Here is a 72,089-nt window from a genome sequence, read left to right on the forward strand (position 1 = left end):
GAAATTAATTCCGGAATCGGAAATATTAAATATTGTTCGTATCGGAAATGAATTCCGGAATCGGGAAATTAATCGGAAAGCGTATCGTACGAATTAGCATCGGACGAGGCCTGCAAGACGAAGGCCCAGCACGAAGCCGGGCCATCGCCCAGCAAGCCAGCGCGCCACAACGCACCAGCCAAGGCTGCGCCAGGCCCACCGCAAGGCAGGCCCAGCGCGCGCCAACGCTGCGGCAGCGTGTGGGTCTCGCAGCAATGGGCTGCGAGCTCGCGGGCTGCGCGCGCGCGCATGGCGCCCCTCGTGGGCTGCTGTGCGTGCGTGTGTGTTGGTGTGCTATACGAATCCTAAAGCTATCAGGTTTCGACTAATGATTAAATTCCTAAACCTAAAAGGATGAATTAATTAAATAAGAATTCTATTAGGATTCTAATTTAATTAATTCGTATCCTAATAGGATTACGATTCCCTTTTCATACCTCTATAAATAAAGGCCTAGGGTCATTATTTTACATAGAGTATTCAAGTATTCAAAGTGATTTTGAGAGCAAAAATTCAGTCACACAATTGCCTATACTAGCCGAAAATTCTAAGTACCTTAAGGGCGATCCTAGGTGGTCAAGCTTAAGGCGGATCCGGACGTGCTGTGGACTATCTACGGAGGGACGACACTTGGAGTCCTAAAGACTTGTTCTTGTTCGGTTCGGGCGCAGCTAGGGAAGGCACGCAACAAAGTGTATGCATCTAAACTATGCTAAATGATTATGTGTAAATAATATGCTTTCCTGGCTTTATGGTTTTTCCGCATGATTTATGAATTTTTATATGTATCATAACCTAACAGTGGTATCAGAGCCTCTTATTATTTTCATAATCTAAATTGCATGAACATGGTTAAATATTACAAATTTGCAAGAATTAAAAGGGGTGATTAATTTTCGTAATTGTTAATTAATTGCAAATTGCGTTTATTTAATTATACGTACGCAGTTTTTCGGCAGTTTCTTCGTTACTCATCCAAATCGAGTGATTTTTATGTCAATTCTGCATGTAAAAGGCATTCTAAAATTTGACAAAAATATTATTTTTCGGCCGAACCCAGAATTCTCAAATTCGAAGCCTAACTATGACTTTTCGGAGGTTTTAGTTTTTCGAATGCAAAATTTCGTAAATTTAAGATGTTAAATTAAATATTTGCGATTCTTGTTGATAAATCTTGAATTTTTGATTGACCTACTGTATATGTTTAACAAGTTTGAATGCCTAGCCTTGTTAATTATGCAATCTAATTTGTAATTATGATTAATTTGTTGAAAATTGGAATAATTTAGAATTAATTTGATTTTCATAATTATTTATAATTTAATTAGATACCTATGATTAAAAACCACCATAAAAATTGTAAATTTATGTTAAATTTTAAATTTTTATGACCTAGACTTGAATCCATTTAATCGGAAATCAATTAAATAATAAATTTTCGATTTTTTCGCCCTAAAATTATGAAATTAATATTATTTATTAATTTGTCATTAATTTTGAATATAAATTTTAAATTTTTATGCGATTCGCTCATATAACTTGCACGCACAAAGCAATGGACGCTACGTGTTACCCTTAAGGGGTGTTGTATAGTGCGGGCATGCGACGACGAGCAAGGGAGCTCGTCGCCCATGCGGTACGAATGCAATGAGCAAAGCCATGGTGCACGAGCACAAGGCAGCAGCCCTGCCTTGTGTCGTGGGCTGTGTGCAATGGGCGAATGGGCGAGGGCGAGAGCAAGGCACGAGCAGTCGCGTGTGGGCAGCAAGCGAGCTGCGCCACAGCGCGCACTGCCTCGCGCAAGCGTGTGGAGCCTCGCGCGCAGCGAGCGCAAGCTCGCGTGCCACGAGTACTACGCCCAGCATCGGTCGCTCGCGCGCAGCGAGCGCTATTGTGCGTGCGACAAGCGCTTCGCCCAGCGATGGCGTGCAGCGTGCTTGTTGCGACGTGCGACGAGCGCTGCGCCTAGCGATGGCAAGCAGCTTGCTTGTTGCGACGTGCGACGAGCGCTGCGCCCAGCGATGGGCTGCGGCAGCATGCTTGTTGCGTCGAGCGCTGGCGCGCGCAGCGAGCACCAGCTCGCGTGATGCCTTGCGATGGTGAGCAGCAGCGATGCGACGCAGCGCATGGGCTGCGCGCACATGGCCAGCGATGGCTGTCTGCGTGTGGCCCATGGGCGTGCGATGCGTGGGATTGTTGCGTTGCGATTAGATCGTTTTGAAATTTTAATTTGAAATTTTCAGTTTACGTAATTTTAATTAATTTTAAAATTAATGATTTAAATTATTTTCTTGGATTTTAATTTTGAATATTGTAATTATAATAAATTTTATTTATTCTAATTATTTTACTAAAATTAAAATCATGAATTAGTTTAAATACGACTGAAATTAAATTAAACTTTTTGGATTCAATTATAAATTTATATGAGCTTTAAATTTTAATTAAATTTGTATGTTTCCGGTTAGACTAGAAATACATTTTTATGTTTAAAATTAGTAAAGCATATGAATTTATTGGTTAAAGTGGGAGCCCTTTTTAGTCATAAACTCTTGATTAGGTCTACAAATCCTTAAGGTTAAAACAACTTGATTAGAATTAATAAGGACTGAATAATTTGTAGATTATTGGTGCCCTTGATTAATTGCTGCAAATGTTTATGTGATGCATAATGTGTTTTACTAACCAGCTATGTGGGCCATTCATGATAATGAATGGGTGAATGGTATATATTGTATATGTACTGTTTTGCAGGTTATGAAGTGACTAGTATGGCCCAAATAGGATAGAAAATATGGTATGCGTACCATTAATTTGAATGTAATTGGTCTAAAGTACCAAAGTTGTTTTTCAATTAAAATATGGTCTGCGTACCATCAAATAGTTGTAATTAGTTTTAATTATAGCTTATCCTATTTAAAATGGTGCCTCCCACGGAGATTTTCAAGACGAACTTTGAAGTTCAAGCTTCAAGATGAAGTCGGGCCATACTAGATCACATTTATCTTATGCATGTTTTAAGTTATTTATTGCTTTTAAATATGTCTTAAAATGCATAAGATCAAAAGCTTGATTATGTTGCATGATTAAGGATTTTAGTTCACTTAAAATCTAACCAACATAGTAAGAGCCTTAAGTTCCAAACTTAAAAATTGAGTTAAAAGGTTCCATGCCAAAATATACACTTGCTTGGATATCCTTTACATCAATCTAGTAATAGTTTTCGCTCAGCGAGGTGTTACTTATTGGTCCTAAAGGGGCAAGGTACACAAATAATTGTGAGTACATGTTAGTTTTGGTGAAACTCAACGATATAAGTAAGGAGTCCTTTTATGTCGTGGCAAAATAGATAGGTTTACCTAATAAGTTCTTAGACGTACCTATCAACCAAGAATAGTTTCTAGACTATTAGCAAAAGGCTTTTCCTTACCTAAGATGTTTTAGGATTAAGTCGACAAACTGTGCGTAGTTCTTCAATGATTTTAGGATCTTGGAATCATTTTATTCACACCTGCCGGAACACATCACTTGAATAAAATGCTTAATGAACATTGAATTATGCATGTATGCTAGAATTTAAGTTTATTAAGAGAAACTGTGAATGGTTATTTATTTGTTTATTCTTTTCAATTGTAGTTTTAAGTATGGCAAACAACAATTCATTCAACATTCGATCAATTCTCAAAAAGGAGAAGTTGAACGGGAAAAACTTCCTTGACTGGCAAAGGAACTTGCAAATAGTTCTTATGCAGGAAGAAAAGGAGTATGTCCTAGAAGAGGCGATGCCCGAAGCCGCAGGCGACGGGGTCACTCAGGCAGCCCTCAATCGTTGGATTGATGCCAACAAGGATGTGAAATGTCTAATGCTCGCCACCATGAGTGCAGATCTGCAGAAAACGTTCATCAACTCAGATGCTTTCACAATCATCAGTGAGTTGAAGAATATGTTCCAAGATCTGGCTCGAGTCGAAAGATTCGAGACTCATAGGCAAATTCTTGAGACCAAGCTTAAGAAAGGCGAGCCCGTAAGTCCCCATGTTCTCAAAATGATTGGACTCATTGAGAATATGAGTCGGCTGGATCAGCAATTTTCTCAGGAAATGGCTATAGACACCATCCTCCATTCTCTTCATAGCGGGTATGATTAGTTCAAACTGAACTACAGTATGAATAGTCTGGACAAAACGCTCACTGAGCTTCACGGTATGCTGAAGACCGCTGAAAAGACGCTCAAAAGTGATAAGCAGGATGTGCTTATGGTGCGTGGGGGCAAGTTCAAGAAATCTGGAAAGAAGAGGAATGCTAAGAAAGGTGGCAACAAGGCCAGCCCAACTAAGCAAACTGGCGCCAAATCTGTAAAGAGGAAGGTCAGTCAACCCACTTCTGAATCCGAATGCTTCTACTGCAAGAAGAAGGGGCATTGGAAGAGAGATTGCTTGAAGCTAAAGGAAGATCAGAAGAACGGAACAGTCGTTCCATCTTCAGGTATTTTCGTTATAGACTGTATACTTGCTAATTCAACTTCTTGGGTATTAGATGCAGGTTGTGGCTCACACTTATGTTCCAATCCACAGGGACTAAGAAGAAGTAGAAAGTTAAGCAAGGGTGAAGTCGACCTACGAGTGGGAAATGGAGCACGGATTGCTGCATTAGCTGTAGGAACTTATTATTTGTCGTTGCCCTCCGGGCTAGTTTTGGAACTGCAAGAGTGTTTCCATGTTCCAAGTCTTACTAAAAACATCATTTCAGTTTCTTGCTTAGATGCTAAGGGATTTTCCTTTTTAATAAAAGACAATAGTTGTTCGTTTTATTTTAAAGAGATGTTTTATGGATCTGCTAGATTAGTCAATAGACTTTATTTATTAGATCACGACAAACAAGTATATAACATAAATACCAAAAAGGCCAAAAAGGATGATTCAGATTTCACCTATCTGTGGCATTGTCGATTAGGCCATATAAACTTGAAACGCTTAGAAAGACTTCAAAAGGAAGGAATTCTAGAACCATTTGACTTAGAGGATTATGGTAAATGCGAATCATGTTTACTTGGCAAAATGACAAAGCAACCTTTCTCTAAAGTTGGAGAAAGAGCAAATGAACTATTGGGTTTAATCCATACAGATGTATGTGGACCAATGAGTACAAATGCTAGAGGTGGTTTCAGCTACTTTATCACTTTCACTGATGACTTCAGTAGATATGGTTATGCCTACCTAATGAAGCATAAGTCTGAATCCTTTGACAAATTCAAGGAATTTCAGAGTGAAGTAGAGAATCAATTAGGCAAGAAGATTAAGGCACTGCGGTCTGACAGAGGCGGTGAATATCTGAGCTATGAATTTGATGACCATCTGAAAGAATGTGGAATTCTATCAGAATTGACTCCTCCTGGAACACCACAATGGAACGGTGTATCGGAACGGAGGAACAGAACCTTGCTAGACATGGTCAGGTCAATGATGGATCAGGCCAAACTTCCATTAGAATTTTGGGGACATGCACTAAATACAGCTGCACTCACTATAAATAGAGCTCCGTCTAAAGCTGTCGAAAAGACTCCATATGAATTATGGAAAGCCTCCAAAAGTGTCTTTTCTTAAGATTTGGGGATGTGAAGTATACGTCAAACGATTAATTTCAGACAAACTTCATCCAAAATCTGACAAATGTATCCTTGTGGGCTATCCAAAGGAAACAAAGGGGTATTACTTCTACAATACATCTGAGAACAAGGTGTTTGTTGCTCGAGATGGTGTCTTTTTGGAGAAAGATCACATTTCCAAAATGACAAGTGGGAGAAAAGTAGACCTCGAAGAAATTTGAGTCGAACAACAAACTCTAGAGAATGCTCAAGATGACATTCAGGATGAAACTCAGAGATCTTTAGAAGAATCTGGTGAGAATCATGGTCAATCTAGAAATGTTACCCCGCGTAGATCGCAAAGATATAGATCTCAACCGGAAAGGTACTTAGGAATTTTGACGAACGAGAGCTATGACGTTCTATTACTTGAAAGTGATGAACCTGCGACTTACAAACAAGCTATGACGAGCCCTAGCTCCAAGCAATGGCAAGAAGCCATGCAATCTGAATTAGACTCCATGTCTGAAAACCAAGTATGGGATTTGGTCGATTTGCTAGATGGCTACCAAGCCATTGGAAGCAAATGGGTTTTCAAACTGAAAAAGGACAAGGATGGGAAACTTAAAGTTTTCAAGGCTAGATTGGTTGCAAAAGGTTACAGGCAAGTTCACGGTGTGGATTACGATAAAACCTTTTCACCAGTTGCAATGCTAAAGTCTATTCGGATAATGTTAGCAATCGCTGCATATTACGATTACGAAATATAGCAGATGGATGTCAAAACTGCTTTCTTAAACGGCGTTTTAACAGAAACTGTGTTTATGACACAGCCTGAAGGTTTTGAGGATCCAAAGAATGCTAAAAAGGTATGCAAGCTAAAGAAGTCAATCTACGGATTGAAGCAGGCATCCAGGAGCTGGAATATACGTTTTGATGAAGCAGTCAGTGACTTTGGTTTCATCAAGAACGCAGACGAATCTTGTGTATACAAGAAGGTCAGTGGGAGCAAAATTGCTTTCCTAGTATTATATGTCGACGACATATTACTTATCGGAAATGACATTCCTATGTTGAACTCTGTCAAGATTTGGCTTGGGAAATGTTTTTCGATGAAAGATCTAGGAGAAGCACAGTACATATTGGGCATCAAGATTTACAGAGATAGATCTAAAAGGATGATTGGACTTAGTCAAAGCACTTATATCAATAAGGTGCTTGATAGGTTCAAGATGGCAGACTCCAAGCGAGGCTACCTACCCATGTCTCATGGAATAACTCTAAGCAAGACTCAGTGCCCAAAAACACTTGATGAGCGTAGACGAATGAATGGGATTCCATATGCATCATTGATTGGTTCAATAATGTATGCTATGATATGTACACGCCCGGATGTTGCGTACGCACTCAGTGCTACGAGCAGATACCAGTCAGACCCAGGAGAGGCGCATTGGACTGCTGCCAAGAATATTCTGAAGTACCTGAAAAGGCACAAAGATGACTTCCTTGTCTATGGTGGAGATGATGAATTAATTGTTAAAGGCTATACAGACGCAAGTTTCCAAACCGACAAAGATGATTTCAGATCACAGTATGGGTTTGTCTTCTGCCTCAACGGAGGTGCAGTAAGCTGGAAAAGTGCTAAGCAAAGCACCATTGCGGATTCTACAACTGAAGCGGAGTACATTGCTGCACATGAAGCAGCAAAGGAAGCTATATGGCTAAGGAAGTTCACAGGTGAACTTGGTGTAGTCCCCTCCATTAAAGGACCAATAACCCTATATTGTGATAATAACGGAGCTATTGCACAGGCAAAGGAGCCTAGACACCAGCAGAGAGTCAAGCATGTACTTCGTAGATTTCACCTTCTACGAGAGTTCGTTGAAAGAAAAGAAGTCGAGATAAACAAGATTGGAACTGATGACAACATATCAGATCCATTGACTAAACCTCTGCCGCAGGCGAAGCACAACTCGCACACTGCAGCTATGGGAATCAAGCATATTTGAGAATGGCTTTGATATCCCTGTTTAATGTTTTAAAGTTTTAGAGTTTAAATCTTTGTAAAACATTATTGGTTAATCATTCACAATAAATGAAAAGAATTCATTTTTCCATTTAATTTGTGGTTTATTAAATGATGAGTCCCTTCAATTTGACGATATATTCAAGATATACTGTCAGGACCAGTCCTGTGACTAAGAAATGTCTATCAAGTGAACTTGAATGTCAAAGGTTGAAAATGGTCCCTAGTCGGAGTTTTCTATAAAATTGGACGCATAGAAAACGTTAGACGATTATAATGCAAGATGACTAGTAGTTCTGTTTCTTGAACTATGTGGACATGGCAATGTCATAATCATTTGCATAGATACTTACTTTGGGAAGACTAGTATCGGACAAGACCTATGAAACTTTATTGTAAGAGATGAAAATCTGTCATAAGTAAATTTCATTAAAATTATTAGACACTAAATCCTCAATACCTGAGTGATTTGAGATTACTTGTTTGAGAACTGGTTTCTTTGACGTTGACCAACCGTCGCACCGTAAAAGGAGGCTATAAAGGCAACGCTCAGGTAATCACCTATCAAACGAAGTCTAATCTCAAGATCGCAAGATTGGGATTGTCCTCCCATAAATCGGGATGAGATGCTTAAAAGTTGTACAAGGCCACTCGGAGAGCTAGAAACTGTGAAATGCATGGCCGTGCTCGGATGAATCATAGGCTATGATTATCTGTGTATTTGATCAGTTGAACTCTGAAACCGAGGAACACCTCTGGACATAATAAGGATGACAACTCTTACCTTATGTTCAAGAGCAAGCATCGAGCGACAAAGGAATTAGGAAATGCACACTTGTCCCTAAGGACAAGTGGGAGACTGAAGGAAATAATGCCCTTGGTCCAAGTATGCATTCTATGTTAAGTCTAATAAATGCGGTTCAGTATTAATTAACAAGTTAATAATTCAGTGAGATCAAGTGAGCTGAATGCCTAGCTAGAGGCCGCTTCAGTTCAAGTGGAATTAATGATATTAATCCACAGCTTACTCTTGACTGAACCCGTAGGGTCACACAAATAGTACGTAAACGGATCAAGTATTTAATGGCATTAAATACTCCATCTATGGATATTCGGAATCGACGGATCTTGGTTTCAGTGGGAGCTGAGATCGTCACAGGCAAGAAATGAATGCTCCGGAAACGATGATATTGCCGGAAACGGAAATATGGATCGTATCGGAAATATAAATATTATCCAAGTCGTAGATGTTGCCGGAAACGAAAACATAGTACGTATCGGAAAATATTATCGGAAATGGAAATATTGCCGGAATCGGAAATATTGCCGGAAACGGAAATATTGTCAGAAACGGAAATATTATCGGAATCGGAAAATAATTCCGGAAACGGAAATATTAAATATTTGTTCGAAACGGAAATTAATTCTGGAATCCGAAATATTAAATATTGTTCGTATCGGAAATGAATTCCGGAATCGGGAAATTAATCGGAAAGCGTATCGTACGAATTAGCATCGGACGAGGCCTGCAAGACGAAGGCCCAGCACGAAGCCGGGCCATCGCCCAGCAAGCCAGCGCGCCACAACGCACCAGCCAAGGCTGCGCCAGGCCCACCGCAAGGCAGGCCCAGCGCGCGCCAACGCTGCGGCAGCGTGTGGGCCTCGCAGCAATGGGCTGCGAGCTCGCGGGCTGCGCGCGCGCGCATGGCGCCCCTCGTGGGCTGCTGTGCGTGCGTGTGTGTTGGTGTGCTATACGAATCCTAAAGCTATCAGGTTTCGACTAATGATTAAATTCCTAAACCTAAAAGGATGAATTAATTAAATAAGAATTCTATTAGGATTCTAATTTAATTAATTCGTATCCTAATAGGATTACGATTCCCTTTCCATACCTCTATAAATAAAGGCCTAGGGTCATTATTTTACATAGAGTATTCAAGTATTCAAAGTGATTTTTGAGAGCAAAAATTCAGTCACACAATTGCCTATACTAGCCGAAAATTCTAAGTACCTTAAGGGCGATCCTAGTTGGTCAAGCTTAAGGCGGATCCGGACGTGCTGTGGACTATCTACGGAGGGACGACACTTGGAGTCCTAAAGACTTGTTCTTGTTCGGTTCGGGCGCAGCTAGGGAAGGCACGCAACAAAGTGTATGAATCTAAACTATGCTAAATGATTATGTGTAAATACTATGCTTTCCTGGCTTTATGGTTTTTCCGCATTATTTATGAATTGTCATATGTATCATAACCTAACATTGGAGACCTATTAGATGTCTCTTGCTCAGATGACTGGGAGGACATGGTTGAGTCACTTTCGGGTGGAAGGCCTTGTGCAATTCGACTTCTTCTTATCTTCCTTAAGGAAATATCAAGATGTGCTTGATCCCATCTTCGTCGATTGAGAGCCTCTCGGGCGTCCACGTCTCCTCTATGAATAATACGCTCGTCGATAATCCGTCAAGCATCACTTGTGTTGGGGGGGGGGGGGGGGAGGTCCCTCTCTTGATCGTGTTCTTGAGGGATGTGACCTTGTACTCACATGTGTCTTTGAGCGTTCCCTCCTTGGTGGGGTGTCAAGGCTACGAGGGAGAGAATTCCGAGAAGTGTCTTCACCTCCATCTTGCAGATTGATCACCATTGTACTGACTGTCCGCTCAAGAGTATCGTTAAGTTTGGAGGCCATGTCATTTAGATCACCTCGGGTGATCGATGTTGTGCCTGAGGGCCTGATGTCCAAAGGCGAGGAGGTCCTCTCTGTCGTCCGGGCACGAGGAATGGTTCGATTCTCCAGTTGAAGGGTGTTGCCTAGTTTGGCGAGTATTAATCATGGTTTGTAGTTGCCTTCCCCGCATAAGGCGCCAACTGTTTCTGTAAAGAAAATGCAAAGAGTAAATAAGGGAAAACTTCATCAACAAGGTGAACGGTTTCTTTCGACCGGGATGTTGTTATTGTGTATTTAGCAGTTGTATTTTCCTACAAAAAGAAAAACATAACTGGATTGGGGGGGGGGGGGGGTTTGCGAGAAAACCCTTTCCGACGCTCAAGTCAGTTTCTTATACAAAGATAAGTAGAGAGAGTGAGGGTTTAAGAATAATTGAATACCCGAGGAATGATTAGGTGGGTCATATTATAGTAATGTAGGAGGGAATTGTTAGTACATGTGAGAAACTGTAGGGGTATGAAAGCTTGGGTCCACTGGAGGCCAAGATTTGGGCCCCCGAGATTCTGATCTGAGCTCATTAGAGGGTTTCCGTTTGGGGTATTTTGGTAATTTCCCTTGGGACGGGTATTTGGTAATTTTCTTGTGAAATTGGGTCCCACTTATGGGCCCGAACAATTTGCATTAGACTTTCTTAATTAGTGATTTGCATTAAATAATTAATTTTTAAATTTATTAAATTCAATGTTATAAAAAAAGGTTTTTTAATTAATTTAATTTGATGATAAAATTGTGGAGGGTATTTTAGACTATTATATAGGGGACACCAAAAGACCATTTATGAAAAAGACCTCAGGAGTTCCCTTATAGAATAGAGATTAACTAAACTTTAATTTTGTACTACCTCGATTGATTAATTCACACATTCTAGCTAACTCTTTTTTTTCTCAATATCCGACTACAACAACCGCCACCTTATGTCAACACGCTCACTAGTCACCGACCATTCCATCTTTTCTTTCCTATTCCCTATCCACAATTGTGCAGTATATGATATTGCATCATTGGAGCATAGTGGAAATTATATCTAGCTAAATGGATGAGTCAAAATCATTGAAGAGACTAGATCTTAGACCTCTCTCATCAGTAAGGAAAAACTTCCTCAAGAGTTAAATATGGTGAGCTAAAAATGGTTCACCCACTAGATCAATGAGTAGAAGAAAAAAAGTTCACGAGCAAAAGTAAAAAATTTCGCAAGACATACATTTTCACGCTTTGCCTCTTGTGAAATAATGGAACCCACGCTGCAAGAAATTTAGGCGAAAGTGACAACTGCATTCAATTAATCACACAAATGTTACCGTTTATTTGCAAAAAAAAAAAAATCTTGCTTCATGCTGACTGAGCGCGTCAGCGAACCCCATGGGAGCTTGTCACGTGTCCCAGTCAACAACAACCACCAATCAAATAATGTTGGTGAAATTGTAAGGGATCTATTGTTTAACGGCTAATTGTAGCAAAAAATAATTATTAAAAATTTATAAATTACACCAATGGTCATAAAATTTAAAGATATAAAAATAGAGACACAATTTACTATATGACACACTTTCAAAAATTATTTTTCTCTCTCTAAAATCATCAAAATCAATTTTTATACAAAGTATTACTATAATTTGTGATAATTTTAAAAAATGTCTGAAAATTTACAGAAATATATATTTCCGTTTATCTTTATTTCCGGTATTTATTATTAATTACTATCGATATTATTATTATTATTATTATTATTATTATTATTATTATTATTATAATTATTATTATTATTATTATTATTATTATTATTATTATTATTATTATTATTATTATTATTATTATTATTATTATTATATGTGAGGGGGTCGAAAAAGCACGAGGCTAATGCGTGACCTCGTCCCTCGTGGGTGTGACGCTTCTTTTTGTCAAATCAAGTGTAATTGGATTTCCTGTGAGTTTACACCCAATTGACTAGTAATATAGGAGTCGCCATTCAGTTTTTAACGACAATGAGAAAAACTGACAAAACCCGGTTCTCGTGACATAAAGGGAGTGCAATTATGTTTGACCACGACGGCCGTAGGTTCCCTTGTGATCCCTGGTGTGGGGATCAACATACACCCGCAAGGTAGAGATTGAGGGTTCGGGGGACTGTAACTACCGAGAGGAGTACTCGCTCTTCGATAACTCCAGAGGCAGGATATCCTTACTAGCTCAGCATAAATAATTGAAGGGACATGCGTTAGCTATTAAACTAATCTGAGTCGATTTTAACAATATGCAACATATAATACTAGATCGATCGCGATTATCTGATTTAGATGGTTTTAAGGGACCTAGCATGATAATCCAATTTCCCCAAAAATATTATCTTTATTAGGCGTGATAGAGCAATCAGATTTAATTAGTTTAACAGTTCATAAAAGGGCGAGGAAAGCAATTAAATCATGGAAAAGGGACACATTACGACGCACCCTTGAGAGGTGCGTCACGGTTGTCAGAAAACTAACCACTTTGACTTTGCTATTTCTCCTTTTATTTAACGAATCTCAACTTACGGGACAGGATACGTTCTGTTCGATTATTGGATCGATTGCGACAGAACGCGTGATCAATTTTGAGCGTGAGGCTTAAGCTTAGGGGTTAGAGTCAATACTCAGAATATGAATTGTGTATTTTTCACGTCGAAGTTGGGGCCATATTTATAGAAAAGAGTTCGTGGAAAGATAGAATTGTAGAACTCTAATCCACGAGAAATTAGGAAAGAACACGTCCCAGGTAATTTCAGCGCCCAGGGTTGGGCGCCGAAGATATCGGCGCGCAGAGCCAGGCGTTGAAAATAGGGTCTGGGCCGTTTCTTTGTCAGATTCGGACTCTTAGAATTCGGAGTGTATGAGACTTAATCGAGTCTTTTAGTGCGTATTAATTTTATGACGGGATGCGTCCGGGCCCGTTACGAACTCTAGGCGCGTTAGGATTTTAATTTAATACATAACTCTTATTTTCGAATCGTATTAGGAACATGATTCTCTCGCAATTTCTATCTCATTTAGGATTTATGTTGGAGTGCAACACCTAATTCTGACAGGTTTCTATCTTTTATGACTTGCCACTTTTAACAGCTACCCATTACGGTAGTTACTATTTTTAGCAGGTTTCCATATATAGAAGGTTTCGGGTGAAATGAAAAGGGTGATTGAGATTCGTTATTTTATAGGAGATGCGTTGCCAAGTGGAGATTTTATGTTCTCATCATCGAACCTTCCCTTTCGGGAATGGGGACAAAAGTAGGTGTCTACAGTTAGCCCCCACTTTGACTGAGTCTTGGAGTAAGACGATGGTCAAAGTATTAGACGGAGTGCGTCACACAAGTCATGGTGACCTGTTTTTTGCGAGGGTCTCACGAGCCTCCGAGTGATAACATTTGACTTAAGGGTCATCACTTGAAGTATCGACATATCCCTCACGTGTCATTGGGATTTGTCAACGGATATAGTATAGAAACTCCCTCACTTTGTCATTGGAAATATCTAAAGAGGCGTATAAACTCCCTCACTTTGTCATTGGGAGTAGCTACAGATGTTTTCGAAATCAAAGCTATAAAGTGTAATTGGGCCTGGCAAAGCCCAACCACGAGGTAAAAATGTTTTTAAAAATTCTCATTTTCAGGGCTAGCTAAACGAGAAAACCCCCTTGTTTTTATAGGACGTAAAACGAAGGAAAATCCAGCACATTGCTCTTTTTTGGAAAAACGAAAAACCAATCCTTTAATTTTTGGAAAAAGGGAAAACCAGAAAAAGTTATCGCTGCAGCGACTAAGGACCTGCGCGGTTAGTGACGCAGACCCCAGCGGCTAAAGATGGCGAGCCTGTCCGCTAAGGGTGGACACCCCGTCCGATAGAAGTGGACGAATCTGTTTTTGAAATTTGAAAATAAGGACATACGCGGCTTGTGACGTAGACCCCGCCGGCTAAAGATGGCGAACTTGTCCGCTAAGGGTGGACACCCCGTCCGATAGAAGTGGACGAATCTATTTTGAAATTTGTTTGTGCTTTTTGAAAATAAGGACCTACGCGGTTTATGACGTAGACCCCGCCGGCTAAAGATGGCGAGCCTGTCCGCTAAGGGTGGACACCCCGTCCGATAGAAGTGGACGAGTCTGTTTTGAAGTTCGTTTGTTTTTTTGAAAATAAGGACCTACGCCTTTTGTGACGTAGACCCCGCCGGCTGAAGATGGCGAGCCTATTTTGACTTTGAAGATTTTATTTTTCGAAAACTTAGGACCTGCGCGGCTAGTGACGCAGACCCCGCCCGCTGACGGTGGGCGAGCCCATTATGAATTTCTTACTTTCTTTTCATTTTGCCTATGTAGAAGGGCTTTTGTGATTACAACCTGTTGGTGGGTCGCAATATTTCCTGATTAGGTGTGTCCTATAAGTGGGCCCACACTGTGTATATTTCTGTTAACGATATTTTTAAAATACCGTTTTTTTCTTTGGGAAAGAAATATCAAGATAACGGATATCTTACACAAATAGGGGAATCGCGCGTGCCCGACAGCGAATATTCGCTGTCTGGGAAGCATTTTCAACGCCCAGCTCTGGGCGCGAGAATTTCTAACGCCCAGGGCCGGGCGTTGAAAATGCAAAGGGGAGACTGGTCTTTAAAAGACGCAGACCGTCTCCCTCCTTTCCCATTTCCACCATTTTCGTTCTCGCTTCTCCACTTCATTCTACTGATTTTTGCTCGTTTTCTTCACTTTTCTTCACGAATTCTACTCCAAATCACTTCCTAATCTTCCCAATGTAAGTAATTTTCAGTAATGTTGAGCTTTTTTGTCAATTTCAGTATTTTTGTCCAGTATTTTTGTGCATGAAATTGATTTGGGGGTTTTTGATTTTGTGCCCCTTTTCTTCAATTTGATAGTTGGAAATGTTCTACATGACATGTTAATCAGTTTGTGCATGTTGATTTTCGCAAGTATGTTGGTTTTTGTTGATTTTGGGCATGTTTATACTAGCCCCCAAGTATACCTACGATTCTAGTATTTTCTTGCAATGTAGGTGTTCTTGGTATATTGCTTGTGTTCCACATAATTCATGAGTGACAAATTATGGAAGAATTTTGATTTTGCTGGAGTTAATTTTACTTAAGGAATTTTTGCTCAGTATGAACTTAGTATCATGTTTTTGGGGAACAAAAATTGCATGACTCCATTTCATGAGTGGAATGAACTCTTTTTAGGGATTGGTGTGAGTGCCAATTTTGTTAAAGGTATAATGCCTTGTTGTATCGTTGATCAACATGTCTGACGAGTCGTCACCTCCCTCTGGCGGCCACGAGGAGCTTGGTATGACGCGTCAGTCCACTGGCGCGGGACTCCTATGGGTGGTTCCTGAGTACTACGACGGTCGGGACCTGCACTACGACATGGAGCATCACGTGACTACCCGCCTTCATGCGAGGAGGGACACTACAGTTCGCGGCTACGGTGCAGCGACGAGCGAGACTGTGTTCGATTACCTGAGCTCGGACGCCCAGGCTTTGGTGAGGGCGAGCTCGTTGTTTCCGGTGGTTGAGACTTTCTGGGAGATACTGCGACTCAACATCTCCCTATCTTTTCTGCGGTCATTCATGAGGTGGTGGTGGGATACCACCAACACTTTCCACTTTCCTTGGGGTGGGATGACGTTCACTCCTGAGGACTACACGGCTTTGACGGGCTTGACCTTTACAGGGAACCCCGTTCGCCTGAGGTCAGATGGCCCACCGCCGACCGTTGCTGAGGGTACCAGGCTCCTAGGCTCGTGGCTGGGTATGAGATTGCCTTCGTACCAGCCCCGTGGGATACCTTTTGCTGACCTGATGTGGGCCTTGGAGCGTGGGGCGGAGGAGTCGTCTTTGAGACAGGCCCGACTGTTCTACCTCCATTTCATCACTTCCACTTTTCTGTCGGGTCCTACTGACACCTTTGACCCGAGGTGGATAGGCCTGGTGGAGGACGTGTCTACGCTGGGCGACTATTGCTGGGGCGATTTGGGCTATGCGACGCTCGTAGGCCAGATGAGTTTGGCGGTACGAGACTCGGAGCCGCGTAGACATCACTTTGTCATTGCATTGGCGGGAGTGCCGCGTTTAATCGAGGTGTGTGCCTAGCCCTTCTTTTGTTTTCTCGCCTTTACTGGGCCTTTTTCTGATGTATTATTATTTTGTTTCTTTTATAGTTATGGGCCTTTGAACATATTTTGTTTACTTTTTCGAAGTTTTGGTGCAAGAATGTTTTGAGCCTTTCATGGGCTTTGCTATGAGGCCTCAACATATTATAGCAGTACTAGCTTTTTAAACCAACGACGAATTTTGGAAAAAGAAAGAATTCCATATATATAAAAAAAAATGAGTTCATACAAGAGTGCACACATGTTTTTAGACTAGCCGACTACTTGGGGTATTACATATGCATGTTTTCCTTATGTCTGTATTTGGGGTTTTCATTTTTTGCCGACTCGTGCCATACTCCCTTGTTGGGCTTGCTCCTGAAAACTCTTGTGGCTCCGTTTTTCGTTCTATTTGGCCTTGCTCGTGCATGGGTTAGGGTATAGTGCCCTTTGTAATATCCTTTCCTCTTGATGTGTTCCATGACTTTATTATTATTTAATTTTTTATTGGACCGAATCCTTGGTAAGGATTGCCTACGTATCTTGTCAGAATCAGGTCGCGCGTAGTTCTAGCTATAGATATATTTTTGAAAGGGGTGTTCATTACACATCTGCTACCCCCCAAGTGTTCGTGGTTCTTTTGATGACTCGAAAAAGGAGTGCGAACACTTGCAGAAGCGGGAGGATTGGTGGCAAGAGGGAATGACGCCCAAGCTCGGGCGTTGGAAATATAGGCGCCCAGTCCTGGGCGTGAAAAATAGCAGCGCCCAGTCCTGGGCGTTGAAACTGTGTCCTTCGCCCTTTCTACTTTAGAGAGTTTTATGCCGTTTGTTTAGAGTAATGCGCAGAATGCTTGCTTATGAGTCTTAATGTGTATTATTAGATTCCTTAACTCCGGACTGAATTTTATTAAATATAGTACTTTTTCAATTGGTCTAAATTCGCGAGGTTAGCGAATTCCGCTCCATCTATGTCGGCTAGTTGGACCGCTCCGCCAGGTAGGATGGTCTTTACAAAATATGGTCCGGTCCAATTAGGCCGGAATTTTCCTCGAGGGTCCGTAGTAGGTGCGCGGACTTCTTTTAACACAAAATCGCCTTCTTTGATATTTCGAGGTTTGACTCTTTTGTTGAATTGCCTTGCGATACGCTTTTGATACACTTGCACGTGATGTAAAGCTCTCAACCTCCGTTCGTCTAAAAGGACGAGCTCGTCGTACCTAGCTTGAACCCAATCGGCCTCGGGCAGCTTGCTTTCTAGGACGATCCGGAGGGAGGGAATTTCCAACTCGATCGGTTAAACTGCTTCCATTCCGTATACCAAGGAGTAGGGTGTTACTCCAATGGAGGTGCGGATTGAGGTTCGGTAACCCCATAATGCAAAGTGTAATTTGTTGGGCCAATCCTTATAATTCCCAGCCATTTTTTCGATTATAACTTTAATGTTTTTGTTGGCCGCCTCTACTGCGCCGTTCATTTGCGGCCTGTAGGGAGGATTTATGATGTTTGACATGATATTTTTCGAGCAGGTCTTGGACTTTGGCCCTAAAGTGGGAACCTTGGTCGTTTATGATTTCATGTGGAACCCCGTATCGACAGAATATGTTCTTTTCTAGGAATCGAGCGACATGTTTGGCCGTTAATTTTGCATAGGAGACTGCCTCTACCCATTTAGTGAAGTACTCAATTGCGACTAAAACGTACTCGTGTCCCCCTACGCCTTTTGGTGTTACTTTGCCGATTATATCTATACCCCAGGTGGAAAAGGGCCATGGGGAAGTGAAGGTGTATAGTTCTGAGGGAGGCAAGTGGTTAAGGTTACTAAAGATTTGGCATTTTGGGCAAGTTTTCACAAAGTGATGGCAATCGGTTTCCATGGTGGTCCAATAATACCGTGAGCGGGATATTTTCCGGGATAGCATTTTACCGTTCATATGAGGTCCACACACGCCGTTATGGTATTCTTCCATTAGTCTTTGGGCTTGGTTTTGGTGAACACAAAGTAACTTGATTTTATTCGGCGTGTATTTGTACAGTTCCCCCAGGATGATGCTATATTGTGAAGCGAGGAGGCGTAGGGCCTTTTGTGCTCGCGGGGAGGTGTTTGGGGGGAATTCCCCACTTGTTTTGTAACGAAGGATGTCTGTATACCATGGTTCTTCTTCGGTGTTTTCAGGTTCGGAGTCTATGGCACAACAATAAGCCGGCTCTTTTCTTCGTTCGACCCGAAGGGTCATTCCGTCCCATTCATTCGGGATGTTGAGCATTGAAGCTAGCTTTGCTAGTGCATCCGCGAATTGGTTGTCATCTCTTGGTAAGTACGTATACTCGATTTTTTCGAATTGCTCGACTATTTGGTCTAAGTGAGCTTGATATTTTGAGAGACTAGTGCTTCGGACCTTCCATCTTTTGGATATATGGTTGAATATTAGGGAAGAATCTCCGAAGACTTGTAGATGCTTGACTCCGAGGCTAACTGCGGCCTCTAGCCCAACTATGCAGGCTTCATATTCGGCGGCGTTGTTTGTGGCCTCGAAGTCAAGTTTGACGGAAATTGGTATATGGGCCCCTTCGGGACTAACTAGGAGAACTCCGACACCGCATCCCTTCTGATTGGATGCGCCATCGAAGTATAGTGTCCAATAGTCGTCTCGTACCATCAGAAGTTTCTCGTCAGGGAGGAGGTAAGCTTCCGTGGTTTCCTTATTCGTAGCATGCTCGACCAGGAACTCGGCTACCGCTCTTCCTTTGATTGTTTTTTCTGGCATGAATTTTAGGTCGAACTCTGAGAGCATGACTAGCCACCTGGACAGGCCACCATTTAGGGCGGGCTTTTCGAACATATATTTTAAGGGGTCTAGTTGTGACACTATATGAACGGTGTGGGCCAATAGGTAATGTCTGAGTTTTTTGGATGCCCAGACGAGGGCGAGGCAGGTTTTCTCAAGCTCTGTATATCTCGTCTCGTACTGTATGAACTTCTTGCTCAAGTAGTAAATGGCTCGCTCGGATCCATGTACACACTATGAAAGCATAGCTCCCGCTGCAGTATCCGTGACGGTTAGGTATAGGCGTAAAGGGATTCCAGCCAAAGGCGGGGAAAGGACGGGTGGTTTGCTTAGATATTCTTTGATTTTATCGAAGGCAATTTGGCATTGTTCATCCTATTCAGCTTTTTCTTCTTTTCTTAATTTTTTGAATATTGGCTCGCAAGTCATAGTAAGCTTGGAAATGAACCTACTAATGTATTGCAGCTTTCCTAGGAAGCCCCTTATCTGTTTTTCAGTTTTTGGTGGGGGCATTTCGGTAATGGCTTTAATCTTGGATGGGTCAATCTCGATTCCCCACGTACTAACAACATGTCCTAGTAATTGTCCAGAGGTTACCCCGAACACACATTTTTGTGGATTTAGTCTCATGTTATATTTCAAGATTCGGGTGAAGAACTTTCTAAGTGCTGGGAGGTGACCGTGCCGGTCTTTAGATTTGACGATCATGTCTTCTACATAGACCTCGATTTCTTTGTGTATCATGTCATGGAGTAACGTGGTGGCTGTTCTTTGATAGGTGGCACCCGCGTTTTTCAAACCAAAAGGCATGACAGTGTAGCAATATGTACCCCAAGGGGTAATGAAGGTTGTTTTTTCCATATCTTCTTCAGCCATAAGTATTTGGTTATATTCTGCGTACCCATCCATAAAGGAGAGAAGCGCGTGTTCTGCGGTGTTGTCTACAAATATGTCAATGTGAGGTAGAGGGAAGTCATCTTTGGGACTGGCTTTGTTGAGGTCTCGAAAGTCTAGGCACATTCGCACTCGTCCATCTTTTTTAGCTACGGGGACAATATTGGCCACCCATTCAGGGTAGTTGGAGACTTTTATGAAGCCGGCGTCTAATTGTTTAGTGACTTCTTCTTTTATTTTCAAGGCTATCTCTGGTTTGAGCCACCGTAACTTTTGTTTTACTGGCGTCATTTTGGGATCTAGCGGGATTCTATGCTCAGCAATTTCTCGATCTATTCCTGGCATGTCTTTGTAGGACCAAGCAAAGACACCCTCGAATTCCCGCAAAGTGGAGATTAGATCTGTTTTTTCAGTGGGAGTTAAGGTGAGGCCAATTTTAATGATTTATGATTTTCCTCTGTTCCGATATTTACCGATTCTGTGTCCTCAATTATAGGAGTTTTGAGTTATTGTTAATTTACAGCTTTTATTAATTAGGTATATTCCTTTTCTGGCTCTTTTTCGTGCCCATTAGTGGCGAGACATTCTGCATTATTACTCGGATTTTTAAGTGGCATATACTCGAAAGTTTTGTTTATCTTATTAAAGTCATGAAGCATTACATCAAAAAGATCTCCCGGAGTAGATATTTCCGGATCTAAACTATTTTTGGGAGGGGTTACAATTTTGCTAGGTTCGGACTCGGGGTCTGACTCGGATTCAGACTCTAATTCTTCGTACATTGGACCCTCTCCCGCAGATATCTTGAACTTCATTCCACGAGCGTTAGTCCATTTGAAGGTCTTGCGCCACCCTCGTTGGATTTGGTCAACTTTTGAGGGTGATGGAGCGATCAGTTTAGTGGGATTGAACAATTCATCTTGAAGGGCTAATGCCATAATTTCTGTTTCGTTTCTTGCTCTTTTCTTTTCTAACCCAAACAGTAGCCCGAAAGCATGCGAGTCGGGGAGCGTTTTTGGCATAGCGCGGTTCTTTGAGGCGAGTGGCCTTTGAGAACGTAGAGGGTCGTGTTCCAGAGCATGCATCTCTTGGGTTTGTGCGACCTCTAGATGTTCGGGATATGCTAATTCCATTGCGATCCTTGATGGCTATCACGGGTAGGTATTCAGGGGCCCTGCATTTTTGTTGTGGAGTAGGAGACACATTAGTTTATTTCATGAGTCGGTTTTTAGACATTTATGACTACCCTTAAGTCGAACTAGTATATTTGGACTACTATGTGTGCACTTTGAACTCTTTATATTTTCGAAAATCTTTGCCCGTGTGACATTCATAATTATTAGCATGCCCGGTTTTGATGCCGAGCATTGTCGTTGTAGGAGGCCTAACAACGACACAAAGAGTTATTTATATTATTTTTTTAGTCGCTTTAAGAATCGAGTGCTTTTCATACGCCCTTGCAGCAATTTTAACAAATGGTTTTTTTTGCTACATATTTTTTGCTCGGGCACCGAGGCTGCTGCGCCTGACCAAAAGGCCAGGCAGCAACTTCAGCGCCCAGCATAGGGCATGAGAAATTTTGGCGCCCACCCAGGGGCGTTGAAAATGCGTCCCTGGCTGGTTCTCGTTTTCTGTTTACGTCTACTTTTTGTTTATGCGACTTTGATTTAGCGTGTTTGCCTTATAACGTCCTTTACGCGTTGTGCAACATTTGTGGGATTCGTTACAGGCCATCCCGAGTGTCGCTTATTTTTGTGGCGATCGTTCAGGTTTGCGGAACACGTATTTTTGTATAACTCTTTGACCAATTGGTTTATGAATGTTTGGGAAATTTTTTAAGGTCGTTGGTTTTCTAGGATGGTTTGTCACACAATCATATATTTTATGATAGGCTTCTATGGGTAGCATTTGCGCCTGGCTTGGTACCGCTTCTATCGCAGATCCAACACATGCCCCGGTCGAGGTAGTGTCTTCAACAGACGAATTTCACCCAAGAGGCCAATCACGATGTAAGCCAAGGGGGCATGCACCAATGAGAGGGACCTAATGGGCGAGCGATTGGGTTTGGGACGGGTGTACTACTAGCGAAAGTGCCGAGTGGACAACATTCGAAGCGTATGCACCCCCCGGTTGGCGATGGGTATCCTTAGTCCTAACTCCCTAAGGGAGCCAAGATTCGTTATGCGGTTCTGCCCGTTCACATTAATATGCTTATTTTCAGGTCGTCCCAACTTGATGGGGAAATAAACGCGGGGTAGGATCGTTTCACCCTTCGGCTATTTTGATTACCTACAAGCACGAGTATTTTCTTCACTATCCCCAGTGGAGTCGCCACTGTGAGGGGGTCGAAAAAGCACGAAGCTAATGCGTGACCTCGTCCCTCGTGGGTGTGACGCTTCTTTTTGTTAAATCAAGTGTAATTGGATTTCCTGTGAGTTTACACCCAATTGACTAGTAATATAGGAGTCGCCATTCAGTTTTTAACGACAATGAGAAAAACTGACACAACCCGGTTATCGTGTGTAGACACCTACTTTTGTCCCCATTCCCGAAAGGGAAGATTCGATGATGAAAACATAAATCTCCACTTGACAACGCATCTCCTATAAAATAAACGAATCTCAATCACCCTTCTCGTTTCACCCGAAACCTGCTATTTATAGAAACCTGCTATTTATGGAAACCTGCTAAAAATAGTAACTGCCGGAAAGGGTAGCTTCTAAAAGTGGCAAGTCATAAAAGATAGAAACTTGTCAGAATTAGGTGTTGCACTCCAACATAAATCCTAAATGAGATAGAAAACTGCGAGAATCCTATTCCTAATATGATTCGGAAATAAGAGTTACGTATTAATTAAAATCCTAACGAGCCTAGAGTTCGTAACGGGCCCAGACGTATTCCGTCATGAAATTGATACGCACTAAAAGACTCGATTAAGTCTCAAACACTACGGATTTCAGGAATCCGAATCTGACTAAGAAAACAGCCCAGACCCTATTTTCAACGCCTGGCTCTGGGCGCCGAAATCTTCGGCGCCCAGGCCTGGGAGATGAAAATACCTGGGTACGTGTTTTTTTCCTAATTCTTTGTGGATTAGAACTCTGCAAATTCTATCTTTCCACGAACTCTTCCCTATAAATACAGCCCCAAATTCGACGTGATCGAAAAGGACACACAACACACAATTATATTCTGAGTATTGACTCTAAACCCCTAAGCCTAAGCCTCACGCTGCAAAATTGATCACGCGTTCTGTCGCAATCAATCCAAAAATCGAACAGAACGTATCCTGTCCCGTAATTTGAGATTCGTTAAATAAAAGGAGAAATAGCAAAGTCAAAGTGTTTAGTTTTCTGAGAACCGTGACGCACCTCTCAAGGGTGCGTCGTAATGTGTCCCTTTTCGATGATTTAATTGCTTTCCTCGCCCTTTTTATGAACTGTTAAACTAACTAAATCTGATTGTTCTATCACGCCTAACAAATATAATATTTTTGGGAAATTGGATTATCATGCTAGGTCCCTTAATGCTATTTAAATCAGATAATCGCGATCGATCTAGTATTATATGTTGCATATTGCTAAAATCAACTCAGATTAGTTTAATAGTTAACGCATTGACCTTCAATTATTTATGCTGAGCTAATAAGGATATCCTGCCTATGGAGTTATCGACGAGCGAGTACTCTTCTCGGTAGTTACAGTCCCCCGAACCCTCAATCTCTACCTTGCGGGTGTATGTTGAGAGATCCCCACACCAGGGATCACAAGGGAACCTACGGCTGTCGTGGTCAAACATAATTGCACTCCCTTTATGTCACGATAACCGGGTTTTGTCTGTTTTTCTCATTGTTGTTAAAAACTGAATGGCGACTCCTATATTACTAGTCAATTGGGTGTAAACTCACAGGAAATCCAATTACACTTGATTGAATAAAAAGAATCGTCACACCCACGAGGGACGAGGTCACGCATTAGCCTCGTGCTTTTTCGACCCCCTCACAGTGGCGACTCCACTGGGGATAGGGAAGGAAATACTCGTGTTTGTAGGCAATCAAAATAGCCGAAGGGTGAAACGATCCTACCCCGCGTTTATTTCCCCATCAAGTTGGGACGACCTGAAAATCAGCATATTAATGTGAACGGACAGAACAGCATAACGAATCTCGGCTCCCTCGGGAGTTGGGACTAAGGATACCTTTTTTCACCAATAGGGGGGTGCATACGCCGCGTATGTTGCCCACTCGGTACTTGTGCAGGTAGTACACCTATCCCGAACCCAATCGCTCGCTCATTAGGTCCCTCTCGCCTGCATGCCCCCTTGGCTTGCATTTGCGGGTTGGCCTCTTGAGCGAAATTCGTCTGTTGAAGACACTACCTCGACCGGGGCATGTGTTGGATCTACGATAGAAGCGGTACCAAGCCAGACGCAAATAACTACCCATAGAAGCCTATCATAAACTACATGACATATTATTATTGCCTCATGATGTAATGTTAGTTATGTGTAGCGAAATATGTGATTGTGTGTGACAAACTATCCTAGAAACCAACGACCTTAAAAATTGCCCAAACATTCATAAACCAATTTGCCAAAGAGTTATACCAAAATACGTGTTCCGCAAGCCCGAACGATCGCCACAAAAATAAGCGACGCTCGGGATGGCCTGTAACGAATCCCACAAACGCTGCACCACGCGTAAAGGACGTTATTAGGCAAGCACGCAAATCGAAGTCTCATAAACAAAAGTAGACGCAAACAGAAAACGAGAACCAGCCAAGGACGCATTTTCAACGCCCCTGGCTGGGCGCCGAAATTTCTCACGCCCATAGATGGGCGCTGAAGTTGCTGCCTGGCCTTTTGATCAGGCACAGCAGCCTCGGTGCCCACGCATGAAGAAAATACGTAGCAAAAAAAAAACTTTTCGTGAAAAAAAAGTTGCTACCAGGGCGTATGAAAAGGCACTCGATTCTAAAAAGCAACTTGTAAAAAATAAAATTACTCTTTGTGTCGTTGTTAGGCCTCTTACGACGACAATGCTCGGCACCAAAACCGAACATGCTAATTGAAATAACCTTGAATGTCACATGGGCAAAGTGTTCAAAAAATAATGTTCAAATGAAGTTTTCAGGAATAATAATGTTCGAATAAAAAAAAATCCGAGTGTAGACTAGGCTATGCCAAAGTACAATCTAAATCCTAAGTCTTAGTTGTCTTATCCATAGAATCGGTCCTAATACTTGGTGTCGTTCTACAAGCTAAAAGGTTAAACCATATTGAGTCTCCCTTCCTAACATTTAAATCAATGAGCACCCATATGTAATTGTCATCCCTTGCTAGGAATCCACGGCCTCAATACTCTCTCTCACCAATAAAAAGAATTTATTATAGTATTTGCAAAATGGAAACGGTCACATTCTGGAAATCATTCCCCCATAGTCGCACAACCCCCAAAGTGAACCTAAGGTGTTAATACCATTGGCAAAGAAAAATTAATGGCCCCAAGGCTTATAATCACATTGGGTCACGACTAACATAGTGCTCTCGAGCCACTCGCTCCTTGAAGTACTCCTAAGTACAGACTAAAAGATTTTCCATGAATTCCATATGACGAACCATGAAAATACCCAAGTCGGCATGTCATAAGGCTACCATTGGGGTAAAGCAATACACACTAAGAGAGAAGCCGCACTAATGATTCTAGTCTTGCAAAAATAAAAATTCGATCTCCCCGATTAACTACCTTGCCAATATTAAGCAAAATGGCGCATGACAAATGAACACCCAAGGGTTAAAATCTGAAGTGTCAACCAACGAAAGTTATGGTCCAATTAGCCTAAGTCTGAGAGTCGCTTGGTCAAGTATTATAGGCTTACGCCACGTCATTATTTTGAGTCTAGGCCACCTCCTTATATTCATACACGGGTTATAATCAGAAAGATTAATGAAAGTTCGAGTCTAAATCACAACTTCCAATTAAATCTCGAAAATTAGAATCTGAAAAGAAGCAAAAAAAATTATTTTCGATGTAATTCTTTCGTTAAATTTCAATAAGGTAAAAACAACATTTTGAATCTACGCTATTTGCACATTTTAAGAAACGACTAAATACGCTTGCAAAGTAAGACAATTTAAAGGTCCACCCTAGGCCCACTAACGCTAAAGGTCCACCCTAGGCCTACTAAAGTTAAAGGTCCACTATAGGCCTACCAAACGAGGCTCACTCAGTCTCGCCTCGTGACTCAAAGACCACAACCATCTACCTTTTAGCCCAAACAAAAAAATTGATTGAAGGATTTATGTTGGGGAGAAATCCCAAGCAAAAAGAAAAAAGAGAAAAGAGAAAAGGGGGAGCGAAAAGAGCCATGAAATACTTAGCCCGTACCTCCCAAAGTGCGAAATCTACCCAACCAAACGAAGGAAAAGAATTGAGTCAACCAATCCAAATCATAAAATTCTACGATGTCTACCCTTTCCAATCCTTATGCTCTTAGACGCCTTCGCTCTGGGGTCCCTGTTCAGCTCATTTAACCCGTCCATGTTCTCATTACCATAACCCAAAAAACCATTACCTCAACTCTTGTTTTTGAACTTGTTATCAACCGCAAACCAAGCACGGCCATTGACACGTGCGTCATGCCCATCATTTCCAAAGTCCAAACCTGCTCTTACACCACCATTAGCGTAATGACCATATAACTTGTTTGGATACGTCCTGTTGATATACCCTTGAGCCGTCCCTATGCTACTCATTGGCCTTAATTGATGTAAACTCGTGACACTAGCCTGAGGCCGTAAAATATGAGTCCTAGCAGATATAATCCTCATGCTTGACCAATACCTATACAAATTATCCTATCAAACCGTCTCGAGTCACGAATATAAAAAGAAGACCAATGAAAAGTACAAAGATAATAAAAAAGCAAACTTTGCAAAGCGTCTTTAAAAGATCGTCTAAAAAGAAAAAGAACATTTAGCGCACAAAAAAGATTCACAAATATTTGGCACAAAACCAAAAAATCTGCCCAGATATCATTTTCAGCGCCCAGAGCTGGGCGCCCGAATCTTTAGCGCCCCAGTCTGGGCGCTGATTCTCTCTGCTTGCCAAATTTTGTCCAGAAGTGCTCGTCATTTTATCCTCACATACACGGAAAAATAACGAACACTTGGGGGATACAACACGTATTCAGGTATACGTACCAAAAAACACATGAAAAGAAAATACATGTACTTAAAAAATAAAACAAAATTTTTGGCTTACGGCAAGGCAGCAAATTAAAATAATAATAAACTTCACTTATTCTACCATTTCAAATAATATATTTCCACCTCAGAACGTACTTGTTTAAAATCGGCATTCTAAGAAACCATTTTCTAGGCTAAGAACTACGCAAGACCTGATTCCATATTAAATCTATTTAAGGCAGATACGTAGGCAATCCATGATTCGGTCCAACCAATTTGCAAAAATATTAAAGCCTATAAAATAACAAGAATAAGAAATAGAGTCCCTTATTGAAATTTAATTACTTGCAAGCCAAGTCGAAAGAAAAATTTAAGTCAAAGGAAGAATCCAAGTCACCAAGATGCCAAAACTAATGAGCACACATCGAAAAATAATAAGGGCACGTACCCTTGCCAGAAGGAGCACTCACACTCCTAGGCACTTAGCCAAGACTCAAAAGATCGTTTTGCCTCAATTGAATGGGGGCTAGCGCAAACGTCCATGACCTCTAAAATACTCGACTTGACCCTCCCTAAAGCGAACTAACTCACTTAAAGACTTTCTTTCACCACTAGACATAAGTCGTTCGCTTAAAGACCTTCTTTCACCACTAGACACAGTCATGATCGCCAACAAGTAGTAAAGGCAGTAAGCCTGTAAAAAAGAGAATTGTTCCATGGCGTCGCCCCATCGTTCCTTCGAACTCAGGGCACCCGTTCATGGTAATTCAAATGCTTGCGAATCCCCTTTGAAAAAAAAAATCAGACATTGTCAATAGAACTTGGCACTTAACCAAGGCTCACCCTACTCAGACATATGACACGGGCTTTTAAAATCGAAATCTAAAAGCATCATTAATGGGAAGACATAATAGCAATTGGGGGCTAAAAATTGAACTGAAAGAGCTAGGGAAAGAACTAAATATACCTTGACCTTTTGTACGGACATACACCAAGTATATCTAAGTCAATTTGAAAACGGTTTATATTCCCGCAATTCTGGAAAAGATGGCCCTAAAAGCCTAAAGCATATGCCAAACGGGCACAAGTAATATTTTGACACCTGCACCATGGCTTCCAGCAAATCCTTAGACAGCATTCCAAAAATCGTAACAGTATTTTGATTCACTCATGTAATCCTGTACGAACCCTTCTATAAGTCAACCTACTTAGGACACCTCGGGTTGTACACAGTAGGATTCGGATTTTAAATAATTTTCAAATAATTTTCAAAGACTTCTTCGAACATAGTAAAGAGACGTTGGTTTAAGCTAAGTATGGGTTTATCTCGATGTTGCAAGTGAGTCAAAAGATTTCTAAATATGATTATGGGTAAAGAAAGGCACCTAGCTTTTGGTCAAAGGCACACTTCAACATGTGACTACCTTGACCATGGCAATTTCGCAAAATACGACATTTACAGGAAAAGTAGCAAATCACTACTCGAACGTACCTCGCACTAAATGAGTCTGGTTCAAACTATTCATGATTCGTGTCACCGTGAATGCGTAAAAATGTATGCAAAGCATTATAGCACCAAGCCAATCCCATAGCTACAATTGGGGGCTTGAGAAAAACACTCTAAAAATGCTCGAAATGACGATTTTATCGCAAATCCTCGACGCTAATGCTATACATACATCATAGGGGCACAATCCTAAGCTTTAATCGTGTAAAACGAACCTTAGAATGGCTACAACCCCTCCCAAATTCTAAAGCACTACTTAGAATATATAAAGTCACCCCACTATCAAGGGTAACTGAAAATCGCGAGTCACCAAAACTCCGATCAAACTACTGCACCTAACGCTCGCCCTATAAGCGCCCGTTACACAGTCTACGTCGTTCCAAAGCAAAAGCGAAAGAAAAATCAAGGATAAGAACTGTCAAAATATACCCAAAGATAATTTTCAACGCCCAGAGCTGGGCGCCAATATCTTTAACGCCCCAGCCTGGGCGCTGAATCTTTCTGCTAGCCAAGTTTTGCCCAGATATAAAAATAAGAAAGAAACACCTATGAAATCTCGCATCGAACGAAGTAATAAGCCGTGCAAACCCACGCAGAAGGTGCTACGCTTGTTCGAATACCTGAACGAGGCGTGATGAAGTACTCTTATGCAAAAAAATAATAATGTTATATCCCAACACCCGGAGAAATGTTCTAATACATGCGGTTAGGCCACACAAGCCTACCTCGCACCATAAGTTCAACCATCCCACGGTACAAGTCTAAAAAAGGAGAGCAAGGCATATTGCACTAATGTAGGCACGACCAAGAGCATGTGTAAAAGAGGCAAAAAACTACTTATCCCCCAAATTCAAATTGCAAGCCACACGACTTCTACATTAAGGATTAAAGCTAGCAAAATATTACCTATCACGGAAGGGATAGCTCGCACCTACACGAGCGGAACCCCAAGGCACCTTTCTCGAAGGAACCTACGAAAATCGTACGCCAAAAGGAAGCATCCCAACATGCATACTTAAGGGCTCCAAGCTACGAAACAACCATAGCAAAATAAAGTCCCAACATCTGTGTCATCAAGAAACCTCGCCAGAATTCATTTTCAGCGCCCAACGCCGGGCGCCGAAATCTTTAACGCCCAGGCACGGGCGCCGAAAATGATTCCAGACCCAAAAAACAGCTCTGACTTCTATAGGGCCCTGCCATATTTATTCGACTTGAAAATTGCCGATTCCTTTACTGAAAGTCGCACCTTACGGCTTTGTTAAGAATAGCACACCACTACAAAGATCGCTCGCACTTACGAGCACAATCCCAAACACGATCAAGGACATTACAGAATGCGTATCCCCAAGGAACCTCTTTGACAAGAAATGACCGTCAAGCACGAGTGCTTGGGGGCTCGAAAGAAAATATAGAGTATACAAAGTTAAAAACAATATTCCTAGACTATGCTGTACGAAGTCCCATGTTTGGATAATCTCAAAATATAAAACCGGATTACGACCTCAAGACAAAGGTCACCGTTGATACTTATACATAGTCCCCTAATCAAGGACCCAAGTAGTGGTAAAATTGAGCCGCAAAGACTAGCTCAAAACCATGAAAGATGATGACCACGAGACAATGGTCCGTGTAAGCACGTTGTCAACCCACATTCAGGTTGCAACTAAATCCGAGCATCCCTCGAAAGAATTCTCTCTTACAAGAATGAACAAAAAGAAATTCTCAAAAGAAATCACGATGAACAAAAGAAATAGGGACTTGTCCCCCTCAATCAGGCAAGACCGCGGCACGCGAATCCCAAATCAAAAAGACGAATTCAGGTTCGCTCACCTCCAGCGAGCGGGGCGTCCACCCTTAGCGTACAGGGCTCGCCCACCTTCAGCGGGTGGGGTCTGCGTCACTAGCCGCGCAGGTCCTCAGTTTTCGAAAAATAAAGTCTTCAAATTCAAAATAGGCTCGCCATCTTCAGTCGGCGGGGTCTACGTCACAAACCACGTAGGTCCTTGTTTTCAAAAAACACACACAAATTTCAAAATAGATTCGTCCACTTTTATCGGACGGGGTGTCCACCCTTAGCGGATAGGTTCGCCATTAGCCGGCGGGGTCTACGTCACAAGCCGTGTAGGTCCTTATTTTCAAATTTCAAAAAACAGATTCGTCCACTTCTATCGGACGGGGTGTCCACCCTTAGCGGACAGGTTCGCCATCTTTAGCCGGCGGGGTCTACGTCACAAGCCGCGTAGGTCCTTATTTTCAAATTTCAAAACAGATTCGTCCACTTCTATCGGACGGGGTGTCCACCCTTAGCGGACAGGCTCGCCATCTTTAGCCGGCGGGGTCTGCGTCACAAGCCGCGCAGGTCCTTAGTCGCTGCAGCGATAACTTTTTCTGGTTTTCCCTTTTCCAAAAATTAAAAGGATTGGTTATCCGTTTTTTTCCAAAAAGAGCGATGTGCTGAATTTTCCTTCGTTTTACGTCCTATAAAAACAAGGGGGTTTTCACGTTTAACTAGCCTTGAAAATGAGAATCTTTAAAAACATTTTTTACCTCGTGATTAGGCTTGGCCAGGCCCAATTACACTTTATAGCTTTGATTTCGAAAACATCTGTAGCTACTCTCAATGACAAAGTGAGGGAGTTTCTACGCACCTTTAGATCCTGCTATTCATAGAAACCTGCTATTTATGGAAACCTGCTAAAAATAGTAACTACCGTAAAGGGTAGCTTCTAAAAGTGGAGAGTTATAAAAGATAGAAACCTGTCAGAATTAGGTGTTGCACTCCAACATAAATCCTAAATGAGATAGAAAACTGCGAGAATCCTATTCCTAATATGATTCGGAAATAAGAGTAACGTATTAATTAAAATCCTAACGAGCCTAGAGTTCGTAACGGGCCCAGACGCATTCCGTCATGAAATTGATACGCACTAAAAGACTCGATTAAGTCTCAAACACTACGGATTTCAGGAATCCGAATCTGACTAAGAAAACAGCCCAGACCCTATTTTCAACACCTGGCTCTGGGCGCTGAAAATACCTGGGTACGTGTTTTTTTCCTAATTCTTTGTGGATTAGAACTCTGCAAATTCTATCTTTCCACGAACTCTTCCCTATAAATACAGCCCCAAATTCGACGTGATCGAAAAGGACACACAACACACAATTATATTCTGAGTATTGACTCTAAACCCCTAAGCCTAAGCCTCACGCTGCAAAATTGATCACGCGTTCTGTCGCAATCGATCCAAAAATCGAACAGAACGTATCCTGTCCCGTAATTTGAGATTCGTTAAATAAAAGGAGAAATAGCAAAGTCAAAGTGGTTAGTTTTCTGAGAACCGTGACGCACCTCTCAAGGGTACGTCGTAATGTGTCCCTTTTCGATGATTTAATTGCTTTCCTCGCTCTTTTTATGAACTGTTAAACTAACTAAATCTGATTGTTCTATCACGCCTAACAAATATAATATTTTTGGGAAATTGGATTATCATGCTAGGTCCCTTAATGCTATTTAAATCAGATAATCGCGATCGATCTAGTATTATATGTTGCATATTGCTAAAATAAACTCAGATTAGTTTAATAGTTAACACATGTCCCTTCAATTATTTATGCCGAGCTAGTAAGGATATCCTGCCTCTGGAGTTATCGACGAGCGAGTACTCCTCTCGGTAGTTACAGTCCCCCGAACCCTCAATCTCTACCTTGCGGGGGTATGTTGAGAGATCCCCACACCAGGGATCACAAGGGAACCTACGGCCGTCGTGGTCAAACATAATTGCACTCCCTTTATGTCACGATAACCGGGTTTTGTCAGTTTTTCTCATTGTTGTGAAAAACTGAATGGCGACTCCTATATTACTAGTCAATTGGGTGTAAACTCACAGGAAATCCAATTACACTTGATTGAATAAAAAGAATCGTCACACCCACGAGGGACGAGGTCACGCATTAGCCTCATGCTTTTTCGACCCCCTCACATTGTGACATAAAGGGAGTGCAATTACGTTTGACCACGACGGCCGTAGGTTCCTTTGTGATCCCTGTTGTGGGGATCTCTCAACATACACCCGCAAGGTAGAGATTGAGGGTTCGGGGAACTGTAACTACCGAGAGGAGTACTCTCTCTTCGATAACTCCAGAGGCAGGATATCCTTACTAGCTCAGCATAAATAATTGAAGGGACATGCGTTAGCTATTAAACTAATCTGAGTCGATTTTAACAATATGCAACATATAATACTAGATCGATCGCGATTATCTGATTTAGATGGTTTTAAGGGACCTAGCATGATAATCCAATTTCCCCAAAAATATTATCTTTATTCGGCGTGATAGAGCAATCAGATTTAATTAGTTTAACAGTTCATAAAAGGGCGAGGAAAGCAATTAAATCATGGACAAGGGACACATTACGACGCACCCTTGAGAGGTGCGTCACGGTTCTCAGAAAACTAACCACTTTGACTTTGCTATTTCTCCTTTTATTTAACGAATCTCAAGTTACGGGACAGGATACGTTCTGTTCGATTTTTGGATCGATTGCGACAGAACGCGTGATCAATTTCGCAGCGTGAGGCTTAGGCTTAGGGGTTAGAGTCAATACTCGGAATATGAATTGTGTGTTTTTCACGTCGAACTTGGGGCCATATTTATAGAAAAGGGTTTGTGGAAAGATAGAATTTTAGAACTCTAATCCACGAGGAATTAGGAAAGAACACGTCCCAGGTAGGGATGGCAGTGGGTAATGGACCCGACCCGGATCCGTGGATCCAGATCCGTTTTCAACGGATCTGGATCCTCAATTTTTGGACCCGACGGATCCGGGTAGGATTTGGATCCTTGGTTTTAAAAACGGATCCGGATCGGGTCCTAAGTCATTACCCGGATCCGGATCCGTTTACCCGTTTTTATAAATAAAAAAATTAAAATATAAAAATAAAGACTTAAGAATTGTAGCATTATTGAACTCTGTTGAACTTTTAATATTATTTATGTTGGATTTGTAAAATTTAATTTTAGTGAATGCTTGTATGGACAAATAACGTTGTTATTGAAGTTATTAAACTATGTTTTAAGGTTAAAATGAAAATTAGGGTCGTTTGATGAAAAAATAAGTTAGGATCCGTTTTGGATCCGTTTTGGACCCGGATCCGTAGGATCCATCGGATCTGGATCTGGATCCTCAATTTAATTACCCAGCGGATCTGGGTAGGATCTGGATCCTCGCCTAAAAAACGGATCTGGATCTGGATCCTAGAGGATCCGGTCCAGATCCTACCCGTTGCCATCCCTAGTCCCAGGTAATTTCAGCGCCCAGGCGTTGAAAATAGGGTCTGGGCCGTTTCTTTGTCAGATTCGGACTCTTAGAATCCGGAGTCTATGAGACTTAATCGAGTCTTTTAGTGCGTATTAATTTTATGACGGGATGCGTCCGGGCCCGTTACGAACTCTAGGCTCGTTAGGATTTTAATTTAATACGTAACTCTTATTTTCGAATCGTATTAGGAACAGGATTCTCTCGCAATTTCTATCTCATTTAGGATTTATGTTGGAGTGCAACACCTAATTCTTACAGGTTTCTATCTTTTATGACTTGCCACTTTTAACAGCTACCCATTACGGCAGTTACTATTTTTAGCAGATTTCCATAAATAGCAGGTTTCGGGTGAAATGAAAAGGGTGATTGAGATTCGTTATTTTATAGGAGATGCGTTGCCAAGTGGAGATTTTATGTCCTCATCATCGAACCTTCCCTTTCGGGAATGGGGACAAAAGTAGGTGTCTACATTAGTATTATTATCATTATTATTAAAATTATTATTGTTATTAGTGTTGGTTTGTTTTACTACTAGTGTGCTTGCATATTTTGTAAAACCAAAATGACCCTAATTTATAATCTCAAAATTCAGAAAATGTTGATGATTATGATCTTAACCTTGACAACAATCAACATTTCGGCATTTATTTTTATTCGCATGGGAATTGTTTCTCTAAAAATTATCAACAATCTTTTTATGCTAACAGTATTATTGACCATGAAGCTGTAGAGGAAAGTGTCATAGAGTCACAGGAGTCGACCATGTCGCATTCGATGCCCATTAAACCAAATCAACCACTTATGGTTGCATCTCAGTCTCGAAGTTGGTTGATTCTAGAGGATGAAGATCTGATTGATTCCTACATGAGAGTTTGCACCGATGAGGTTATGAGCACAAAGATGAAATCAACTAAGATTTGGAGAAAAGTTTCTGTACGTTATAACAAAATACAAGAAGGTAGACAGTGAAGGAAATAATGCCCTTGGTCCAAGTATGCATTCTATGTTAAGTCTAATAAATGCGGTTCAGTATTAATTAACAAGTTAATAATTCAGTGAGATCAAGTGAGCTGAATGCCTAGCTAGAGGCCGCTTCAGTTCAAGTGGAATTAATGATATTAATCCACAGCTTACTCTTGACTGAACCCGTAGGGTCACACAAATAGTACGTAAACGGATCAAGTATTTAATGGCATTAAATACTCTATCTATGGATATTCGGAATCGACGAATCTTGGTTTCAGTGGGAGCTGAGATCGTCACAAGCAAGAAATGAATACTCCGGAAACGATGATATTGCCGGAAACGGAAATATGGATCGTATCGGAAACATAAATATTATCCAAGTCGTAGATGTTGCCGGAAACGGAAACATGGTACGTATCGGAAAATATTATCGGAAATGGAAATATTGCCGGAATCGGAAATATTGCCGGAAACGGAAATATTGTCAGAATCGGAAATATTATCGGAATCGGAAAATAATTCCGGAAACGGAAATATTAAATATTTGTTCGAAACGGAAATTGATTCCGGAATCGGAAATATTAAATATTGTTCGTATCGGAAATGAATTCCGGAACCGGGAATTTTATCGGAAGCGTATCGTACGAATAAGCATCGGACGAGGCCTGCCGGACGAAGGCCCAGCACGAAGCCAGGCCATCGCCCACCAAGCAATGGCGCGCCACAAAACAGCCCAAGGCTGCGGCAGGCCTACCGCAAGGCAGGCCCAGCGCGCAGCTTAGGCCATGGCAGCCTCGTGGGCTGCGGTAGCTCGCATGGGCTTCGTGGGCGTGTGGGCTGTGCGCGGGCATGGCCTGCATGCTTGCGGGTCATGCTCGTGTGTGTGTTTGTGTCCATGCATAATTCCTAAAACTATTAGGATTTGATGTATGATTAAATTCCTATTCCTATTAGGATTATTTAATTAAATAGAGTCCTTGTAGGATTCTAAGTTTAATTAAATCATATCCTACTAGGATTCCAGTTCCCTTTCCAAACCTCTATAAATAAAGGCCTAGGGTCATAATTTATACGAACATTTGAAGTATTCAAAGGGTAAGTTTTTGAAAGAAAATTCAGCCACACTCTTGCACAATAATAACCGAAATTCCTAAGCACCTTAAGGGCGATTCTAGTTGGTCAATCTTGAGGCGGATCCGGACATACTGTGGACTATCTACGGAGGGACGACACTTGGAGTCCTAAAGACTTGTTCTTGTTCGGTTCGGGCGCAGCTAGGGAAGGCACGCTACAAAGTGTATGCATCTACACTATGCTAAATGATTATGTGTAAATAATATGCTTTCCTGGCTTTATGGTTTTTCCGGATGATTTATGAATTGTCATATGTATCATAACCTAACAGTGGTATCACGAGCCTCTTATTATTTTCATAATCTAAATTGCATGAACATGGTTAAATATTACAAATTTGCAAGAATTAAAAGGGGTGATTGATTTTCGTAATTGTTAATTAATTGCAAATTGCGTTTATTTAATTATATGTACGCAGTCTTTCGGCAGTTTCTTCGTTACTCAACGAAATCGAGTGATTTTTGTGTCAATTCCGCATGTAAAAATATTTTTCTGCCGAACCCCGAATTCTCAAATTCGAAGCCTAACTATGACTTTTCGGAGGTTTTAGTTTTTCGAATGCAAAATTTCGTAAATTTAAGATGTTAAATTAAATATTTGCGATTCTTGTTGATAAATCTTGAATTTTTGATTGACCTACTGTATATGTTTAACAAGTTTGAATGCCTAGCCTTGTTAATTATGCAATCTAATTTGTAATTATGATTAATTTGTTGAAAATTGGAATAATTTAGAATTAATTTGATTTTCATAATTAGTTATAATTTAATTAGATACCTATGATTAAAAACCACCATAAAAATTGTAAATTTATGTTAAATTTTAAATTTTGATGACCTAGACTTGAATCCATGTTAATCGGAAATCAATTAAATAATAAATTTTCGATTTATCGCCCTAAAATTATGAAATTAATATTATTTATTAATTTGTCATTAATTTTGAATATAAATTTTAAATTTTTATGCGATTCGCTCATATAACTTGCACGCACAAAGCAATGGACGCTACGTGTTACCCTTAAGGGGTGTTGTATAGTGCGGGCATGTGACGACGAACAAGGGAGCTCGTCCCCCATGCGGTACGAATGCAATGAGCAAGGCCATGGTGCACGAGCACAAGGCAGCAGCCCTGCCTTGTGTCGTGGGCTGTGTGCGATGGGCGAATGGGCGAGGGCGAGAGCAAGGCACGAGCAGTCGCTTGTGGGCAGCAAGCGAGCTGCGCCACAGCGCGTACTGCCTCGCGCAAGCATGCGGAGCCTCGCGCGCAGCGAGCGCTAGTGTGCGTGCGACGAGCGCTGCGCCCAGCGATGGCGTGCAGCGTGCTTGTTGCGACGTGCGACGAGCGCTGCGCCCAGCGATGGCGTGCAGCGTGCTTGTTGCGACGTGCGACGAGCGCTGCGCCCAGCGATGGCGAGCAGCTTGCTTGTTGCGACGTGCGACGAGCGCTGCGCCCAGCGATGGGCTGCGGCAGCATGCTTGTTGCGTCGAGCGCTGGCGCGCGCAGCGAGCACCAGCTCGCGTGATGCCTTGCGATGGTGAGCAGCAGCGATGCGACGCAGCGCATGGGCTGCGCGCACATGGCCAGCGATGGCTGTGTGCGTGTGGCCCATGGTCGTGCGTCGCGTGGGATTGTTGCATTGCGATTAGATCGTTTTGAAATTTTAATTTGAAATTTTCAGTTTACGTAATTTTAATTAATTTTAAAATTAATAATTTAAATTATTTTCTTGGATTTTAATTTTGAATATTGTAATTATAATAAATTTTATTTATTCTAATTATTTTACTAAAATTAAAATCATGAATTAATTTAAATACGACTGAAATTAAATTAAACTTTTTGGATTCTATTATAAATTTATATGAGCTTTAAATTTTAATTAAATTTGTATGTTTCCGGTTAGACTAGAAATACATTTTTATGTTTAAAATTAGTAAAGCATATGAATTTATTGGTTTAAGTGGGAGCCCTTTTTAGTCATAAACTCTTGATTAGGTCTACAAATCCTTAAGGTTAAAACAACTTGATTAGAATTAATAAGGACTGAATAATTTGTAGATTATTGGTGCCCTTCACTACTACAAAAATAGGCAAAGAGACCCGTTCAAAATGGCCTAAGAGACCCCATTTAAGGGGGTCTCTAGATAGGGGGGTCTCTTTATAAAAGAGACCCCTCATCTAGAGGGGGTCTGTTTGTTAAAAACAAGAGACCCGTTATTTAAGAAAAGGGGTATGTTACGTTAACCATGTAAAAAATAATGTAGAAGAAGAAGAGACCCCTTATTAGAGATATGGGGTATGTTTGCAAAAATATTCAGACCTAATATTTAACCTAGGGGGTCTCTTTGAATTTTTAAATAATATTTTTTCCATCAAACTCAGACCCCATATGTAAGATAAAGGGTCTCTTTGAATTTTTTAATATTATTATAATTAACAAATTCAGACCCCATATGTTAGATAGAGGGTCTCTTAGAATATTTTACTATTTTTTATTATTATACTCGAGAGAGCCCTTTTTATACCTAACGGGTCTCTTTTCATTAACTTTTATTAAAAAAAAAAATAGCATAAACGACCATTTTTCGGCATAAAAAATCAGCATTTAACCAAATTTTTAATTTCAAACTAATTCTTACAATTACCCATTAAATTATTTCCCACTTTACATCAATTGTAATCTTCAAAAATATAAAAATAACAAAATAAAATAAGGCTCAAAAGTTTACATAATTGTGACAAGCATCAACAAATTGACAATACTAATTATTAGCCAATGCGGGCACAAGCATATGTTCTCCTCCAACACTGTTTGGCTGGTTTCCAAATGTGAACTTCCCTTACACCTTACCTTCAACAAGAAACAAACCTGCATTAACAACGAAATTAAATTTAGAAAACAAGTAATATCAGTTGGATGTCTCGAAGCAGAATTACACATTATTAGTTAAAAGAAAGTAAGAAACCATCAAAGCAGTTTTCTGGCAAGTTAGTGCAATACACTCAAAGCATACATCTATTCACAATATATGTCTACCTTTCTAGAAGGTGCAGCAAACTAAAGGTGTTACCATCAGGAACTTTGACGGAGAAAATCTGAGCTTATACGGAAAAAATGTTGTAGTTAATCTATGACACGTTTAAACATGCCTTCTGATAAAAGAACACAAAAAAAAGGAAGTTTGATAGAGAGCTCATGTTGCCACCAATACACATTTCAAAAGCTTCGGCTCCTTTGCTCAACCTATTGGCAACAAAGTCCATCCAATCCCCTCTATCACAAAAGCCCCGTTATTCCTTCTGTACAAGTAAATATAATAAATTAATAATGTTAATAACTGTTCTATAATTAATGTACTGAGGTCATGCCAGTTGCAAGTAATGATTTTATGTAGCAGTTAACTGCTATTTCTAGTGTGGCATTGTAAATTAGGAGATGGTAGCAAACTGAGTTTATAAGCTTCATATCTTGAAATCAATATCCTTAAACTAACCAAATATAACCCAAAAGAATGGAAAAAAATAGATCTAATCTCATATTCTGGAAAACATGAAATCGCCTCTCAGTAACAGAGGTTGCATGTACTACAGATAGATAAGTGTAAACGAACACCAAACAAATACAGAGCAGAGTTCAGAAGAATGGCCGTATAACCTCTATAATTAAGTTGCTTGGGTCTTCGTAGCACAATAATATTGTTCACTTAACATTGGCTCTAGTATTTTCTATTGAACAAAACTCCTCACATACTGGAACTCAAGTTGATATTGAAGGCTTTTGACAAGGGCTTGCTAGTCAAAGGACCAGAAAAGAATAGTAAATTGAGTTTTTTGCTACTTGATGCGATCTCAGGCTTAAGCTGCTGCGCTAAAATACTCTCAGTTAAAGGTGGGGGCAGTCTGTTATTAGTGCTTTCTTTCAATATTGACTTTGAGCTTAGGATGATAGGCCCAGACAAAATTTCAGTTCGTACAAGCTTTTCATACGTGTTCGGCACTTGAGGGGATGAATGATATAAATTTTCAGCAAGCAAAGGATTTGGCTTGGTGCTTAAAACACGATTCTTGGATCTAGAAGAAATCCTACTCGTACCAACTGGTTTAGGCAAAGCTCAACTAAGAAAATGGTTTATATGTCAGCTGAAAATCTTGACACTTAACTAAAGTTGTGACTTGAACCAGATATACCCTATATAAGACTAGTAGCTCAAAAACTAAACTATAATCCGACCCTACCACACACACACAACCAAACCAACAAGCCCGACAACCTAAGAACTACCTGCACACTCCCTCCCTTAAATGAACACTCACCTGCACAACATAATTCAGCCCCCTGCCAATAGTAATCCAGCCAAAAAGATCCTCATCATCCCCAAACACATTCAAACACCTTGATACACCCACACTCACCCACATTCCCTCATATTAATAGCACACCTACACAATATAGTACCACTACGAGACTGCCACTGTAATACAAAGAAAGTATACTCCAATTTGATTACTTCCATATATCATATTTCCAAGAATTATGGCAAACAATAACAGAATTAACCATGAAAGAAATTTAGGATCAGACACGGTTGTTCAAATTAAATTTCTAAATGATCAAAATTATCTATGAACATCGAAATATTAAAAGCGAATACCAACAAAAAATTGTAGAAATGAAGGATTTGAACCAACAATTAGAACAATCAGGAAAATCGGGAGAGTATCTGAATGCCTAACATATCTTGAAACTCATTCAAAACTGTAATTGCTAAAAGCTTAAAACTGAAACTGAGAAAATTAATCTATTTGGAATTGTAACAGGCATTATTTGTGTCAGTTACTACTACTTTTTTAAATAACTGGTTATTTATATGCCCATTACTAGTGGTACAGCTGCAGTATCTTTGGATTAGTATTCTCAATGATATGATTCTATGAATCTCACAATTAACCTTTCACTAAACTGGTTAAATGGAGAAATAAATGGACATCTCAGAACCTTTCACTAACTGGTCAAATGGAGAAAGATTGAAAATATTCATTCAAAGTAGTGAAGCACGGATTCAGAACTTGACAGAAGCAATTTAGCAGCTTACTATACACACACAACCACATATGAAAGTATAGCTACATATCAAGCAGATGTAGCGGAGCTTGTGCACATACCATTATATATCAGCAAGAAAAGAACAAATAAAACAATTTTTGAATTGTTTTAACACTTCATACAAATGAAAGATATTGATGTGATAAAGATCTAATCATCTCATAGAAGCATAGGAAAATTTCAAGCAATACCTCTGCACAACGAATACCAGCAGATGGATCAATGGGTAGATCTAGCTAGTAGGCCACCTACAGGGTCATGTGATGAGAACTGGACTCCATCAATCACACCATTGTATCTATTAAACACCTGTGAAGAGGCAAATAGGACATGTTTCAAATTATGAACTTACCAAAGTGAGCAAAAATAAGATATAACTTATATCTAGGCAAAATAAAATAAAATATCTACTTAATAGTGAGTAGGAACAAAAGTACCACTCTGGGGTCTGGACTTCAACAACATTATCATCTCTAAAACTACTTTCAGTCAGAAACAACGAGTTATTAGAGCGAACATTAAGTAAAATATGACGAAAGGGGATGGACAAGAATAAATTAGCTTTACCCTTTACACTTAAATATTATTCAATTAAATCCAGTTAGTCGAGGGTGGCTATGTATGCATCACTTTGAAACAATTTGATGACAAGAAGATGTGCGAATCTACGAGGGTTCTATTTTGGAAAGGGGGAGTCAAAGCCCATCTTCTGTTATGTTACTAGACTATTGGACTCGACATTTCCAGTGTCTACATCATATATTTACTCAGATTTGTATCCATCTAGATGCAAAATAGTGGGTTCCCTTGTTCGATACATGATACTCAAACATAGGTGTGCCTTGATACTTGACACTTCAAACTACAAAATAAGAAAATTTTAATAAAAGATGAGTCTGATACTTGGGCGCATCCCATAAACACCCAAATCTGGATACCATAAATATGTTGTGGAGGTTTTGAAAGATCAAACATATTCAGTGTCTCACTCATGCCAAGAAACTCTAGAAAGACAGTATTCCAACAAACCATGGCGAAACACTTTCCCATGAAACTGGAAAACCTAACCCCAAAATTAAAATTACAAATCGCAACAATTGAAATATCAAATTTTTGGGGAAAAACAATTTCAGGAAAAAAACCTAACTTGTAGCAGAAATTACAAATTGAAACCGAAAACCACACGAAATTCAGAAATTTGAAACAAGCTATTACATGAACATCTAAACACAAAATCGCATCAATTGAAATTTCAGAAATTCAGAGGGGAAAACAATTTCAGGAAAAAAAACCCTAAATTGTAGCAGAAATTACAAATCGAATTCCAAAACCGAAAACCACACGAAATTCAGAAATTTGAAACAAATAATTAAAGAGAAGAAGAGAGTGATGAGAACAAAAACCTAAATTTGTAGTTTGCTAGCGATTGTGTCGAGGTCGCCAGTGGGAGTGAAGTCGCCAATCGTAACTTAGTTCTCCGATTAGCCGTTGGTAGTGGTGAGTTCGTCAATGAATTCGTCGATGGTTGCCTTAGGTTGTATGTCCAGGGAAGAAGAAAGAGGCAAAGAAAAAACCTAGGGGTTGTATGTCCAGGGAAGAAGAAAGAGGGAAAAGAAAAACCTAGGGTGAAATTGGGTTTTGCGAAAGTCTTGGCGCCAGGAAATGAATGAAAATAGAGACCCGTTATGTTAAATGACGGCTCTTTTGCTATTTTCCAATTATTTTTTACGAGAAGTGGTGGGTCCCTTGATACATAAGAGACCCGTTAAGTAAATAAAGGGTTTATTGCTTCTTTTATTTTATTTTGCACGGCATTTAAATGGCCCCTTTTATACGCTAGAGACCCGTTAAATCAGATAACAGGTCTTTTATTTTTCACCCCTCTAATTTTAATGGGCCATTTAACTCATAAGAGAGCCGTTATCTATAATATTAGATCTCTTAAATTAAAGAGACCCGTTACGTCGACCAACGGGTCTTTTCTAAAGGGTCTCTTTGCCCATTTTTGTAGTAGTGCTTGATTAATTGCTGCAAATGTTTATGTGATGCATAATGTGTTTTACTAACCAGCTATGTGGGCCATTCATGATAATGAATGGGTGAATGGTATATATTGTATATGTACTGTTTTGCAGGTTATGAAGTGACTAGTATGGCCCAAATAGGATAGAAAATATGGTCTGCGTACCATTAATTTGAATGTAATTGGTCTAAAGTACCAAAGTTGTTTTTCAATTAAAATATGGTATGCGTACCATCAAATAGTTGTAATTAGTTTTAATTATAGCTTATCCTATTTGAAGAAAATGGTGCCTCCCACGGAGATTTTCAAGACGGACTTTGAAGTTAAAGCTTCAAGATGAAGTCGGGCCATACTAGATCACATTTATCTTATGCATGTTTTAAGTTATTTATTGCTTTTAAATATGCCTTAAAATGCATGAGATCAAAGCTTGATTATGTTGCATGATTAAGGATTTTAGTTCACTTAAAATCTAACCAACATAGTAAGAGCCTTAAGTTCCAAACTTAAAAATTGAGTTAAAAGGTGCCATGCCAAAATATACACTTGCTTGGATATCCTTTACATCAATCTAGTAATAGTTTTCGCTCAGCGAGGTGTTACTTATTGGTCCTAAAGGGGCAAGGTACACAAATAATTGTGAGTACATGTTAGTTTTGGTGAAACTCAAAGATATAAGTAAGGAGTCCTTTTATGTCGTGGCAAAATCGATAGGTTTACCTAATAAGTTCTTAGACGTATCTATCAACCAAGAATAGTTTCTAGACTATTAGCAAAAGGCTTTTGCTTACCTAAGATGTTTTAGAATTAAGTCGACAAACTGTGCTTAATTCTTCAATGATTTTAGGATCTTGGAATCATTTTATTCACACCTGCCGGAACATTAAATTCGAATAAAATGCTAATAACTTGTTTGAATTGCATGATTGCTTTAATTTTCAAGTTATTATTCATGATAAATGTTTAGACTTTGCATGCTTCAATGTATGTTTTAATTATTGTTTATAATTGAATATCTTGCACTGCAATAAATCCTTTTAGAAAGGTAACAGTAAATTTCCTCGATTGGTAGTGAATCCAAGAACGATTCACGGAAATGAGAGAAAGTGAGCAATTTAAAATGTACGTTTCTTATATCGACTTTTATGGTTGTTTTCGAGTATCAAAGTCGAATGGCGAACCGATTGGTGCTTGTGAATTCAAAATACAATGTAGTTTTGAGATCATAAAGAATTGAGTTTAAACGCTCAGCTTTACCAATGGTTAACAACCTAAAATCTTTTTTCCATTTAATTCTAGAATGAGTCTAGTCCCTAGACATTCGAATAGATCGATGCTTAGAGAACTTTAGAAGCTTCTAGTAAGATCATCTAGTTGAAACAAAATATTCAACATAAATTAAAATGGTAAAGAACCTTGTTGGTGACATTGGACATGTCTAACAAAGTATAAAAGTCAACACTAGAGAATTCAATTCTTAAAACTATAAGAAAGGGTACAAGAAATAGGAAAACGAGGAACAAATGAAAGGAATTTACGATTCCGTTTCTGCCTATAAGTTTATGTTTAAAGAGAAGTGACCTAGCAATCAAACATCCTTGGTATCATATACCGCTTGAGGTTCTTACTTCGGTAATAACTCAAAAAATGGAAGCTAGGATACACTAATGACCTACAAGTGGGAAATGAAGCATGGCAATGCTACATTAGTTGTAGGGCCATCTAGTTTGTTTTAAGTCCTTTCAAAGGCTGGAACTTAATGGATATTTTGTTCCATAATCAACATACCTAAATTTCTGCTTCAAACACATAAAGACTCACATTCAGAAGAACAAAAATAATTCTTGTTTGTTTGTTTATTTGAATGAAATGGTCATTTACGGGTTGAGTCAATTTGCTTGATTAAAACAAACAACTCTTTAACAATAAAAACTTTACTAGGTTCAAATCAAACTCTTGATTTGAGTTCCACTAATCTTTGGCATTGTTGCTTAGACCATATCAACAAGTTAACATTAAAAAGCTCTATTTTGATGGACTTTTGAAAGTTGATTGATTTCTAGATCAATTTAAGACAACTAGTCTTACTTGTTGAAAGTAACAATAGATTTGAACTATTGTTAGAACGCCTAGACAATAGAGTTCAAAGCTAAAGAAAGATTTTATGACTTTATTATTTCACATGGATTTGAGTGAATATAGGTTTATTTACTCAAATGTGATATAAGTTGAATCTGTTTGGCTAGTTCAAAGATTCAGAAGTATAAAATCCACTTGGCAAGAAATCATAAAGATCTAGGTTAGATCATGTTGATGATTACTTGAGACCAAATATGATCATCAATGATTGTGTGTTGTAATTTCACAATCTAACTCCATAAGATATGGCATATCTACGTTGGAATGATCGAAGTCAATTAGTACTTGATTCGATCAATGAAGAATCATAAAGACTTTTCCTATAATTTCTAAACAAAATGCTCAACTACCACCAAACTAAACCAAATTCGTCAAAGCTATTGATAAGTAACTTCAGAATAACTTTTCATAAAATATATCTAGAGAGTTGCAAAACTCAGTGGGAGCTTAGTGTTTGTCATTCAACAAACTAAGGCCCAAGTATAGATATATGCTTCAATGTGATTTATTCAAATGAGACACAAGGGTATTGTTTCTACCACGAATGTTTTGAGAACATAATGTTTGTTTGCTCAAAATAATGTCCTTTTGGAGATTCGTTTCCAAAATGACAAGTGGGAGAAAATAGACCTCGAAAGTTTTCGAGGCGAACAACAAACATAAACGGACATTCCGGAGGCTTTTCGAAGTACTTCAGAAAATCCGAACTTATTCTTTAAGGACTTTAGAAGTGGCTCTAAAGAATAGACATCTCTTAGAAGACTCTACAAGTGCTTCAAGGAGAACAGAATATTCAAAGGACTTTCAAGTGGCTATTGATATTCTATTGTTTGATGTTCTATACCCAAGTAGGCATAGAGTTCAAATCACTGAAACTATGAGATTCTTCTATTAGATAGTGAAGAAACATGGAGTTCAGGTCACTATGCAATTCTTCTATTAGATAGTGAAGAAACCTACAACTTACAGTCAAACTATTATCATGTACATTAATGAGTTTGTGACTTGTAAGAAAGCTATGACGAAACCCAGATTCCCTAAAATGGTTAGAGGCCATATATAGACTCAAATGTTTTAGATGGTTAAAGGCCATAAAACATACTCAATGTTTTGATGACAAAATTGAAATTTTGTTGATTTGCAAGAATAGTTTCTCACCTATTGGTTGCAAGTTTGTTTTAAGGATAAAAATCATAAAATATGAAATTGTGTTAACACACAAAGCTAGATTAGTTGCTAAAGGTTACAAGCAAATTCACCGTGTGGATTGTGTTGAAACCTCATGCATAATCGTAATGCTTAAGTCTATAATTCAAGTAATGATTGCATATTGGTACATATGGCAATTGGATGACAAAACGTATTCCTCAATCAAATGTTGGAAGAAAACTATGTACATGGCATGTCATAGGATTTGTGGATCCAAATAAATGCTTGAAAAGAAAAGCTAGTTTATAAAATCTAAGTACAGATTTAAGCAAGCAATTGGGAATTAGAACTGTATTTTAGTGAAGCTAATAAGTATTTTAGTTTCATAAAATGTACATGATTCTTATAGATATATAAGATGTTTAGTGGGAGTACATAAAAACTTAATTGGTCCTATGTGTATCACACACATATCTCTCTATTGTGAAATAACATTCAAATACTAATGACTTAGATTTGAGATTATTCATCAATGACGGACCAAGGCGAAACTTAGTACATACTGGGTATTAAGATCTATTTACAAAGATCTTATATTATTGTTTTGGATTAAGTAATGGCATTTACTAAATCAAACACGAAATACTCCATTGGAGATATTCGACCCATGTGAATAAATCTAAGTAAAGAATGTTTGAACTATGTATAAGCATTTACTAAGTTAAACATCAAAGGATCTGAGTAAGATTCTTAACCAATATTATATGTCAAAGAATTTAGCTGGATTTAGTATCTACTGAAACTAGATGAGCTAAAGTTGCATGAATATAATTCAATTGGAATTATTCTGCAAAAGAATTTATCATGTATGATATAATATGAGGATCGCCAAAAACGTATCGTATGACTTTAGGTATGACGAACATATACCAATCTCTATTGATCTAAGTAAAGATCAACTAGATTGAGATCAAGAATACTTATGGTACTTGAAAAGGTACATAGGAATAGTTCTTGATTCAAGGAAATAAAGATATGCTAAATATTGATGCTACATGCATAAACACTGGCAAAGGATCAAGCAAGACCCTTTGGAGTTAACCATTGACAAGGACGAGCTAAAGAGCATCGTGTTTTGAAATGGCAACATGGATTGGAGACCATGAATTGTTGCGTGGGAAATTAAATATTAATTTCTATGTTCTAAGATACAGCTGGAAAGTCTTCCACATATCTGTGAACTGCTTGGATAAGCAAATCCAAACAAAGCATCACTAGCAACCTATACAGTTGAAGTAAAAGTACTTATTGCCTAAGAAGCAATAAAATAGAGTTGTTTATATTAAAGAGTTCTTCATTGAACTTGGGTGGATCACATGTCTGCTAACTTGATGGTTCTTCATTGTAAAATGCGTAGAACCACTATTTAAGTAAGAAAGACTAGATCACATAATAACCAAACTCAAAAGATCTTATCATCATATCTCGAAATTCATTCGATGAAAAGGATATAAAGATTGGCGAAGCATGATAACTAAACCTATGCAACAAGTGAGAAGCAGCACTCACATTGTAGCACTGGAAATCAAACACAGCTTTGAAATTCCATGAACTGTTTTAAAGATGGGTTTAAGGCCCATGGTTGTAAAACATTGGGGTTGAACATTTATCATATATGAAATGTATTTTCATATTCCATTTAATCTTGGTTTAGTATTAAATGATGAGTCCCTTCAATTTGACGAAATATTCAAGATAGACTGTCAGGACCAGTCCTGTGACTAAGAAATGTCTATCAAGTGAACTTGAATGTCAAAAGTTGAGAATGGTCCCTGGTCGGAGTTTTCTATAAAATTGGACGCATAGAAAGCGTTAGACGACTAGAATGCAAGATGACTAGTAGTTCCGTTTCTTGAACTATGTGGACATGGGAATGTCATAATCATTTGCATAGATACTTACTTTGGGAAGACTAGTATCGGACAAGACCTATGAAACTTTACTGTAAGAGATGAAAATCTGTCATAAGTAATTTCATTAAAATTATTAGACACTAAATCCTCAATACCTGAGTGATTTGAGATTACTTGTTTGAGAACTGGTTGCTTTGACGTTGACCAACCGTCGCACCGTAAAAGGAGGCTATAAAGGCAACGCTCAGGTAATCACCTATCAAACGAAGTCTAATCTCAAGATCGCAAGATTGGGATTGTCCTCCCATAAATCGGGATGAGATGCTTAAAAGTTGTACAAAGGCCACTTGGAGAGCTAGAAACTGTGAAATGCATGGCCGTGCTAGGATGAATCATAGGCTATGATTATCTGTTAATTTGATCAGTTGAACTCTGAAACCAAGAAACACCTCTGGACATAATAAGGATGACAACTCTTACCTTATGTTCAAGAGCAAGCATCGAGCGACAAAGGAATTAGGAAATGCACACTTGTCCCTAAGGACAAGTGGGAGACTGAAGGAAATAATCCCCTTGGTCCAAGTATGCATTCTATGTTAAGTCTAATAAATGCGGTTCAGTATTAATTAACAAGTTAATAATTCAGTGAGATCAAGTGAGCTGAATGCCTAGCTAGAGGCCGCTTCAGTTCAAGTGGAATTAATGATATTAATCCACAGCTTACTCTTGACTGAACCCGTAGGGTCACACAAATAGTACGTAAACGGATCAAGTATTTAATGGCATTAAATACTCTATCTATGGATATTCGGAATCGACGGATCTTGGTTTCAGTGGGAGCTGAGATCGTCACAAGCAAGAAATGAATACTCCGGAAACGATGATATTGCCGGAAACGGAAATATGGATCGTATCGGAAATATAAATATTATCCAAGTCGTAGATGTTGCCGGAAACGGAAACATGGTACGTATCGGAAAATATTATCGGAAATGGAAATATTGCCGGAATCGGAAATATTGCCGGAAACGGAAATATTGTCAGAATCGGAAATATTATCGGAATCGGAAAATAATTCCGGAAACGGAGATATTAAATATTTGTTCGAAACGGAAATTGATTCCGGAATCGGAAATATTAAATATTGTTCGTATCGGAAATGAATTCCGGAACCGGGAATTTTATCGGAAGCGTATCGTACGAATAAGCATCGGACGAGCCCTGCCGGACGAAGGCCCAGCACGAAGCCAGGCCATCGCCCAGCAAGCAATGGCGCGCCACAAAACAGCCCAAGGCTGCGGCAGGCCTACCGCAAGGCAGGCCCAGCGCGCAGCTTAGGCCATGGCAGCCTCGTGGGCTGCGGTAGCTCGCATGGGCTTCATGGGCGTGTGGGTTGTGCGCGGGCATGGGATGCATGCTTGCGGGTCATGCTCGTGTGTGTGTTTGTGTCCATGCATAATTCCTAAAATTATTAGGATTTGATGTATGATTAAATTCCTATTCCTATTAGGATTATTTAATTAAATAGAGTCCTTGTAGGATTCTAAGTTTAATTAAATCATATCCTACTAGGATTCCAGTTCCCTTTCCAAACCTCTATAAATAAAGGCCTAGGGTCATAATTTATACGAACATTTGAAGTATTCAAAGGGTAAGTTTTTGAAAGAAAATCCAGCCACACTCTTGCACAATAATAACCGAAATTCCTAAGCACCTTAAGGGCGATTCTAGTTGGTCAATCTTGAGGCGGATCCGGACGTACTGTGGACTATCTACGGAGGGACGACACTTGGAGTCCTAAAGACTTGTTCTTGTTCGGTTCGGCCGCAGCTAGGGAAGGCACGCTACAAAGTGTATGCATCTATACTATGCTAAATGATTATGTGTAAATAATATGCTTTCCTGGCTTTATGGTTTTTCCGCATGATTTATGAATTGTCATATGTATCATAACCTAACAGACAGTATGAACTTGCTATAAGAGGCGCAAAATTTTTAGAGATTCGTTGGAGAAGGATTGCTCCAGACATCATTTTGTGGCCTTCTAGTTATGGAGAATCTACTAAGATATTCGCAAGTCGGAATTGTGATGCATACCAACATACTACCGCTCACAAGATATTCCGCAATAATTCAGAAAACAAAAAGAATTTCACATGTGAGCATGGTCGGAAGATGATCATTAGTGAACCAAAGTGGAGGTTGAGGATGAGGTGGGCTATGTCAAAGAAAGAAGAGAATTATACGATGCACTCTAGTGGCTTCTACTGAAGATAGTGAAGAAAGTGACAAGAGAACTAGACTTGATGATGATGGTGACACCATCATAACAAGTGGTGGAAGCTTCGTATCTGGAGGTTTATCTCGACCAGATGGTGTAAAGAAAACTAAGGCCAGATCGAAGAATAGGCAAAAGGGAAACATCATCAGAGGAAGTATTGAATTTTGGAAAAGAACTTCAAGCTAGCACTGAAATTAGGACTCATGACCACCAACAAAATTTAAGGAAACTTTTATTTGATGAATCAAGGGAAACGAGGAGGATAAAACAGCTTGAAATAGAGGAGAGGAGTGATCAAGTTTCTGAGAGGAATTCTTAACTCGAAGAAAAGAGAATCCAGTTGGAAGAGCTAAAGATGAAACATAATTTCTTTCAATCCTTGACGTTGAAGGAATATCTAACTCCTAATGAGGAAAAAGCAAAGAATATATTGATTATGGAGATTTTTGGTGGTGCTAATTAGTTCCTAATTAGCAAAGTGTTTAACGTTTAGTTTATTTTATGTGTTTAAATTTTATATCACAAACTTGTTTCTAATTAGTTTTTAATAAGCTTGTATTAGTTTTTGTTGTGCCTTTAAACTTGTATTAGTTCGTGTTATGTCTCTAACCTTGTATTACTTTGTGTTATTTAGTATACTTCCTCCGTTCCGAAATTATTGCACCATATACTTTTGGGCCATATATTTTGTAATGGTAAAAGGGGGTAAAATTACTTGAATGCCCATGTGATTACTTTGTTTAAAGCAAAATTAGGAACTGCATGCAAGGGGATGCGAATCTGATTTTTACTGTTTCCACACGGGTGGAAAGTGAGGAGGGGGATTCTTTTAATGACATTCATTGGGAAAAGGGGATTTCCCACCAAAAGTAAATTTGAAATATAACAACCATTACAATTTAATTTCAGTTCAGAAAATTCAAAACGTTAACCAAAATTCAAGTCTGAAAAATTCAAAATTCCCACCAAAAATAAAAATCTGAAAATTAACCTTTTGTAGGCTGATTTATAAACCATACCTTCAATATATAAAGAATTGAGTTATCAGAAGAATGTTTTCTGATACTCCCTCATACACTTACAACATTAAGTTCAATTTTTCTTTTTCAAGGCACACTAGGAGCTTTAGCCATTTGCACAATCACATCACACACGGGCAAATGTAGGCTTCTGTTTTGTTGCCTTCACATCACACACTAACACGAAGGAAGGATGGATTTTGGAGATCTTGAAGATCTTTACAACCCAGAAAAAAGTCAAGGCTTTGAGGATATTGAGGTAACCTTTTCTTCTGAATCTGAAAGTGATGATGAAACTGATTTAGAAAATATTGCAGAAAATTATGTAGACATTAACGTAAACCCACTCACCATAGTTATAGAATTAGATGAAGTTAATGTCATGTTAACAAAAGGGGGAAAAAGCCTTTGAACTAACTGACCTAGATCGTCATGAAATAGTTCGAACACTTTGTTTTGGACAAATTCCGCTTAGAGTCGAACTTGTCTTGAGGATGGTGCTAACATTCGATTGAGCTAGATAATGCAAAGTGACAAGAGTAAGTCGTAAAAGCATGAAATGAGAGTATTATTATAACCGGAATTTCTTGTGTACAAACTGATTTATCTAAGCCATTTTATAGGCTTTACATGATAAATTGTAACGCCTCAACATTAAATACACATAATTAGACATAAAGTGGGTAATTTGGGCTTCTTTAAACGGTTTGTAACCGCTGCCTTTTCCTTAGCCGTTGTGAGCAAGTTGGAAAGATACACCGTCCTGCCTTGCTGGTAGCCACGTGTGCCCCATGTTGGCATATTTGGACACGTCACCAAGAGGATATTTCCCCCCCTAACAATTGTCCCAAAACCCATTTTGAATTTATTCCGGGAAGTTCAAAAGGAGAAATGGGTTTTTCCTTGGTTACGAGAAAGGGGAGGAAATGGCCTCTTATTCCCCCAAGACTGACGACGTTAATGCAATGATGATTTCGGTAAACTCAACCGCCCAAGAGCTTCCATAAATACAACCACCCTCTTAACCATTCCTTCAAACTTTCTCTTTCTCTCTCTCCTCAATTCGCAAAAAAGTAGCCGGTGTTTCTCTCTGCTGTTTTCAGGTAACCGTTCCTTCTTCATCTTCTTTCTCTTTTCTTTCCATTCCTTATGTCGCAAAGAATGGGGACGAAATCCACCCGCGCGAAGAACAAGAAGGTGGTAGTGGAGTGTGATCTGGATAAGAAGCCGATTTTTAGCCCAAGCAACATTCTAGACAAGAAAAATGCCCGAGCAGCCACCAGGGGGAAATAGGATGTGGCGGCGCTCAAGGCAGAGTAAGGCTTTCCTCCGTCGGCAGTGGTTCTCCTGCAGCAGCCCGACGAACGGGCCGACTGGGTAACGGACGGTTGGGTGTGCTTCTATGAGTACCCCTTCAAGATAGGGTACACCTACCCTTTCATGCTGCTGGTACGGGGGGTTTTGAAAACCCTAATGATGCCGCCGGCGCAATTGATGCCACAAGTTTGGCGGGTGATGCATGTTGTTGACCATCTGGCCGGTCAACTGGATATGGAATTTCGGGTCGAGGACTTGGTTTACACCTACAAAGTCCAAAATTACGGGGCTGGACGGTACTTGCTGCATGTCAAAGATGACAGGGAGGCTCTCCTGGGTCTGGACAAGGGAAACGACCGTGGGTGGATGGGTCGTTTCTTCTTTATGGAGTTGGCTAGTCTGGGTCCCGACTCCGACTTCTTGACGAGGGAATGGATGGCTAGAGGTATAATTTGTTTCATTTTGTGTTTTTTGGGCTTGTTGATTTGACTTTGTGTCACTTGTTTGTTTTTGTAGGGGCATCATTCGAGATTGTCGGAGTCGGTGCCGAGGCGGTGGAAAAGACTGTTGTTCTTTTGGGGATTCTTTTAAAGGACAGGGCTTTTTGTGGCATAAGGTTCGAGCGTGAAGAGCTCTCTTAGGAAGAGGAATACTCCGAACCTGCAAACATGTCGACCGCAACAGGTAAAAAATGAGTTAGGGTTAGTTTACAAGTTGGGTTCGTTGCCCATTTCATAAAAAATAATTACAAGTTTGCTTTGACGAAACTGAGTCGTCCATGTAATGATGTTGTGCAGGAATTGGTCCGTCGACACGCTCCGTTAAGGCCCCTTCTGCGGAGGCGTTGCTGAAGAAAAGGATGGAGACACTGGGGAGTGTGTCTCGGCCTAAGCCCATCACTGTGGTGTCGCCTCGGAAGCCGCCAAAGGCTTCTCATGATGCTACTGTGACGGGGGAGACGAGAGCGTCTTCAGTTGCGAAAGTCAAACTTCCGCCTCCATCTCGGAAGAAGAAGCTCACTGTTGAGTTTCCCGACGTCTTCGGGTCGGCTGACGCTCCTCTGCACCAGTTGTGGCCAGAAGTTGACCGCTTGTGGATGCCGTTCAGCCATGAGCGTCAAGAGACCATGTCCCCAGTTGCTGCAACTGTAGAGAGCGTCTTGGATGCTTGGAAGGTATGTTCTTCTTCTGCGCTTTAGTGTCTATTAAGCATATGTCGTCTTTATGTCATCGTTTGGTGACTGAAATGCCTCTACTTTTTTTTTTCTTCTTTTTTTTCTTTGTCGACATAGGCCCTGCAATATGCTTTGGCTACTCGCCATCATGTCATAACATTAGAAGATCAGTTAGTAAAAATGAAGAATGACATGAAAAAATCTAAGCAAGAGGTCGGTAGACTTGGTGGCGTAGCCAAAGAGGCGACGACTAAGGTCGAGATGCTGGAGGTAGATCAGGCAAAGGGGGTTGCTGAGATTGCTGCGATGAATGCCGAGAAGGAGGCGCTGGCTGCTGAGGTTGACGAGCTAAAGTCGTCCCTTGCAAAAGTCAGTCAAGGATTTTCAAGTGTGCTGACTATTACACTTGGAAAACTCGGGTTGAAATGATGGAGGACTTCATGGCGGGCAGGCATGCGGACTGGACTCCAGAGAAAGATATTGCTTAATTCAACGCTGCATTCCCCGAGGAGTATGTCCCCCTGGTGCCGTTAGCGATGAAAAGGACGTTGAGGAGGGTACAATTGCAACCAGCCCCAATGCCGAGACAATGGCGGCACTAGGCAATGGTGAACAAGGGGAGAATGCGGGTCCAACAGACCCTCTGGAGTAGTCCTTTCTCCATCCCCTTCAAAAAATATATAATTTATGGTTATTTTGTTTAAACAATGGTATTTGTTGTTGGCCTTTGATGAGCTCAAAAAATATTGTGGCTGTGTTTCGTCTTTATGGCGGAAGCCTTTTGTGTGTTTTGGGCTTGTCCAAGGGGACAAGTCATGCAAATATTTGTGGATGATTTTTAATTTTTATGTTTGGTTTGTGTGAACTGCTTGTGTTTGGAAAACTTTCTTTGGTTTGTGTTTGTTTTGGCGTGCAGGGAACTTTTGGTGTGCGTACCTTGTATCTGACTTTGGCGACGCCTTCAGCTTGCCCGGAATGATGCTGCAAAGTAAGAGACGTGAACTGCAAATAATGTAGGTCTGTATTCCAGTGTGTATGTAATGTACAACGTAGTGTGTCAGGCGTTTTGTATGGCCTAAATTGTAGTTTTGTAATTTGTAAAGATTGTAATATGTAATTCATACAAGTGTGTTGTAACATTTGAAAAATATGAATAAAATGACAAGGCTTTTCCGCATTTGTTTTCCCGAACATGTCTCTTTGTGTTTGCATATAATTTTTCCAATATGTCCTCTTCTTGTCGAATCCGTCTTCATGTGGGCATCATACTGTCAACATAGCAGAGCGTGAGGATTGGCCGTTGGTGTAGCCAACGGCCCTCCGATGCTTAAGTCAGTATAGAGCGACATGAAATAAAACGAAGTTACGACAAGAAGAGGAAAAGAAAGAGTTTAGGGAGTACTAGTCGAGATCGTGTCGTATGTATATGTTTGTTATCCTTCGAGACGTTGTATGTACTTGCTTCAAGTTGTGATCTGCAATACAGGATGATGGCGTCAGGGTTGGCTGTTGGTGTGGCCAACGACCCTCCGATGCCTAAGTCAGTAATGATAATGAAGACAAAATCGTAAGTAAAGTAAGAGAAAGAAAAAGATAGGGGACTTAGCACTATTTGTTGTCGCCAAGGATGTATCCTGTCTTGAGCAAGCCCGAGATGGTCTCGGACCGAGATTGTGTCGTGTTGTCCCCAGATTTAGGGGTATCGTCATGATGTCGTGGGTACCTGTCTTTCCTGCATGTTAAAAAACTAGAAAGGGTGGTTTCGAAAGTGATACAACTTCAGGTGTGTTGCATTCCAGCTCCTTGGGATGGGACTTCCGTCTCTGTCGACCACTTCGTATGCGCCATGACCTGTTCGTCTTACGATCTGGTAGGGCCCTTCCCAAGTTGGGGCCAGTTTCCCATGTCGAGTATCTTTCTTGTTTGGAAAGACCTTGCGCAGAACCCAATCTCCTTGTTGGAAGACTCGAGCTCGTAGGTTCTTGTTGTAACTTGTTGGTAGGATGCCATCCTGACTAGTGCTGCTTCCCTGAGTTCGTCAACAGTGTCGATGTCGTACGACAAGACTGTGTCATTCATTCCTGGTGATATGAAGCTGCTCCTTGCTGTGGGGAGCTCGACTTCGGGAGGGATGATCGCCTCACATCCAAAAACTAAAGAGAAAGGAGTATGGTTGGTTGCCATCTTGGGTGTCGTCCTGTCGGCCCAAAGAATCATAGGTAGTTCATTTTCCCATCTTCATTTTGCGTCATTAAGACGTTTCTTAAGGTTGTTGATGATGATTTTGTTGCTTGATTCGGCCTGTCCGTTGGCTTGAGGGTACCTTGGTATTGAAGTATGTAAGGTAATGTTGTATCTGCCACAAAATTCTCTTGTTTTGTTGCTGATGTATTGGGAACCGTTGTCACAGACGATCTCGGATGGAATTCCGAAACAACAACGGATGTTTCGCTTGATGAATGATATGACTTCTATGTCTCGTACACGTTTGAACGCCTCTGCTTCGATCCACTTGGACAAGTAATCAGTCATTGCCAACATGAAGACACGTTGTCCTGAAGCTTGTGGCAAAGGGCCCACTATGACCATTACCCACTTCATGAAGGGCCAGGGGGACAAGATGGGATGAAGTTCTTCACAAGGTTTGTGAGAGATGAATGCGAACCGTTGGCATGAGTCGCATTTCTTGGCGAAGGTGATTGCGTCTTTTTTCATAGTTGGCCAGAAGTATCCCATGGTTAGGGTTTTGTGGGCTAAGCTTCGTCCTCCGGCATGATTTCCGCATTCGCCATCATGGATGTTCTTCAACGTCGACTCGATCTCGTCGTGGTCTAGGCATTTGAGATATGGTCCTGCAACCGATTTCCTAAACAGTACCCCATGGATTAAGATGAATCTGGAGGCTTTCATACGGAAGGTTTTTTCGTGAGTGATTTCAGGTGGGATGGTATGGTGTTTGAGCCAGTGTACGTAGGGGTCGCGCCATGATGTGGGGGATTGAGTCGATGATGACTGTTCACTGATGGGTAAGGTTTCTTTTGTGATGGCTGGGTAAATTAGGTGGACTACGGAGATTGAGGTGAGTTTGGGTTTTATGTTTGAGCCGAAGTTGGCTAAGGCATCAACTTGGGTATTTTGATCTCTTGGAATTTGTTGCAAGGTGCATGAGTCGAATTTGCTGACGAGCCTTTTGGCCACCTCTAAGTAGGCCTGCATCTTAGAATCTTTTGTCGCATATGATCCGTTAATCTGACTAATAATCAACAATGAATCACAACGTACCTCAAGTCGTCGAATGCTCATGTCGAGTGCTAGTGACAGTCCTAAGATCAAGGCTTCGTACTCCGCCACGTTGTTGGTAGGTTTAAACTCGCAACATGCAAATTATACTATGGTGTCCCCTTGTGGCGACTTTAGCACAATACCCAGACCTGTCCCCCGTATGTTGGAGGAGCCATCAGTGTACAGAGTCCATGTCGGTGAGAGTCCATCATCAGTTAGCATGTTGACTTCCTTGTCGACTTCATGTTGGATACTTGGGCTGAAGTCAGCCACAAAATCTTCTAGAGCCTGCGACTTGATGGTTGTGCGAGGTTCATACCCGATGTCGTAGCATCCTAACTGTATCGCCCACTTGGACATCCTGCCAGATAACTCAGGCTTCCTCATGATCGACTTCATGGGATAGTTAGTTCTAACAGTTATAGGGTGACTGTAGACACCTACTTTTGTCCCCATTCCCGAAAGGGAAGGTTCGATGATGAGAACATAAATCTCCACTTGGCAACGCATCTCCTATAAATAACGAATCTCAATCACCTTTTTATTTCAGCCAAAACTGCTATTTATGGAAACCTGCTAAAGATAGTAGCTGCCGTAAAAGGTAGTTGTTAAAAGTGGCAAAGTCATAAAAGATAGAAACCTGTCAGAATTAGGTGTTGCACTCCAACATAAATCCTAAAAGAGATAAAATTTTCAAAAGGCATTTGCATTCCTGGTATAATTCGAAAATAAGAGTTACGTATTAACTAAATTCCTAACGAACCTAGAGTTCGTAACGGGCCCGACGCATTCCGTCATAAAGTTAATACGCACTAAAAGACTCGGATAAATCTCAAAAGCTCCTTATTCTAAGAGTCCAAATATGACAAAGAAACCCGGCCCAGATCACATTTTCAACGCCCAGCCCTGGGCGCCGAAATCTTTGGCGCCCAGCCCTGGGCGCTTAAAATGCCTGGGGCCGTTTTATCTCCGTATTCTTTTTGGATTCGTATCTTAAAATCTATCTTTCCACAAACTCTTTCCCTATAAATACAGCCTCAAAACCGACGTGAAAAGGACACACAATTCCATAACCTAAGTATTGACTCTAGCCTTAAGCCTAGCCTCACGCTGCGAAATTGATCCGGCGTTCTGTCGCAATCGACCCAAAAGTCGAACAGAACGCGTCCTGCCCCTTGTAGCTGATGAATTAAGCCTAAATACTGGAACATTGCTTGGAAACCCGAGATTCGTTAAATAAAAGGAGAAATAGCAAAGCCAAGTGGTTAGTTTTCTGAGAACCGTAACACACTTCTCAAGGGTGCGTTGTAATGTGTCCCTCATGTGATTTAATCGCTTTCATCACCCTTTTATAAAAGTGTCAAAATATTAACTTGATTGATCTATCACGCCTAATAAGATAATACCTTGGATAATTGAATTATCATGCTAGGTACCTTAAATTAATCTAAATAAGATAATCACGATCGATTTAGTGTTATGTGTTGCATATTGCTAAAACCAATTCAGAATAGTTTAATAGTTTAATGCATGTCCCTTCAATTATTTATGCTGAGCTAGTAAGGATAACCTGCCTCTGGAGTTATCGATGAGCACTCCTCTTGGTAGTTACAGTCCCTCGATCTCTCAATCTCTGCCCTGCGGGTGTACGTTGAGCGATCCCCACATCAGGGATCACAAGGGAACCTATGGCCGTCGTGGTCGAACATAATTGCACTCCCTTTATGTCACGATAACCGGGCTTTGTCAGTTTTTCTCATTGTCGTTAAAAACTGAATGGCGACTCCTATATTACTAGTCGATTGGGTGTAAACTCATAGGAAATCCAACTACACTTGATCTGACGACGTCACGCCCATGAGGGACGAGGTCATGCATTAGCCTCGTGCTTTTTCGACTCCCTCACAGTGCGACTCCACTGGGGAACGTTAATGAAATACTCGTGCTCTTAGGTAATCAAAATAGCCGAAGGGTGAAACGATCCTACTCCGCGTTTATTTCCTTATCAAGTTGGGACGACCTGAAAATCAGCATATTAATGTGAACGGACAGAACCGCATAACGAATCTTGGCTCCCTTGGTGTGTTTCATCTCGGGAGTTGGGACTAAGGATACCCATCGCCACTCGGGGGGTGCATACGCTTCGAATGTTGTCCACTCGGCACTTTCGCTAGTAGTACACCTGTCCCAAACCCAATCGCTCGCCCACTAGGTCCATCTCATTGGTGCATGCCCCCTTGGCTTACGTCGTGATTGGCCTCTTGGGACGAAATTCGTCTGTTGAATGCACTACCTCGACCGGGGCATGTGTTGGATCTACGATAGAAGCGGTACCAAGCCGGCGCAAATATTACCCATAGAAGCCTATCATAAAACTACGTGACATATTATCTTGCTTCATGTTGTAATGTTATTTATGTGTAGCGAATTATGTGATTGTGTGTGACAAATAATACTAGAAAACCAACGACCCTAAAAATTGCCCAAACATTCATAAACACCAAATTGGCCAAAGAGTTATACCAAAATACGTGTTCCGTAGCCCCAAGCGATCGCCACAAAAATAAGCGACGCCCAGAACAGCCTGTAACGGATCCCACAAACGCTGCACAACGCGTAAAGGACGTTATTAGGCGAGCACGCAAAATTAAGTCGTATATACAAAAAAAGGATACGCGAACAGAATACGAGTACCAGTCAGGGACGCATTTTCAGCGCCCCTGGCTGGGCGGCAATCATTTTCAACGCCCAGTGCTTGGCGCTGAAGTTTCTCGGTACCCGCGCATAAAATATACGTAGCAATGAAAAAAAATTCGTTACAAATTTGCTACGAGGACGTATGAAAAAAGGCACTCGATTCTAAGAACGACTTATAAAATAAACAACTTCTTATGTGGTCATTAGGCCTCCTATGACGACAACGTTCGGCACCAAAACCGAGCATGCTGATTAAAATAACCTTGAATGTCACATGGGCAAAGTATTCAAAAAATGATGTTCAAATAAAGTTTTCAAGGAAAAATAATGTTCGAATAAAAAATAAATAAATCCGAGTCTAGACTAGACTATGCCAAAGTACAATCTAAATCCTAAGTCTTAGTTGTCTTATACATAGAATCGGTCTCAATGCTTGGTGTCGTTCTGCAAGTTAAAAGGTTAAACCATATTGAGTCTCCCTTCCTAACATTTAAAAGAAATCAATAAGCACCCATATGCAATTGTCATCCCTTGCTAAGAATCTACGGCCTCAATACTCTCTCTCACCAATAAAAAGAATTTATTATGTAATTCAAGTATTTGCAAAATGGAAACAGTCACATTCTGAAAATCATTCCTCCATAGTCGCACAACCCCCAAAGTGAGCCTAAGGTGTCAATACCATTGGCAGAAAAAAATTAATGGCCTCAAGACTTATGATCACATTGGGTCACGACTAACATAGTCCTCTCGAGCCACTCGCTCCTTGAAGTACTCCTAAGTACGGACTAAAAGATTTTCCAAGAATTCCATATGACGAACCATGAAAATACCCAAGTCGGCATGTCATAAGGCTACCATTGGGGTAAAGCAATACACACTAAGAGGGAAGCCGCACTAATGATTCTAGTCTTGCAAAAATGAAAATTCGATCTCCCCAACTAACTACCTTGCCAACATTAAGCAAAATGGCGCATGACAAATGAACACCCAAGGGTTAAAATCTAAAGTGTCAACCAACGAAAGTTATGGTCCAATTAGCCTAAATCTGAGAGTCGCTTGGTCAAGTATTATAGGCTTACGCCACGTCATTATTTTGAGTCTAGGCCACCTCTTTGTATTCATACACGGGTTATAATCAGAAAAATTAATGAAAGTTCGAGTCTAAATCACAACTTGCAATTAAATCCCGGAAACTGGAATCTGAAAAGAAGCAAAAAATTATTTTCGATGTAATTCTTTCGTTAAATTTCAATAAAGTAAAAACAACGTTTTGAATCTACGCTATTTGCACATTTTAAGAAACGACTAAATACGCTTGCAAAGTAAGACAATTTAAAGGTCCACCCTAGGCCTACTAAAATTAAAGGTCCACTATAGGCCTACCAAACGAGGCTCACTCAGTCTCGCCTCGTGACTCAAAGACCACAACCATCTACCTTTTAGCCCAAATAAAAAGGGGGAGAAATCCCAAGCAAAAAAGAAAAAAAGAGAAAGAGAAAAGGGAGAGCGAAAAGAGCGAGCCATGAAATACTTAGCCCGTACCTCCCAAAGTGCGAAATTTACCCAAGTAAACAAAGGAAAAGAATTGAGTCAACCAATCCAAATCATACAACAAAAACTACATAAAGTTCTACGATCGTCTACCCTTTCCAATCCTTATGCTTGACTAATATCTATACAAATTATCCTATCTCATTCAACCCATCTTTCAAGCCGTACATCTTGAGTCACGAATAAAAAAAAGACAAATGAAAAGTACATTCTACGCTTAACGTAAAAAAAAAAAAAAAAAAAAAAAGAGAAACTTTGCAAAGCGCCTTTAAAGTTCGTCTAAAAAGTAAAAGAAGCATTTAGCGCACAAAAAAAGATTCACACAAAACGAAAAGGAGCAGCGCAAAAAGGCAGCCCATAACACGTTTTCAACGCCCAGGCCTGGGCGCAAAAATAATAACGCCCAGCCCTGGGCGCCGTTCTTGCTAATCACTTTTCAACTCCCAATTCCTAAAGGTGCTCGTACATTTTCCTATATACATGCGGTAGAATAACGAACACTTGGGGGTAGAAGATCATATAAAATACGCAAAATACGCGCGCTCCAAAATTTTCTTACACTTATTTCACCCTATTTCAAACATTACGATTCCACTCGAACGTACTTGTTTAAAATCGGCATTCTAAGAAAACACTGATTCCAAATTAAATCTATTTAAGGAGGATACGTAGGCAATCAATGATTCGGTCCAACCAATTTGCAAAAATGTTAAACCTACAGAATAACAAGAATAAAAAATAGAGTCCCTTATTGAAATTTAATTACTTGCAATCCAAATCGAAAGAAAATTTAAGTCAAAGGAAGAATCCAAGTCATCAAGATGCCAAAATGAGCACACATCGAAAAATAATAAGGGCACGTACCCTTGCCGGAAGGAGCACTCACACTCCTAAGCACTTAGCCAATACTCAAAATACTGCTTTGCCTCAATTGAATGGAGGCTAGCGCGAGCGTCCATGACCTCTAAAGTAAGACTTGACCCTCCCTAAAGCAAAGTAACTCACTTAAAGACCTTCTTTCACCACTAGACACAGTCATAAATCGCCAATAAGTAGTAAAGGCAGTAAGCTTGCAATAAAGAGGATTGTTCTACGGCATCGCCCCATCGTTCCTTCGAACTCAGGGCACCCGTTCATGGTAATTCAAATGCTTGCGAATCCCCTTTGAAAAAATCAGACATTGTCAATAGAACTTGGCACTTAACCAAGGCTCACCCTACTCAGACGTATGACACGGGCATCTAAAATCGAAATCTGAAAGCATCATTAATGAGAAGACATAATAGCAACTGGGAGCTAAAAATTGAAATGAAAGAGCTAGGGAAAAGAACTAAGTAAACCTTGAGCTTTTGTGCAGACATACACCAAGTAAATCTAAGTCAATTTGAAAACGGTTTATATTCCCGCAATTCTGGAAATGACGGCCCTAAAAGCCTAAAAGCATGTGCCACACGGGCACAAGTAATATCTTGACGCCTGCACCCTGGCTTCCAGCAAATTCTTAGACAGCATTCCGAAAATCGTAACAGAATTTTGATTCACTCATGTAATCCTGTACGAACCCTCCTATAAGTCAACTTACTTAGGACACCTCGGATTGTACACAGTAGGACTCGAATTTCAAATAATTTTCAAAGACTTCTTCGAACATAATAAAGTGTCGTTGTTTTAAGCTAAGTATGCGTTTATCTCGATGTTGCAAGTGAGTCAAAAAGATTTCTAAATATGATTATGGGTAAAGAAAGGCACCTAGCTTTTGGTCAAGGCACACTTCAACATGTGACTACCTTGACCATGGCAATGTCACACAATACGACATTTACAAGAGAAGTAGCAAATCACTACTCGAACGTACCTTGCACTAAACGAGTCTGGTTCAAACCATTCATGATCCATGTCACCATGAATGCATAAAAACGTATGCCAAGCATTATAGCACCAAGCCAATCCCGTAGCTACAATTGGGGGCTTGAGAAAAACACTCTAAAAATGCTCGAAATGACGATTTTATCGCAAATTCTCGACGCTAATGCTATACACACGTCATAGGGGCACAATCCTAAGGTTTGATCGTGTAAAACGAACCTTAGAATGGCTACAACCCCTCCCAAATTCTAAGCGCTACTTAGAATATATAAAGTCACCCCACTAACAAGGGTAATGGAAAATCGCGAGTCACCAAAACTCCGATCAAACTACTGCACACAACGCTCGCCCTACAAGCGCCCGTTGCACAGTCTACGTCGTTCCAAAGCAAAAGCAAAAGGAAAATCAAAGATAAAAAAAAAAAAACATCTATGAATCCTCGCATCGAACGAAGTAATAAGCCATGCACACCCACGCATAAGGTGCTACACTTGTTCGAGCACCTGAACGAGGCGTGATCCAATGCAAAAAATAATAATGATATCCCAACACCTGGAGGAATGTTCTAAGACACGCTGTTAGGCCACACAAGCCTACGTCGCACCATAAGTTCAAACATCCCACGGTACAAGTCTAAAAAAGAGTAAGGCATATTGCAGTAATGCGGGCACGACCAGGAGTATGAGGCAAAGACTACTTATCGCCCAAATTCAAAATGCAAGCCACACGACTTCTACATTAAGGATTAAAGGTAGAAAAATATTACCTACCACAGAAGGGATAGTTCGCACCTACGCGAGCAGGACCCAAATGCATCTTTCTCGAAAGAACCTATAAAAATCGTACGCCAAAAGGAAGCATCCCAACATGCATATTTGGGGGCTCCAAGCTACGAAACGACCGTAGCAAAATAAAAAATATATATACGCGATCAAAGTCTTACGCCTCAAGGTATGTTCCTCGGGCCATATAGACTCGCCCAACTATTGCAGTAACTGTACGCCTTAAGAGCGACAGTTCCTTTAAATAATCGCCCCAAAGCGACAAACACCGTAGTCCACCAATCGGCTACGGCTTCTCGAGAAATCATCACGGTCATTTAACTCATTGTGATTTCTAAATAAAATTCTACGATCCAAAAAAGAAAGAAAAACAAAAGAGAAGAGAATACGTAGAATTTCCAAGTGAAATAAACGAACGAACAAGAGGCCAACTGTGTCATCAAAAGACCAGCCCAAACAATATTTTCAACGCCCCACTTGGGCGTGAATTATTTCAACGCCCAGGTCTGGGCGCCGAAAATGAGCCCAAGCCCAAAAAAAAAGGAGCCCTGACTTCTGTAGGGTCCTACCGTATCCATTCAACTCGAAAATTGCCAATTTCTTTACTGAAAGTCGCACCTCACGGCTTTGTTAAGAGTAGCACACCACTACAAAGATCGCTCGCACTTACGAGCACGATCCCAAACACGATCAAGGACATTACAAAATGCGTATCCCCAAAGAACCTCTTTGACAAGAAATGACCGTCAAGCACGAGTGCTTGGGGGCTCGAAAGAAAATATATATTTCAAAAGAGAGTATGCAAAGTTAAAATAATATTCCCAGACTACGTTGTACGAAGTCCCGTGTTTGGATAATCTCAAAAGATAAAACCGGATTACGACCTCAAGACAAAGGTCGTCGTTGATACTTATACATAGTCCCCTAATCAAGGACCCAGGTAGTGGCAAAATTGAGCCGTAAAAACTAGCTCAAAACCATGAAAGATGATGACCACGAGACAATGGTCCGTCTAAGCACGTTGTCAACCCACATTCAGGTGGCAACTAAATCCGAGCATCCCTCGAAAGAATTCGCTCTTACAAGAATGAATAAAAAGAAATTCTAAAAAAAAATCACAAGAACAAATGAAATAGGGACTTGCCCACCTCAATCGGGCAAGATCGCGGCACGTACCACGCGAGTCCCAAATCGAAAAGACGAATTCAGGTTCGCGCACCTCCAACGGGCGGGGCGTCCACCCTTAGCGGACAGGGCTCGCCCACCTTCAGCGAGCGGGGTCTGCGTCATTAACCGCGCAGGTCCTCAGTTTTCGAAAATGAATCTTCAAAAACACAAAACAGGCTCGCCATCTTCAGCCGGCGGGGTCTACGTCACAAACCGCGTAGGTCCTTATTTTCAAAACATCAAAATAGATTCGTCCACTTCTATCGGACGGGGCATCCACCCTTAGCGGATAGGGCTCGCCCACCTTCAGCGGGCGGGGTCTGCGTCACTAACTGCGCAGGTCCTCAGTTTTCGAAAATGAAAAAAATAAATTCTTCAAAAACAAAAACAGGCTCGCCATCTTCAGCCGGCGGGGTCTACGTCACAAACCACGTAGGTCCCTATTTTCAAAAACATCAAAACAGACTCGTCCACTCCTATCGGACGGGGCGTCCACCCTCAGCGGACAGGATCGCCCACCTTCAGCGGGCGGGGTCTGCGCCACTAACCGCGCAGGTCCTTAGTCATTGCAGCAATAACTTTTCCAGGTTTATCCTTTTCCAAAAATCAAAGGATGGTTTATCTTTTTCCAAAAATCAAAAGATGGTTATCTTTTTCCAAAAATCAAAAGATGGTTTATCTTTTTCCAAAAATCAAAGGATGGTTTATCTTTTTCCAAAAATCAAAGGATGGTTTATCTTTTTCCAAAAATCAAAAGATGGTTTATCTTTTTCCAAAAATCAAAAGATGGTTTCCCTTTTCCAAAAATCAAAGGATGGTTTCCCTTTTCCAAAAATCAAAGGATAGTTTCCCTTTTTCAAAAAAGTCATGTGCTGGATTTTCCTTCGTTTTACGTCCTATAAAAACAAGGGGGTTTTCTCGTTTAGCTAACCTTGAAAATGAGAATCTGTAAAATGTTTTCCCTCGTGATTGGACTTGGCCAGGCCTAGTTGCACTTTATAGCTTTGATTTCGAAAACATCTTTAGATACTTCCAATGACAAAGTGAGGGAGTTTCTATACTATCAGTTAACAAATTCCAATGACACGTGAGGAATGTGTTAACGCTTCAAGTGATGACCCTTAAGTCAAATGTTATCACTCGGGGGGCTTGTGAGACCCTCGCAAAACAGGTCACATACACAATGGCTTGTATGACGCACTCCGTCTAGTACTTTGACCATCGTCTCATCTCGAGACTCAGTCAAAGTGGGGGCTAACTGTAGACACCTACTTTTGTCCCCATTCCCGAAAGGGAAGGTTCGATGATGAGAACATAAATCTCCACTTGGCAACGCATCTCCTATAAAATAACGAATCTCAATCACCTTTTTATTTCAGCCAAAACTGCTATTTATGGAAACCTGCTAAAGATAATAGCTGCCGTAAAAGGTAGTTGTTAAAAGTGGCAAAGTTATAAAAGATAGAAACTTGTCAGAATTAGGTGTTGCACTCCAACATAAATCCTAAAAGAGATAGAATTTGCTTAAGGAATTTGCATTCCTGGTATAATTCGAAAATAAGAGTTACGTATTAACTAAATTCCTAACGAACCTAGAGTTCGTAACGGGCCCAGACGCATTCCGTCATAAAGTTTATAGGCATTAAAAGACTCGGATAAATCTCAAAAGCTCCGTATTCTAAGAGTCCAAATCTGACAAAGAAACTCGGCCTAGATCACATTTTCAACGCCCAGCCCTGGGCGCCGAAATCTTTGGCGCCCAGCCCTGGGCGCTTAAAATGCCTGGGGCCGTTTTATCTCCGGATTCTTTTTGGATTCGTATCTTAAAATCTATCTTTCCACAAACTCTTTCCCTATAAATACAACCTCAAAACCGACGTGAAAAGGACACACAATTCCATAACCTGAGTATTGACTCTAGCCTAAAGCCTAGCCTCACGCTGCGAAATTGATCCGGCGTTCTGTCGCAATCGACCCAAAAGTCGAACAGAACGCGTCCTGCCCCTAATAGCTGATGAATTAAGCCTAAATACTGGAACATTGCTTGGAAACCCGAGATTCGTTAAATAAAAGGAGAAATAGCAAAGCCAAGTGGTTAGTTTTCTGAGAACCGTAATGCACCTCTCAAGGGTGCGTTGTAATGTGTCCCTCATGTGATTTAATCGCTTTCATCACCCTTTTATAAAATTTGCAAAATATTAACTTGATTGATCTATCACGCCTAATAAGATAATACCTTGGACAATTGAATTATCATGCTAGGTACCTTAAATCAATCTAAATAAGATAATCACGATCGATTTAGTGTTATGTGTTGCATATTGCTAAAACCAATTCAGAATAGTTTAATAGTTTAACGCATGTCCCTTCAATTATTTATGCTGAGCTAGTAAGGAAAACTTGCGTCTGGAGTTATCGATGAGCACTCCTCTCGGTAGTTACAGTCCCTGATCTCTCAATCTCTGCCCTGCGGGTGTACGTTGAGCGATCCCCACATCAGGGATCACAAGGGAAACTATGGCCGTCGTGGTCGAACATAATTGCACTCCCTTTATGTCACGATAACCGGGTTTTGTCATTTTTTCTCATTGTCGTTAAAAACTGAATGGCGACTCCTATATTACTAGTCGATTGGGTGTAAACTCACAGGAAATCCAACTACACTTGATCTGACGACGTCACGCCCACGAGGGACGAGGTCATGCATTAGCTTCGTGCTTTTTCGACCCCCTCACAGTGACATTCGAAATAAGGACGTAATTTAGTAGATGCGACAATTAATGCAAATACGAGTTTTTCAAGATGTGAGTACCTCGTTTCGGCGCTAAGTAAAGACTTACTGACATAGTAGATGGGTAATTGTTTTCCGTCTTCCTCTCGTACTAAGAATGCACTAATGGTCGACTCTGTGACTGCGAGATACACCTGTATTTCTTCTTTGTTCTTTGTCTTTGACAGTAACAGGGGCTCTGATAAGTACTGTTTGAGTTGTTGAAGCGCAACTTCGTGTTGGTCGGTCCATTTGAAACTTCTCATTTTTCCCGAGGATGTCATAAAATAGTTTGCATTTGTCTGACGACCTGGAGATGAAGCGGTTGAGGGCGGCTACTCGTCCTGCTAACTTTTGTACGTCCTTCTGGCCTCGTGGTGACTGTAAGTTGATAATCGCTCAGGTCTGGTCGGGGCTGGCTTCGATGCCTCTTAGGGTAACCATGTAACTTAGAAACTTCCCGGAAGAGACTCCGAACGAACACTTAGTGGGGTTGAGCTTCATGTTGTATTGTCGTAGGATGTCGAAGGCTTGTTGGAGATGTGATATATGATCTGAAGATTTCTTGGATTTGACCAGCATGTCGTCGATATAAACTTCCATGGTGTCTCCCAACTGTTTCCTGAAAATCTTATTGACGAGAAGCTGATAGGTTGCACCGGCGTTCCTTAGGCCGAAAGGCATGACCTTATAACAGTAAGTTCCTTGCTCCGTGATGAAGGCGGTCTTCTCCTGATCGTCCAGGTGCATCAGAATCTAGTTATATATCCACTGAATGCGTCCATAAAAGTGAGCATTTCATGTCCGGCAGTAGCATCAACCATGGCGTCAATGTGGGGTAGTGGGAAGGAATCTTTAGGACATGCTTTGTTGATGTCGGTGAAGTCTATGAAACACGCCATTTTCCATTCTTCTTTTCGACCACTACAACGTTGGCCAACCAGTATGGATATTTGACTTCTCTGATCTTCCCTGTGTCTAGCAGCTGTTGGACCTCGTCGTTGATGATCTGGTTGCGTTCTAGAGCGAACTTCCGCCGTTTATGTTTGATGGGTTTGTGATGTGGGTCGACACTGAGCTTGTGAGTGATGACGTCTGGACTGATACCTGGCATGTCTTCGTGGGACCATGCGAAACAATCTGCATTGGCTTTGAGAAATGTTATAAGCTCCGACCTGATGTGAGGCACGTCGCATCCAATAATGACGACTTGCTCTGGCTTAGCAGGATCCAAGATGACTTCGTCGAGCTGTTCAGGCTTGGGCTCTTTGTAACCTGTAGGGTCGGAATTGGAATGTAGTTGCTATAATGAGGACTTGTCGGTGGCTGAGGGTTTCAGAGCTGCTTTGTAACATTCTTTGGATTCCTGTTGGTCTACTTTGATCTCCTTGACCCCCCAACGAGTTGGGAACTTGATGGTTTGGTGGTATGTCGATGGGATGGCCTTCATATCGTGAATCCATGGCCTGCCCAAGATAATATTGTAAGATGAAGGGTAATCAATCACACAAAATTTTACCTGTTGGTTGACCCCTTGGGCGTAGACGGGTAAAGTGACTTCTCCAAGGGTAGTCTTTGCTTCGCCACTGAATCCTATCAAGACCGTGGACTTCTTGACGACGTCCGTGTTAGGGTTCAGCCCCATCTCTTTGAGAGCGTCGAGTTTCCAACGGGGATGGATATTACCAGACCGTCATGATGTTTGTCGGAGATGTCACCTGCATCAGATTCGTCAAAAGATATGGGGTCAGGTATTTTGCGGCTACAGCTCTGGTTGGTCTGTCAATCTCGTTTTCCCGAGCGTGCCTTTTTGCTGCAGAATAAGTCAAACCACAAATGTCAGATCCTCCAGCAATAAAATTCACAGTTTTGGTATGAGGGGGAGGTGGAGAAAGTCGAGAAGGAGAGTTGGAGTTGTCTTTGTTAACGACGCCACGAGCTTTGTCTGACATGACGTCCTTGAGATATCCATTCTTCAGTAGATAAGCCACTTCTCTTCTTAATGCTACACACTCATTGGTAGTGTGACCGATGTCGGCATGGAAGTCACACCACTTCGAAGGATCTTTCTTCGAGTTGGGTTTGCTGGATTTCGGCGGCCATTGCACTACTTTCCCCATCTTCAAAAGGTGGTTCATCGGACCTACAATGTCAATACAAAAAGAATATTCGTTAATCCTGGGGGGCAGGTCGGGACTGTTCTTCTAGTCGGAGTCGTCATCCTCTTCTACCAATGCTACTTGTTGAAGTCGGGAATAGGGGGCAGGACGATCATTGCTTCTCTTGGAATAGGGCAGCCGTCTGTCCGTCTTGGTGTAGTCATTGGTTCCTTTCCTGGAGTAGAGAGTTTCTTCCAACCTGACTTGGGCCATTGCTTTAGCTTGGGCATCTTCGAACGTCTTGCAGGGGTATTTAATCAGATCTCTCCACAGGTCGGTTTCGCCATACAATCCTTGCCTGAATGCTTCGATCGAAGTTGGGACGTCGCATTCTGGAACAATTACCTTCTCCCTGATGAATCGAGCTATGTAATCCTTCAAAGGCTCGTCTAGATGTTGGACCACACGGTACAGATCGCTTGTCTGCTTCTCGAACCCCCTGCTGCTAGCAAATTGCTGGTTGAACATGTTGTCGAGATGAGAAAAGGAAGTGATGCATCCATTTTGCAAGCTGGTTAACCACTTCAGGGCGGGCCCAATCAACGTCGACCCGAATCCTTTACATAGATTGGCCTCTCTTATGTGCTTGGGGACTGGGATTGTCATCATCCGCTACTTGTAGGTTAAGATATGCTCCCTGGAGTCGGTTGTTCCGTCATACATGGGCATATTAGGTGGGCTGAACCGCTTCGGGATGTCGATCGCATCGATGGGGTCAACATACGGTGAGTCGGCATAACTGTCAAGGAAGGCTTCTTTGATTGGTGTTGGTACTCCAGGGATTTTGTTTATCATGGTCTTAATTTGCTGGAGTTGGTGGTTGGTGTTTTCACAGATGCTGATGAGCACTGGAACGATGGGGGTTAAATGTTTCGGGGAGGCTGGATTGAAGGTGTTGGTAGTAGGTATTTTCTGGATACATGTTATGGGGTTGATGAGGAGTGAGTTATGGTACGACTTGTTGCATGAAGGGAGATGTCCCCAGAGCGGCACTGGTACCTGCAACATAAGGAAAAGGAGTTACGAAACCATGACTAACCGGAACAACTAACCTGGTAGGAGTGTTGTATAGGGAATAGTTTCGAGAGGAGTTCGGGCGCAGCGGAGTGTGCGGGAACGCTGCTTGTGGTGCTTTACTAGCCAAGGGAACCGCCATTATCTGGGGGGTGCTCCCGGTGCCGAGGTGACTAGGTTGACAACAGGTTGGACGACTTGCTGAGAGAAGAGCTGATCCCAGGGTACTTGAGCTGTTGGTGTTGGTGTCGGCCTCTGTGATGTCGCCGAGACAGGGAGCGGCATCGACATGGTTACCATCTGGGGAGGTAACAGGCGAGATACCAAGTTGGAGACGGGTGCCGTCATCGTGGCGGATGTCGTCATGCCGACTTGGGA

At 40.8% G+C, this 72,089-nt stretch overlaps 1 long non-coding RNA gene across 1 annotated transcript; it reads right to left on the reverse strand.

Moving 5' to 3' along the window:
- Window positions 1-38,385: 38,385 nt before the first annotated feature.
- Window positions 38,386-43,399, reverse strand: LOC130465916 (uncharacterized). The gene is made up of 3 exons (XR_008925939.1): window positions 42,809-43,399; window positions 41,597-41,714; window positions 38,386-39,170 (listed from the first exon to the last, which is right to left on the reverse strand). It is a non-coding gene; the product is annotated as an uncharacterized lncRNA (long non-coding RNA).
- Between the last annotated feature and the right edge of the window lie 28,690 nt (window positions 43,400-72,089).

This window comes from Spinacia oleracea, chromosome 1 (assembly GCF_020520425.1).
Source record: "Spinacia oleracea cultivar Varoflay chromosome 1, BTI_SOV_V1, whole genome shotgun sequence".
Lineage (NCBI taxonomy): Eukaryota > Viridiplantae > Streptophyta > Magnoliopsida > Caryophyllales > Amaranthaceae > Spinacia > Spinacia oleracea.